This window comes from Chanos chanos, chromosome 5, assembly GCF_902362185.1.
Source record: "Chanos chanos chromosome 5, fChaCha1.1, whole genome shotgun sequence".
Lineage (NCBI taxonomy): Eukaryota > Metazoa > Chordata > Actinopteri > Gonorynchiformes > Chanidae > Chanos > Chanos chanos.
Genome location: NC_044499.1, coordinates 46,892,644 through 46,964,732, shown reverse-complemented (window position 1 = coordinate 46,964,732; position 72,089 = coordinate 46,892,644). Strand labels below are relative to the sequence as shown.

The following is a 72,089-nucleotide window of genomic DNA, read 5'->3' as shown; positions in this document are numbered from 1 at the left end:
CGGGCTGTAGCTGCAAGTTAGTCATTGTGATGCATATGCAACCACAGAGCAATTTGGTTTATGCAAGGTAGAAGCAGCTCAACAGCTGACAAAGTAATTGAACTAAAGTCAATATTTCCATTGGAGATGAACTACACAGGCACGTGAGAAACTCAGCCAAAAGGGTTTCTGAGGCAGGCAGGAACCAAACCTCGCACAGCAAAGGAGGCTGGAGCGTTTTGATGAATAGCATGTCATCTGTAGCAGTCTTGGATTTCCACCCATAAATCTCGAGATCTTTGTCGTCAGTAATTGTTGGTTGAAATCACTGTCCCAATACTCAGCCCCTGAACTAAAAACCCAATTACTCTTGCATGAAAGCCAGTGTAATTAGCCTTGACTGATAGGTTGTGCTTCCATTATGCTCCTAATTACGTTCCTATCAGACTCAGTAACATATGATGTTGTAATTCAGATTCAGCATAATCAACCAAGATGACATAACTTTCTGGATGGTTATCTGCCTGGCTGAAGAAACAAAGCAAAAAGACATTCATGATGGCACAGATCAATTCCTCGCTTTAAAATGGCGTGACAATGTAGCTATGGCAACAGCTGAGAGGAAGGTTTCATGTACTTCAGTGGAAGAGAGTGTGTTATTGGGCTGGAAAAGGTGCGAAAGGAATATTCTAAAGAGGATGTTTATCTCCAAACACATGTTCTATGTTTTCCAAGTTTTTAAATGGAGAGTAATTGAAAAAAAAATGTCAGGATTCATTTTCTTAAGCACAAATCCACGAGAAGCTCTTTATTAAATGATAAATAATTCAGATCAACACCTAATACTTTCATACAGTAAACACATGCTTCATAAGGAAGGTGTGATGGTGAGGTTAACAGCAAACCTCTCTCCCAGATATTCTTTTTCTGTTTTTGTTGTTAGGTTTGAATGAATGGCCAGTGAAATAAGAAAATGCATGTACTGAAATGAATTGCCCTTTTGAAATACTTCATACTTCTTATCCCATCTGCCTTGATTATACTCCTTACCCTGTCAGAACTAAGACACACAGCGGGTTTTCGGCCACCCTGAGATCTGCAAGCTGGCTAAAATATTGTAGCCTGCAGTAAGGAGAATCAGAAAACACAGAATCAATGAAAACACCACATTTTGGCAGTGATAGTCATTTTTCATCTCCAGCAGTTGGAAGCTATTGGCTAAATGAGAGCAAGCTAACGAACGCCGAACTTCACAAACTGCGCCCCACCAAATCAGTGTCTGACAGATAGCTTTATTGGAGCAAAATTGCAGAAAAAGGAGAAAATTGATTTAAATTAACGCTAATAGAACTTGTAGCGAAATTCAAAGCAGCATCCATTAAGAATCTGTAATTCCCTCTTCATTTTCTCCCGAATCCACCTCTTGGCCCTCTGCCTCTGCCCTGTGACATGGAGGAGAATGAATACTGGCAGGCGTTAATTAGTGTGTCCATTTTACAGAAAAAAAAAAAAAAAAAAGAAAAAAGAAAAAAAAGAGCCCAGCCCGTAGCACGGGGCCATCATCTCCTCTGGCTGCTCAGGAGATAAAGCTGAAGAGACTGCACACAGCGTGGGCTGAGGAAAGAGAACGCGCTGGCCAACTGAATTCTGCCTATCAGGTCTCCCAGAGGGTCCACACCACAGGCAGATAGCATGGTAATTAATGCAATTATGAGCGCCACTGACCATAACCAAGACACAAGGCTCCATTTTGGTGATGAAAAGCGCATGATGCGAAATTTCACTCATCTATTCCCTTAGCTGTGGGGGTGCTGATACACTGTGAGGACACAGGCACAGGCGCTAAGATTTTCTACGGAGTGAAATGCAATATTCTAGCCAGGGAAGTCAATGCCAGTCGTAGCAGCCATCTTCAGACAAAGAACAATGGGGAATATCAGATATTTAGATTACATTCTAAAAGACATGTAGGATATAGGTTATCATAGTATTATTGCAATGACTATTTATTCCTATGGCATTCTAGAAGTCTCCATCGTTAATGCTTTTCGTCTCATTGTGATTTTAGAACATCTGAACTCAATGGCAGACGAAAACCATTACTTCAATCTCAACATTTAGCCACTGCAACCTTACAAATGCTAATGAAAGGACACGATGTTCACTAACAATAGTGTGATTTTCTTAAAAAGTCTCTCAGTAACTGAGAGCCATCTGTGCCAGCCATATGGGTATGCCACTTGAGGTGAACCGTGATCTTTGAAGCAAAAAATGCAAACACGCGTAACAAAATGAGTCTTTACAAAAAAACCAAAAACTGTAATCCATCGCATGCTTTTATACATGTCAAAAAAAGAAGAGGGAAAACAAACACAGTGTAACACAGAAAGACTATCATAACAAAATATTCCCAAATATTTTCTGCACGGTCATACGCGAAATGACTGAGAAAAAAAAAAGAATTTTGCTTTATTCCAGTTTTAATAATTGTGATCACTCATGACAGAGAGAGAGACAGAACAACGCAAGAGTCAAACAGCGAGAGAGACCAAACGTAACCCAACATGTAAAAATACCCTGAGGCGGAGCACTTTTCTCCAAAAAATGATTTCTCAAACCTGTTTCTATTCAGTAATCAATATTCCATTTAGCACTGTGCCTCGGATAAAGTGAGATGCCCCATTCCTCCTTTTAATAAAGAGACGTCTCTCTCTCTCTCTCTCTCTCTCTTTCTCTCTCAGCAACATTTCCATATTATGATGTGAATATTTTTCTCTTGCCAAATATATCATCCTAAAATGACATAGTTGACTGGTAATATCAAAATGTTAGCAATAAAAAAAAGAATCGCTTTAGGGCAGACAGGCAGTCATAATTTTGATGAATAGAGCTGACACATAAAGGACACATAAATAAATATTTGTTCCTCTGTCTCTTGAAGATGTATGGCAAGATTGTGAGATTGTGCATTTATTTCCCTCCCCCCCATCTCTTTTGTGCTGTGTAAAACAAACAAACAAAAAAAAAAGCTTAATCACGTTCAAATGTTGGAAGCATTCACAATTTTACAGTTGCTTTAAATCCATCAGAAATATACATCGTGTCCCAAGAATTATTAGGATTAACTTTCATCAGCTCTATCCACAGCACATCATCTGCCTACAGTACATCGCTGTAACCAAAGGACTAAATTGTTACCTCTATCCTAGAACTCAATTATAGATCATGTGGTACCAATGTGATGTTTGAACTGTGTATTATAAATGTCTTGGAGAACTTCATGGTCCTTTTTGAAACATCTGAACGGCAAAAAAATGGAGCACCTATCAAAGATCTGACTCATCTCTTCCCTCCCCATCTATTCATTACAGAAAGTCTTCCATTCGAAGGAATGTCTCCCTCTGGCCTGTCTTTCATTCAGATTGTAATTCAGTTGCTGATGTGGCTTCTTTTGAAGTCCATCTCAATTTGAATTTCATGTCTAAATCCCACTCGTTTAATGAAGACTATGCTTTATAAGAAAAATCAATAATATGTGGTGAGCAGGAATCAGAGGAGTGCAGTTAATGTCAAAGTCTCTCTTAATCCTTGCAGAGGTCAGTCAAGAGCAGATTCTCTGGGCTTTTCTATCTCTGCTCTGAAGCAATCTGTCATTTTGATAGAGAACCGGCCGAGTGAATCTGTGAGGAGTTCTGATTTCATCCACCATTTCACGACACTGAAGTCAGATATTGTGCATTGAGCTAGTAGCGGATGATATTGAGCAGAACGCAGGCAAAGCCAGAATGATATTTTGTGCAATCTGAGTGACATACTCGCTCTTAACCACACCTTTCAAGACATGGAAGACTTTGGGATGCTGTTCTGATTTTGCAACAACTTCTTTTATCTTAATTATTTGACTTAGTCAAACACCATTCATTATATTGCAGGGCAGGCAACTTCACTCTGAATGAGTGAGTTTCATCATCACACGGTTATGGATTCTAAGGGAATGATCATTGTCTCAGTGGCGGCTGCTGAGCTGGAAACAGGAGGAGGAACAAACCTCCCCTTTAAATCTATCATTAATTTCAACCTGTTCCCGTTAATCCGCGTTGATTAGCAATAAAACTAACGATTTTCAGGATAATTAACACCATAGATTACTGATAATAATAGATTTACAGGGGAGGTTTGTTCCTCCTGTGTTTCCGGCTCACCAGCCGCCGCTGCATCGTCTCACGCACGTCAGACAATCGACCCACTTACAGTAACTTTGAGTTTTCCTCTTCCGTCCAGAGGTCCGTTATAAAGAAAAGGGGGCGGGCCAATTTCAAACTGTGTAATGATGTAAGCACATCCCTCATGACCCTAACCAATCAAGGCCATATTTTTAAATATAGACGTCGGTTACTAAGAAACCAAACCTCTTTCTGCCATACAATGACAGTATGAGTAAATGAGTTATAGATCCATTCTTCCCCTCTACACCAGATCACCACACAGTAATTTGAAGGATGGATCGTAAAAAAAAAACAAAAAAAACAGAAAATGAGAAAGAAAAATCTGCAGCTTTTTCCAACTGGACAGTTTCTCCACACACACACACACACACACACACACACACACACACACACACACCTCTCTGTTTTGTGAGTAATATAGATATTATTTTAGCACAAGCCTATTTTCCTTTTCAATGGAATTATGATGCCCTCCGTCCAGTCATTCTCTATGAGGGAGAGAGGATCAGATATGATATGAAAGCTTTATTGATGTGTACAATTACTGAACAGGCTCTGCTGTAAACAGGGGGAAAGGGTGGCCTTGGCCAGGCCTTAGAGGCGGCCAAGACCCGGTGGGTAACAGAATAACTTTCACCTTCTCCTTGTCTGATGGATGAGGAACACTGATGCCCTTAGGGCCTAAATACTTCTTACCATCTCATGCAACCAAAACACCACATCAGGTCTGTGAGAGGACACACAAAGTGACACTCCAATAGAACCTGGACCGGCCTGTACCGTCTGCCCTGCCCGGCGCGTCTCGTCAACCAGCACAAGTTCAGTGAGAAATAACCGTGTAAAATCGAGACATGATTTTGGACATACCTAAGCTCTCTTTCTACAAATTGAAAACAGCTATAGATGCAGAGCATGAAAATCAATGATTCGGTAACAAATCACATCATTGTGTCTCTCTCACTCTTGCCGACTGTATCCGTTAAAAAAAAGCTCTTTGCTTTATTACAGAAAAACTGAAGGAAAAAAAAAAAAGAAAAAAAAAAGTAAAACTCACAAAAGTGCAAACTTCACATGTAAGTAAGGTTACATAAAGAAAAAAAAAAAAAAGATCACTTGGATTTATTATGCTTGTTTGTGTATGTGTGTGTGTGTGGGTGGGTATGAGTGTGTGTTGCGTGGTTAGGGTGTACTTGTTGGCAGCTCCTATTGTGCTTGAAGCAGACAGCCTTGTATCTGATCCTCTGTTCTTCCACGCAGTCTCCTAGGAGTCATGCAACTCATTTGGTTGCCCATGTCTTTAAATGAGTGGCCTTACTCCACGCTTTGATTGCTGATCTAATGATGTGGAGGAGAGAGTTTTTTGCCTGAAGGGGCCCAGCTGACTGTGTGAATCTTTGCTCCCCTGTGTAATTAGGCTGTTTTGTCTGTGTGTGTGCGTGTGTGTGTGTGTGCGCGCGCGCACGGGCGTGTGCGCATGAGCATGTGTGTGTGTGTGTGTCTCACACTGTCCAGGCGTAATTGGACGCTGTGATCTCCTCTCACCTTCTGACAAAAGCCGACATCCGCCCAGGGAGAAGAGCGTGGGTCTTGTGAGGGCAGAGTGTGAGAGAGACAAAGGCCTTGCTGTAGAGGATTTTGAAATTTTAAAGAGTTAATTGTTGCTTCAAAGTGCTGACAACATTGCTAAGACAGATGGGCAGAGCATGTTTTGACTGCTTTTGCTGGCCTATGAGGTCATAGCGTAATTGGATTTCTTCTGCAAAATTCCTCTTTTAGATGGCCCATGGAGACAGCCTGGCCTTTCAGGACTCAACCTTTAACCATTTACACACCATATTATCAAGAAGAATGGATGTGGATTTTTGCAGTCTAGTAAACAAGTTTCAAGAGCTATATGAGGTTTACTTTGTTGTTCTTACTGAGTCTTGCAATTATTTCAGAAAAAAGCCCTGTAACCAACTGTAAATAATGAAGAGACAGCCTGAATTTTCCTGGTCAAGGCTAAAACGCTGCAGAATTAACAAATATCAAAAGTGTACAAGAACATCAACAACAAAAAACTGTTTGGTTACTATAAGAGAACATTACAAATATTTTCCAAATTCAAGTTGCCTTGCCACTAGGAAAGGCCATAAGTGTCGAAGATACCATAACTGAGATGGTGCCCCTCTAATTACTGTCATCCTGGGCTTAAGTGGTAAACTGAGATCAAGAAAAACTGAACTAAGCAATGGCTCATTAGATTGTGTATCGTTGTGATGGCCAGTGAATTAATTTCTTCTTTTGGTGGAGAAATTCATTCCCTGAAATTTTAGTTAAACAGTTAAACAGGAAAATGTTGGAGGATTTTTTGTTTTAAATTAAGATTTCCTGAACTTCTAGAATGTTCACTGCTGAATTTCAAGATATGCACTGTTGATTTTATTTCTGATTTACTCTTGCTGAATTTAATGCTGAAAGGTGTGAAAAAAACTGGAGCTTGAAAAGTGTAATTATTGTAATTATTGTACATAAAAGAGTAATATTCTTCCAATAGTCTTTAACTGTATATCTTGTAGTCTAAAATTGTGTGTCATTGGTCTTTTTATGCCACCAGAATTGCGTAAATAAATCCACATGGTATTCTGTACAAAGTCACAACACTAACAAGCCCACAATAAAAATGTGAATTTTCCTTTTGGAAATCTGTGCATCTCTCCAAAATTAAAAGGTTCAGATGCTTCTTCTAGTCGTCACACTGAAAAATTTTCTCCGGGAATATGTTTAAATTCACTAAAGATCTGTCACCCATAATGTGTGGAGCAGGTATATTACGAGAGTCTGTTCAGCACAGCAGACCATCATTAATCTTTGGCAAACAGATTTTAGGATTGTTATTTTGGCAACCTCTTTTTCATTCTGTGTGGGGAAAAGGGCCATGGATCTTCATGTACACAAAATATGTCAGTACTCTAACCGATCTGTTATACACAGACACACACACACACACACACACACACACACACACACACACTCCACCTGACGTTAAAAGACAACTCTATATCCTTTAAATGGGCAATGCTCTTAAGCACGCATTGAATCGAAAGAGCGAAATTGATTTAATTTTGAAACATTATACTGTAAACACAATGCAGCGCAGGAATAATACGCTTCTTTTTTATTACTTTAAATCAATAACACAAAAGAGCAAAAACTGTTTGAAAATCTCAAATGATCTTGAAAAGAAGGCAATCTGCACATCATTACATTTCTTTTCCATGTTCTGGCTGATTAAATTAACATGACTGTCACATTCGGTACGCATGCACGGACTGATTATCCTGTGTCCAAGAGGGAAGAATGGAAAATCAATGGTTTAAAGCATTGATCAGACCAGACGCAAAGACTGAGTTTAAAGACACGAGTCTTTTTTATGTGTCAGCAGACACATCTGGGGGGGGGGGGGGGGGGGGGGCCTAGGTAGCATGATGTAATGCATGGACACTGTCAAACAAAGATTACATTAAGTCAACAGCTGTGTTACACATTGCTTTTGGCCATGTCTGAGAGGTAGCATACGATGATAGACTACAAGGTTGGTAAAATTAGAGGGGGCACCACTGAAAAATAAATGTTTTTTTTTTACACAAGACATAGGAAAACAATGCAGTGATCCAGTCTGAATAATAACTCTCTCACTTGTTCTCATCGCCTTCTCTGAGTCAAATGAAATGCATTCTGTAACAACAGCGCAGCAAATAATAAAATGTATTCAGTGAATGGACATATGATGCCCCCCCCCCCCCCCCCCTTGCTCTCAGCTCTGGGCTCTCATTGGCACAGTTCTACCTTTTACAGAAATGGCTGAAAAAGCCCTGTGTCAACAAAGGTTCAGAGGAATGAAAAGATTTGACTAAGGATTTCCTAACGTCTTCTTGTGACACCCGATAAGGCGATGAGACACACCAACGGCCTGCGCTGAATGAAGCTATTGTGCGCATAGACTTGTGGCCGTGCCTTTCTGTTTAGCCCCAGGGAAAGTACCTACCACCGGAGCCAGAAAGGTCAGTCGCTTTCAAAAAACAAAAAACAAAAAAAGAAACCCAAAATCAGACCGTCTACCTTCATCACTGCGCCGAAAGACGTTGAATGTGCTGTTTGTCATCCAGAAAGTCATTTTGTGTTTGGTTCGTTCTGACGCTCATACATATGTAAACACAGTGGTCTCAAAAACTTCTCAAAGTGTGTTTCTCTCTGCGTCACACTCATGGCTCTTTCAAACACACTGCTTCTTTATTAGACTGATAATGGACACTACACCAACATTAGATTAACCCTGAGCTTTCCATTACTGACCTCTCCGTCCTGGAATCCGAAGTTTGCCTGATACTTATTTTAGAGTTTGCGTTAGACTGACGGTGTTAACTGGCATGAGCTTCATTAGGTCACTTGGCCTCTGATTATGTTTGGGGTCAATTCAATTCTCCTCACAATTTCACACTCGTTAAAAGCTCTGTTCAATATTATTGTCTCACCGTGGACCTGTTTTGACTTTTCCTAGTTTGGGCGAATGAAGCTGGAGACAGATTATAAACAAATTTGATTTATTTGTAAATTTTCTGTCCTCACTTTATATACAAAAGGTAAGGATTGACGTCAATTTGACCGCAAGCCCAAGAAGAGGACAGGAGAAAAAAAACCCCCCCAACAACAACAAAAAAAACCACATCCCAACATTTCCATTTCTCCAAAATACATTTTGTAAGTCTGTGCCTGTTAAAATGAATGATGAAGGATTTTGTTTGTTTTTCTGCAAAGAACGTCCCCATGCCTTGGTATCCCGGGTTAATCACTCACCTAACCATAATGCATAATACGCGCGTGTGTGTGGTCGGGTTGCGGGTGGATAAAACTGGCTTGTTTTGCTTAAATGAGTCTTACCACGCCCATTTCAACAATGGGGCAATAGACAGTGCAGCCCTGATTACATAATTAAGTTTCACTGACTTAATCATGCATTCTTTATTTAAGCTTTGTAGAACAACACGCCTGTTCACAACCGAGACAGAAACTCTTTTAAAGGTTTTTTTTTTCTTTTTTTTGTATTCTTTTGAGCACTGAGTAACAATAAACAAAAAAAAAAGTCTTTCTTTCCTTTTCTCAAACAACACACAACTGAACTAAATTCGATAGAATATTCTCGTTTTAACACGTCAAAACGATCCTGTTTATGCTGATTGCTCCTCTTTAAAATTCCATTTGCTCTTGTAAACATACTTAGCAACCGTGGTACAATGTCCTTATCACTGTCCACATCATTAAACAGAGCAGTATTCAGTCAGATAGGTTATTGTAAGTCTGTTGTATTCAGCTCTTTGGTGCGCGCTCTCTGTTTAAAAGGCTATGAATATAACCTTGATAAATAAAACATGCGTCTTTAAACAGTGGAGATGCTGAGTGCATGTCAAAAGAGGAGCAAATGCTATCGTGAGCTATAACAGCGATATAATATTTCGGTACGCGGCTTTATTTATTTGTCGAATTTCACGCTGAATTATCACGCTCTCAAAAACGCCGCGTCATCAGCAGTAATACAGCCTTTCTAATGCAGGGCCACCTGGGAGACTGAATCTGATCGCTGAAAACCCCGAGACAAACACACTGTGACCCCCGGGTCGCGTCACTGCAGGAGTGTCCAGAGTTGCAGATCGCAAGAAGTTCCAAAAATCAAATGAATTCTCACAAAATATTAGAACAGCTTATTTGAGCGTCTCCTCTACGCGGCTGGACCACAAGTCTTCCCAGATCATCAACATAAAGAACAAGCCTGTTCATAAACAAATAAATAAATATTTAGGATTCTTTGGAAGGATTTGTTGTAAACGAGCCATCTGACATTACCAAAGCCATTTGCGCTGTGGGCAGGTTGAAAAAAAAGAGGATATATCGTATAATGCAGGTGCATTTACTGAATCCAGTAGGACTACTGGTAAATCTCTTAATAAAACCCAATCCCTTCGAGCTGTGCTATGTACGTGCGGTTCGGGGCCTTAACGAGGCTCCATCGTGTAGTGCTCAATGCCACGGCGGTGTATTTTAGGCAGCGGTGAAAGATATGCAGGATGACACTGCTTCAGACCGTGTCGTCGCGACCTGTCAGCTCCTCCAAATGCAGCGCATTCTCTAAAAACACAGACAGAGGAGCTCTACCAATCCTCTCCGTAACCTCATGTTTATTCAGCCGTTTGTGCCTAGCCCTTAACAATGGGTCATGGTGACATTTTGCAGGCAGGCAGTCCTGGTAATAAAGGCCTTAGTGAGCTCCGTTACCTGTCATACTCGACTGTTGTGCGTGTTATAACTTATAGCTGAGAGACAGAGCTGAAAGATAACCTGCAGACTCAGCTCCAAAATAATTGCAATGCAGGAGAATTGTGAGTTGTGGGGTGGAGGAGGAGGAGTAGGAGGGGGGGGGGGGGGGGGGAGGGGTTGCTAGAGAGAAGTTTGGCCTGAATAACTCACTAACGGAAGTTTAAAATCCCGTGGGTTATATTAGCCTTCATATCAAGGCCCTGAAGATACTGTTCATACCCCTAAAAGCAAGTTTCATTTTCTTCAGCTTCAGCATCATAGCATATGTCCTTTTTCTTTTCTTCTTTCTTTTTTTTTTTTACACCGAGAAATATAGTTTTCTTTATTTAAAGATCCCACACACAGAAATATTTGAAACATGTAATCTCTGTGAAGACAACAGCCTCTATTCATTCCCTTAAAATAAATGGAGGCAACAAATTTAAATTTCAAATTATACCGGCTCTGCTACTCACATCTTTCAATCTTGTTGAAACATTAGGGCCTTTTCTTCAGTGTTGGTATTTGTGTAAGTAGTACATCCAAACAATTACAACATTTAGTCTCGATAAACAGCAGCACCAAAGTGCTCTCTATTATAAGTAAGAACGCCTCAAAGAACAGTTTTCCTGGAAAAGGTTGATTTCATTTGAAGATGAAAGAGAATATTTGAGGTGACTCTGGTGTGAGATAACCAAAACTCTTAGGGAGTGTCCCACCATCCATAGCTAATTTCTGACTCATCGCTGAAGTAAAATACCGGGCGTTGTCAGATAAAGATAATACTGTGCCATACAACAAGCTAAAGCAGAATGTTCTACACCCCAAATCATCTGCTTTGGTATATCTGAATTACAGCATTGAACAAAATTATAGTTTTCTACTGTATTATTTTCTATTTTACTGATTTTATCCAGCTATAAGTAGAGGGCATCAATTCACCAGCCAGTTAAACTAATTCCAACTCACAATCAGTTGTTTTTTAGTTAGGTAGATAAACATATGTTGCCACACAAAGGTCTTGCTGAGAATTTGAACTTGAGAAAGATGAGATCTGAATCAAAATAGTGTTTAATTACTTTAACTTAATGGGAGAGTTTTACTCTTGAGCAACAACATCTTCTTGAACTGTCTCGTCTGTCTTGCTGTGTCAGCTATTCTATTCTTTCTTTCAAAACAAACCAAAAGGTTCTGGGATGTTGTTTTCAGCTCTTGCGCTCTCTCTTTGGCTTGCTCCATATATACACGATGATGGGAGCTCTCTCTCTATATAAAACATGTGTACACACATACACACACGCGCGCACACACTCACACACACATACATATATACACACACACGCGCGCACACACACACACACATACATACTTATATATATATATATATATATATATATATATATATATATATACACACACACATACACACACACACACAACATGTAAAAAAAAATAATGTACCCTTTGCCACAGATGACAGTTATTTTGACAGGGTAAGAGGGTCGTTTCTATAATCAGCACTGGCCAGCCATCCCTGGAGATGCACATTAAAACCCACACACTGAAATAAACACAAACCTAACGCAATGATCTGAACTGAAAATGCTCTGCTGCCAGACCTCACTCTCATTAAGTTCATCAACCCCACAGTAATTACAGGGGTTTATGGGGCTTCCAGGCCATTCACACCAGGGGCCCCCAGTTTATCCATACAAGACACAAACATAGCACTCATCTCCACTGTGGGTACCACCTTTTTTCGTGTTTACTTAAACAAACACTTAGACCCTAATGCACATAGACTTGGCTACCAAAAAGGTAGCTAAAAATACAGAGGGACAGTGTGTGTGTGTGTGTGTGTGTGTGAGAGAGAGGGAAGGAACAGTTCGAGATTGCAGATACAGACGGGTCTTTCGCAACACTGCCGCGGCTTAATTTTAACTATGATTCTGCTTATGGTCTCTCCACTGCTGGCCCTCAAAACACTGTTCCCACATGAGCCCTGTTTACACCTTTTCCTGTTATAAAACTAAAAGCCTTATTTTTATCCCTCAGGTCAGACTGCGCTATAATGTGCCGTGTATCATTCGAGAAATGTTCCAACATTCATCGCATCACAACAAAAATACGCTGTGTATTATTTTAATATTGCAGTACAACATAAACATATCTGAGTGATTTCTGTGCATGTGCTCAGTTTGTCCTCATGAATATGTAGTTAACAAAATTGGCATGAATTAGCGACGTTCAAACTAACATTTTAGCCCTGGCCATAAAACACATTACTCAAAGATAAATCTATAATACAACTTTAAACATACTAACAAGCATACTGACAAAGAGAACAAACAACAGGACAGGTAGGAAATGGCACATGATTCCAGCAATACCATGTTCAGCATAGAGTTGATTGAGGCCAACAGAGGGCAATGTTATCTGTTAAATCCATTTTACCTTGGCCCAATCATACAGTGATCGGTGGAACAATGAAAATTAGTCATGGTTTGTGAATATTTCCTCTAAACCCTAGTGTAACTCAAATGCAAATCCATAGACATACATCACACGTTTGACACCCCTTATGACTGATAGAAAACTGGAAAACGCAGCAATGAAACATGATGACACAATTAATGGAAAAATCTCAACTCCTGAGAAATGTAAAACAGATTTGAACAACGACGTGTATTGGGAGAGGGAAAAAGAAACCATTACAAGATGTTTGTTCTTCCGTTTTTATCATGTTTTTTTTTTTAAAGGCCAGTTACACAATGATTAGTGGATTGATTTTAGTTTTTGTTTCAATTCACTTATGAAACATCCAGCTTTCGCCATTACCATCCAGGTAAGGATCAGCATAAATCTCTGACTCAATAATAAATAGACATGTCAAGCAATGCTTTCAGAATACAGCCGTGGCCATATCTCTATCTCTGCTTCTATCTCCAGCATAATCTGCTATCTCTGTCCACAGAACTGTATCTAATGGTCCTCCCTGATACCTAGCAGAGACGTATAGGACCGGTCATAAATCTATTCTGGCTTATTTACAGACAGTGCTGTAGTCAGCAGTTTGAAAGGAACAAATCCTCTGTTGCCTTTGCCATCCTTGGGTCTCTCTACCCATTTGGCATACTGCTGGCCAACTCAAAAGTGAAAGATATAACAGCAGTGACCCTCATGTTGACTCAGTAATTTGGTTATAGTGCAGAACCTGCATATTAGCGCAAATTCCTGGAGTTAGCTGCTTTCGTCATCCTTTTCTCTGAGGCAAGGGCAAGAACCTCAGTAAGGCTCTGGATAGGAACTCAGAAACACCCAAGGAGGGGGATGGTTTTTTTTTTTTTGTTGTTTTTTTTGGCTAACTTCAGAAAAAGAGCTATTGTTAGAGCCATAGTTAAGTTCTGGGTTCCATCTGATGGCTTTGATAAAGCAAGGGAAGGGCTAAGGCTTGGTTAGACATTGAAAGACTCCTTTTCATGGTATGACTCAATGAATGAATGAATAAATGAATGAATGAATGAATTATTCATATGCCTCTACTAACTCAGCTAGACTAACTCAACTCACCAGCAAACCCTCATCATTCTCTTTTCGTCGATATCACATGACATCGTGCCAGTTGCTTCTGATTGTCTCTGTCACGGACACATTCTCATATCTGCCCCGCCCCCTCTGCTGTCTCTAAACCTGAAGTTTCCTTTAGTGCTGAACAGTTGTTTATCACTACACATGTATGCCACCAAAACAGAAATATGAATATTCCCATTAAGGCTGGTTAAATGGAGAGGATAAGAGACAGAACGTTACAGAGAGCATGGGGTTTGGGAGCAGTTGAGAGATATCAAAGAAAAAAAACCCCAAAGCTGAACATCATTATCTTTTCCAAGCCATTCTCATTTACAGTTTTTTTTTCTTTGATTGATTGTAACTGAATGAGGCTGGGATCTGAATGGCAAATGGCAAGTCAAAAAACAAACAAACAAACAAAACAAAACAAACCCTAAACTAAATGATCACAATATGGACATATTTTTCACAACAGTGAACCATTCATTGTAGTTTTCAATCTTCATCCAAATAAGCAATTTTTTTTTTTTGGATCTACAAACACATTTCTCTATGTCAAGCACATTTTTTGCAAAACAGTAGATGCAATACCATATGCTTACACAGAACTCTCCTCATAATGAACAGTTAACCGACTGATCACATCAAACAAGATAAAACTAAATCAGAGCCCATTTATTATCAAAATGTGAAGTCTTTGATGCAGCCTTCATGTGCATATGTATAAACAGTCGTTCCAAATGTTTAAAACATAATATCAGTCTTTAACTACGTGTGCCCAGAGGTCACCAATGAGCTGAATAAATTTACAGTAATAGTTATGAGATGTGTCAGCTTCAAAACACGTTTTCATAGAGAATAATTTCAATGGACGCAAACATCATTGTTTGAAACGTAACTGAACAGCGTTTATCAGTAACGGTCAGTCTCTTCACTGTACTTTGATAACGTCCTCCAAAGTACAGTTACATTAAATTTATCAAAGGTTGGTTGAGTTTACAGAGTGTCAGGTATGCTGGTGAAATGCTTGTCAATCATTAAAAGCAGGTAAAATCATGGCTTTTTGTCTTCTAATATAGATGTGTTCAACAAAGTATTGAGTTATGCAGAAACAACTTTTTTTTTCTGTATATTTTCCAAGTCATTTTCCTGAATTTAAAACTTCATCCGAAAATAATCAGGCTGCTGTTTATTTGGTGACTGTAGTCAGTAATTGGTTAATTAATTAAATGTTGATTTGCAATATCAAAGAATGCACTCAGTATTTATTGAGCATTAATTGATGGAATTGTGACTCAAACCACACAGCAGTGTTGGAGTAGGAGATGGTTTTATTTGGTTTTGTAACTTTTTAAATCACAGCAGTGCTACTGTTTATTGTAATTTAAAAATATAATAATACAAATTCAGATTTTTAAGAATAAATTTTACATTCTAAATTCTACACCATTTTAAGATCAGCATCTTTCAATAAAATGAATGTTTTCTGTGACATGTTTTGAGTTTAAAGATTGCTGATACATTTTGTAAAAGAAATGTAATTTTTTTCTTTGTCCTGTCAATCTGTTTTTCTGCAAGTGTTGCTGTGTTAATTGTTTTGAACATGTGAATTCTGGTGTGAGAAATACATTCAAGCAATGAAGAAACTTCAGAAAGTCACATCAGCAAATCTGCATTTGTCCCCACCATCCATTACCATTTTCACACACACACACACACACACACACACACACACACACACACACTTCTATCTTTGTGAGGACACTCACTGACATGATGCATTCCCTAGCCCCTTACCCTAACCTCAACCATCACAACTCAATGCCTTACCCCTACCCTTACCCTAACGTAATTCTAACCTGAGCCCAAAAACCAAGTCTTAACCCTCAAACTGCTCTTTGAAGAAATGAAGTCCAGCCAAAATGTCCTCACTTTCCTAAAATGTCCTCACTCCCAAGGTGTAAAACTCAAATTGGCCCCCACAGGGATAGCTGTGCAAGTACACACACACACACACACACACACACACACACACACACACAAAAACCCCACACAGCCAAAGAGTACTATTTTTTACCTACCCACAAATTGGGTATTGTCGAAGTACCAAGGCCAGCCTGATTTCATATTTATGCAAGTGAGGAAAATAACCACCAAGCTTTTCACTAAACTCTGAAACAGCACAGCTTGAGACGCCCTCTCCTTGTACAAGTTGGACATGCAAGAAGAGGTGCCTATGAGTTGTGTGACTGCTGTTTAAAGCTATTGTCAGTGTCTGCAAGACTCAGCCAATCTCTTTTCTGTGACGCTAAAGCGAGGTTGGATTCAGAAGCGCTGCGCCGCTGCACCAGGATATTTAACACACCCACCCAATCTTATACATCCGAGAGGAGTATTTCCTCAAGCGTGCGTTGAGGTTAGACAAAACCCCTTAACGGACCAATACATTTTTTGCACTTGTCAGAATAGTTTTTTGGTGTCGACGCCGGCGCTGAACCTTTTTGCGCCGAAATATAAAATTTGACACGGGAAATCACATGTTCGTTAGCGAAAGTGAGATATGCAGGACTTACTTATTACCTGCACGGGGAGGTTCTTGTTTTGCGTCGTTCTCAAAGATTGAATAGATTGGTTCATTTTGGAAATAAGAGGGTGGTGAACTCCAGAAACAGTATTCCGCTGTGTATAAGACTAAATGTGCCTTTCTGTTTGACGTGGATTTTTGGGGCTACAAATGTCTCCTTGGTTTCCATTTTTTGTGACCCGATGAGACGCACACCTCAAAAGACACATTTCGAGGATGGACGGCTGCGCTCGCAACCTCGCAAATACATACCGCTGTGGATAATTCGCTTAATGTGTCAAACCTGTTTATAGGACTCGCTCTGATTTGTGACATGTGCTGCTTGTAAGTATAACAATACCTTTCAAAAGACATCTCCGTCGATGTCGAAGCTTAAATCTTCTGCTGGTCGGTGTCTAGTCAAGCCATTTTACCGAACCACATGAGAGGAACTGAATCATCTTGAACTCACCAAAGGACTGGATTTCTTCTTCATCAGGATTATTGTGGAAAGAGGCACGTATAGTTTACTAAACGAATACACACACCTGGACTTTAAGTAGCGAACGACAACTGTAAGGGTCTTTGTTTTCATCTTTTAAAATAGTCCCTCGCAGTTTATATTCAGTTTGTGATGTAGCGTGCTTATACACTTTTGTCCTTGTCATTTCATACAGTTGTAAGAGTTTTGAAAACCGGAGAGGTTAAAGATGATACTTTTCCGTAAATTCCGAGTTTTGATACTCATGGTGTTTCTGGTCGCATGTTCGATGCATATCATGATTGACTTGTTACCAAAACTGGAGAGACGGAGCAACAGCGCTTGCTCTTGCTCTCACACACCCAACGAGGAGTCACAGAACTGGGGTAAACATCGACCCGGGTCGGGACCAGAATCGGGTTGGCCTAAGAAGCACACTCTCAGAATACTTCAGGATTTTAGTAACGAGCCCAGTTCCAATCTTTCCTCTCATTCACTGGAAAAGATTACCTCCGCTGGAGATAAAACAGACGCGTTGAAAAGACTCGAAGACTATGTAAAGCCTGGCGAGGTCAGGAGACACGTTTCCCAGGACGCCACCATCAGCAAGAATGTAGCTGCTGTCAAGGGTTCCAAGCTTTTAGCACTGTTTGATCACCCTTTGTACAAGAGAGCTCTACCGACATTGACGGAAGAGGACACATTATTCAACGTCAATACGGATATGAGATTTGATCCTAAAACTGCAGAGAACCAAGAATGGTAAAATTATTCAAAGAACTCTCTCACACACACACTCGCTCTCACTCACTCACTCTCTCACTCACACACACAGAGTATCTGAATAATTTCAGATTGTTGTAATTTCTAAATTATTGATTTTCGTGGATCAAGCCTTCCTAACCTGAAAGCACTGAACATAGCAATTATATTGGCCCGAGAGGACATGTAAGACGATTGCTGCTGCTAATTTGTTCCTTTTTGACTCAACTTTCAAAGAATAATTTAAAGTAAAATTTGTAGTTTAGGAATCAATTACAGTCCAACAATATAAGACAAAAAAAGTTAACTGAATAAGTAACAATATCACACTGAATAACTGTTTCTCTACCGTTACTTAAGTGAAAATACAGTAATTATATAGGGCAATTGAGTACAGGTATTTTAGAGTTTTGCACACCATTTTATAGGATTAGCAGGTGTTTCAAAATTATGTTGCTAAGTCATCTGTCACTGAAGTTCCAATCTGAATGCATCCAGCCATGACCGTTGGCAAATAAACAGCAATGTTTCTCTCAGTGTTGTATTTTCTCTCTCTCTCTCCCTCTCTCTCTGTCTTTCTTTCTCTGCAGGCATGGCAAGGGAAAGGACGATGAGTTTACTCCTACAGGAGAGCTGTCCACGGACTCCTATCCCAACTGGCTCCGATTCCACATTGGGATTAACCGTTACGAACTGTATTCCAGGCATAACCCGGTCATTGATGCAATGTTAAAGGACCTTGTCTCTCAGAGGATCACCAGTGTGGGTAAGTTTGTGTGAGTCAGGCCCAATGGTACATGTTGGGGAGTTGTTCCTGGCACGGGAGCAGTGTTGCTTATCATTTTCTTTCCTTTTTTTTTTTTTTTTTTTTGTTGATCGGAGAGAACGGCGAGTACGTGCAAAATACACTTGCTGCCGTTTTGCCCTCCAACCTTTGTTTAATCAAACAGAGGCTAGACTTTCTGTCCTTCCTACACAGTGACAGCTTCGCTCAACCATGTGACATATGGCCGATTGCTGTCTTGTATTGCAATTTAAATTTTGGAAACTGTAAATTTTTTGGTTCTCTGTTTTTTTTTTTAAGTCGTCATGTTTTGGTCTCAACAGCCATGAAATCAGGAGGGACCCAGCTGAAGCTAATCATGACTTTCCAGAACTATGGGCAGGCCCTGTTCAAACCAATGAAGTAAGTGGACCATAAGAGCCACACAGACTCCGTGCACACTGTCATCCAGTCATAGATTCTCTGCTTTGCCTCATACGTGCTTACACAAGGGAGGGTAGCATGATTTCTCTGCAGTGTTAGATCAGGTTTGCACAACCCAGGCCCTCAGGTCCAGAAGTGTGGTTTGATTCTTATCTCTACCAACCACAGCACGCTTTGGGCTGGAGAATGTACACACCTGTTTCGCAGGTAAAAAAAAAATGAGCCTTTGATTATTTGCCGAGGTCAAAAACTAGCATGACCCTGGCCCTAGGGGCCATTACCAGACCAACACCTGCATTGGAATGACACTTGAATTCAGTGTCACCGTTGTCTAAGACCCTTGGCTCTTATTCCGTTCCCCTGCCTTGCATGTCTTTGTTTTAGCCCTTCGTTATCACAGGTGTTTGAACCAAGCAAGGGCTTGAGGATTAGTTTAGCTGTGGAATAAGTTGTGCTATTGCTGGACTGAAACGAAAATGTGCAGGGCAAAGGGGCCCTGAAGAACAGATTGAGAACCACTGCTTTGAGAAGTGTTTAGTATACAGTCAAAGAGTACTCACAGCTCAGAGTCTCCAATGCAAAGTCATGTTAAAGCATTGTGACCCAAGTCAGATTGCTTGGCTGCCGCTTAATTATTTTTCTCATGCTTAAAAACAGTGTCAGATTTCAGAGGGTTTTTTTGTTTGGGTTTTTTTTTTTTGCCTTTCACCTCAAAACTGAAAGAAAATGTCATGCTATCTCTTCCACTGTGAGAGGTCAAAGGGAGCATCGCCAAATGATATCTGATGAGTTATATCAGACTTGGTAGTATCTGCTCTCATTTTGTATGGAATTGTGTCAGTTTGTGCCGCGTAGGGTAAGTAGGCTGTACGATGAAGGCCAGACTATCCTACTGTATCGCAGAACACCCAATCCCTTTCATCCCAGCAATTCAAATTTAGCTGCTAACATGTCTGCATTGTTCAGTACGTTTGTTTGGCACAGTACCGTTAGATGTCTCCTTAATAGCTGCCATGATTTTCTTGGACTTGAGCCACTGAAAAAGGATTTATTGTTAGTTTAAATGTGGTCCGGTGATAATCATAAAAAAAAAAAAAAAGGTTACGATGATAAGGGAAATTGTTGGTGGCTCTAACATTCCTTCTGTAGAAGATTGTAGTTGAATCTATAAATAGCAGTACCTTTTATACTTGTCGAGACTGGTTGGCCGACACTGTATCTTTTGTGCTAGGAGTTGATCTATGCTCTGAATTTCATAAACAATGCAAGCACGTTTGAACAGATGACATTGAAGAAAAGCATTCATTTATTCTCTTTTCCTGACTTACGTTTTTTTCACGGCCTCATTGCATTATTAATATCTGTGGCATACGTTGTGGGTTCTGTGCTGCTAATCTGAACCAGTGCTAACACTGTTGTGATCTGCATGACGGAGAAAGAGTGTTATTGGTCCACTTCATCCCTCTGTCTACTGCTGGCCTGAAAGGAGACATTCAAGTGTTGAGACTCATAAAGGGGGAAATGAATCAAAGTATGGCTTAAGTATAACTGAACAAAAAGCTCTGATACATCTTTATCTTTATATATGAAGTCATTCTTGGTCAGCTACCCCCGTATCTCATCTTTGTAAAATTCCAGTAAAACTATAGCCTAAGTATGCAGTTTCAGTCACTGTTCCAAGAAGCTAGGCTGCGACTTCTCTTTTATGTGTTCTCTGTGGGTGTGGGTGTGGGTGTGTGGGTGTATACACCTTGTGAAACATTTTGTCTTTTTTTTTTTTTTTTTTTTTTTTTTAGCATGATTTGACACGTGTATTAGATCTTTACCTCGGTGCTGTTAAGAGATGAAAGTGACTAATTAACAAATAACACTGAAAAATTACACTTCACAATTGCTCTATCACTTATAGTCAGCAGAGATGCAAAATGCTTTTTATCATCTCCTGTAATTAGTATCAGTTGCCCCAGACCAGGTTCAGTTGATTGGAAAATCAGTAGAGCGGAGCTTGGAGGTCCCAGGTTTTACTTAAAGGTCAGAAAGTCAGTCATTCCATAATGCAATGGATGATCTACAAACGGTGAAAAGTTTTCATGGCCGGCTGTTTACTGAGGGCCGTTCTACCAAATTCAGCCCACACGCTGACCAAAAGATCAAGCTATGAAGCCTTGATTAACCTCGGTGCGTCAGCTGATCACTCTCGGTGCAACCTGTGTCAATGTGCATGAGTCATCTGTCAGAGAGAAATTGCACAAATTGGTCTGTGTGGGAGGTCAGGAGGTAAGAAGCTCCTGTTCTCAACAAACACAAACACATGACTGAAGTTTGTTGGAGACTCACCCGGTTGCAGAACTTTGGAACAATGTGCTGTGATCTAACGAGGCAGAGGAATGGAGATCTGGCTGCAGTACTTAGACATCACGTCAAGTAAAACCTTGCTGTCGAACAAAAGAAACTCGTGCTAAAGGAATGGTTATGTGAGCATTTTTTGGTTTTGAGCTTGCTTTGCTGCTGCAGGGCCTGGGCAGCCTGCTGCTATGACTGAGTCAACCATGAAGTCCGTAACATTACCAGGGAGACGCTTGCGCAGAATGTGGGGGCCATCTGTCAAAATAGCCGAAGCTAAACCGAAAATGGAACTTGCAACCGGATTACGATCCAAAACACTAAAGCAAACTCGCAGCAGAATAGGTGGAGAAGAGGAAGTGGAGGATTTTGAAATGGCTGAGTCAAAAGTCAAAACCCAGATTTAAATCCAATTGAGATGCTTGGGGGGGGGACTTGAACTAGGTTGTATGTGTGAGAAAGCTGTCAAATGCCATGCAGCTGAAGCAATTCTGTGTTGAAGAGTAGGCCAGAATTCCTCCCAGTCAATGTCAGACAGAAAGACAGTTACAAGAAACGCTTACATAAAGTTATTCCAGTCAGAAAGGATAACACCAGCTATTGAAGTGAGTGCACTTGTTACTTTCACTATTTCCTTTGATTTTTCCGAATAATTTGTCAATCAAAATATTCTTTTTTTTTTTTGTGTTAGACTGAGATGACTTAATTGTCCACTGTTGGTGGCATAACATGAAATTGAAGATCAGATGTCCATGTGACCAGGTATCTCCTTTGAAAAGACTCCTCAGGGAGCTTTATCAGAATAAACAAATACATAAAATAAAAGGGAATCTTTTTAGCTTAGATAGTGGGATAACAAGAAATGAGTCTATTAACTTTCTGTGAGGTATTAAGCCTCGTTCGTCTCGGTCATGTGGGTACCGCGTCTGTTATAAAGTAATGAGGCAGCAAAATTTCTCATACTTACAAAATTTGAGCTGTTTCTTTAGACGTGTAACCTTGGTCTGTCAGTTCTAATTCACACGCAAATTTCACTGCACTGCAAGGCTTACGGCTTGTGTTCTGAAATTTAAGACAACAATGCGCTTGTCCACTGGAAAAAAAAAATCAGTTAAGAGAGAAACTTAGAGAGGTACATTTTGTCCAGGTGAATGTATGGGTGCTGAAGTAATTAGCTAAAAAGAGGCCTTGGAGATAAACTCTTGCCTATTTTTGTTTGTTTGTTTTTTACGTGGTGTTTTGGGAGAGAAAAGAGCAATGTAGCTTTGGTGAGAAGTAGCTTCGATGGATTAAAGCACAGAGGACTGCTTGCAATCTGTTCAAGCTATAATTAGTACAAACCGACAAAGACAGTGAGATGTCCTCTGGCCGCGTCGCTGTAAACCTTACTCGTGTCACGTTATTTTTGGTCGTGGTTGTTTTATTTGTTTCACTGACTTTTTTATATTTTAGATTTTGTATCTTCATGGGGGGGGGGGGGGAGGAATGAAGCGAAATCTTAGATATTTACTTAGAAAATCAAATTTAAGGAAAGAAAGCAACTGAACAGAACATACTGTGTGTTTGTCTCTCATATCTGTACTTGACCTCTCTCTCATTATTGCTGTCCACTTCAAAGACTAAAGGACCAATCGGGAAGATTTCCCTCCACAGTATGCAATGCAGTTTTTACCTCCCAGATGTCGCAACCCTTAAAAGAGGGACTTTTTTTTTAGCATCTGTGTCATTGGCCAGTTAAGCACCCTTCCTCTCATTCTGCTACCAGACAACAGTCACAGGTTTTTGGCTTTTTTGTTTGTTTTTTCAACTTTAACACTACAAAGAATGCAACGGGCATCCTGTAACCTTCATAAAGATTGTGCAAGAACTTCACAGGGCTCTTAACACACAGAACCAGAAAGTGAATAAACTGAGCACGTGAAAGGAAAGACACTTTACAACTTAAGTTTGAAGGTTTGCAAAATGTCATTGAATAGATGAGTAATTTTTATACTGAAAATGTTCTTAATTGGATTTTTTTGTAATGGTAAGGCCACGGTTGAAATTAAAAAAACAAAATGAGAAGTGGAACATTACGACAGCTGTCCTTTCTCAAGTTCATTGGAAACATTTAAATGTAGAAACATGACTAGTTACCACATGTGTGGTGAATTAGACTGTTTTTAAATGAGTCATTTCCATTGTTGTCTGTCATGCAGTCCATTGTCGTCATGTTGTCCTTTGTCTGTCCTGTAGTCATTTGCCATGATGCCATACACTAATGCATTTCCTTCAGGCTACATATGGTTATGTTCATGAATTGTCTTTCGTTGGCTCTAACTGACATGGCTTGATTAGTACACTTATTTTAACAATTAGCCTGTAGGCTACATGTCAAGATGTTTACATGACTTTATAGCTCAGCCAAACCTATGATGATGATGATGATAATAATAATAATGATGGGGTTTTTTTTGGTGACAAGTCATTTCTTGGTACAGAATTTTGCTACTTGTCTGTAAAGTCTCAGTCGAACAAGAACAGTTGAGAATGAGAACAATTGTGTGCCAAGCACCAGAATAGCAAAGCGAGCTTTACAATAGACAAGCCACCCAATGATTGAATTGAAGGGTTTTTATCAAATACATCAGCGCCTGAGGCAGCATTTTAAGATAACAAAGATTTCAGCCTCAAACAGGCAAGTTTGAAAGACTACCCTCTGAAGCCTGCAATACTCTAAATTGGATCTGTCTGCATAGTCGAAAACAAACAAACAAACAAAAAAAACAAAGTGATGTCAGGACCATAACACTGTTCTTCTCTGAAGTCTTTTTTTTTTTTTTGACATTCTTCACAGTATACCTGGTGTCAAACAGACTTTTTGACATCATCTTGGTTTGTCTGCGTAAGAAACTTTTCTGTATAGGTTTTTTTTTTTTTTGAGGGGAAAACTAGTAATTTGGCAAGTATACCCTCATTTACATAATGAAAATGGACCTGTTTTGAGGCTGTAGACCGCATTTCCTTTCACAGTTTCCTTAACTGTGGGGAGTAGGAAATGATAAATGGTAGTCTGTTATCTCTCTCTCTCTAATGAAAGCTCCATTATTGTTGATCCTCTGTGTAGCTGACGGCTGCAACTCTTAGTATTCCTGGTGGACGCAAGCTGTTTTAGAATCCTGCTTACTAAATAAATAATTATAAGCTCAAAAGTTCGTAGAACAAAACCGCTTCATGTCAGGACAAAATTGTCATTTAAACATTTTGATGAGTCAGTTTCAGTTAAGTGTCCTAATGACAGTTTGAGCAGTTGTACTATTGTTGGAACATATCTAATAAACACAGACATCTGTGACCATATATATGCCAGCTGGACAAATACAAAAGCGCCCATTAATGCAGTAGATATTGAATGTGTTGAAAAACCTTAAATTGTTTATATGCTTTTATTGATATGATTTTATATATCCAATAGTTGGATCAGTTGAATATATTGGCCTTTTATAATTATTATTATTATTATTATGTTATTAAATGCGTCTGTATGTTTGAGAGATGTTTTTATCAGTAAAACAGACAGAGAGATGACTAAGAGCTGAGATTATTTTGTTTTGAAGTGCAGGGAGGAACAGACCTTTTCTTTTGACAGCTCAGGTCACAGGGGTTTGGATGCAGCCGTTTGAAACAAAATAAGAAATTGGGACCACCAATATTTTTTTTTTTTTTAGGTAGGGTCATTTGTTTATTTGTTTGCACCGCATTGGGTTCTTCGGATTAAATTCCTGATGTCATATTAATCATGATAATGCGGTGTTCTAAAGCATGGATTTTTCTTTTTTTACCTCCCTTCTATGATAAAAACAGATTTTTTGGGGGGTTTTCATAAACACATCTGAAAACACCGTGTCAAAACTACTCTTGGTTCCATTTTATTGCAGGGCTGTCACTGTGGATCAGTACCTCTCTCTCCGTGGCAGACCAGTTGCAATTTTAGTGTAGCTGCTCTCTGAGCAGTCATTTCATTCTCAACTTTTGACAGAAATGACAATATTGTTTGTGACACGCTGCAATGAGCCAAAAATATAAAATATACCTGCCGGCTTTTGAGAGAACATTTCAAATGGCTTCATTCGCCACAAACCTTGCAGCACTGACTAGTTCGAGTAGAACAATTTTTGTTTGTAGCTGTAAACAAACTCTTTTTTTTTTTTTTTCCTCTGAATGTTTGAACATTACTCTTGGAGAATGGTAAGATATCTGTCACACGATAATGGCTGAATAGAACGAATCCCACATTAAAGTCATACATCAGTCTTACATCAAAGTATTAATTATCAAATTTATCATCACGTGTTTTCTCAGGCGTGTGTCCAGGTTTTAGTATTTCATGTGAGATGATCTAATCAATAACAGTTTTATTCAGCCAAATAGTTAGATAATATTATCATGTACTTTGTCAGTTTGAGCTCTGAGTTTTCTTGTGTGGGCTGTGTAGTTTTCTGGGAGGAGGTTTTTTTGTTTGTTTGTTTTTTTTCCCTTGTTGATTTTTTTTTTTTTTTTCAGTGCAAGAAATGAGTAATGTTGATTACAAAAATCAACTTGTGAGTTTTTGGCCTCAGATTTGTCCTCAGACTTCCTTCGAGCTGTAATCCTAGTGGCCAAGAATTGAAGTCCTCCTAATGTCAGCTGCTGTGCGACTCAGTCTCATCCGTGGAGACCATCAGTCCTGCTTGTGCTGTCTGTTTGGCTGTTGAGAAGCATTCCAAGAGAGTTACTCTCTTATAAAATGTCAGAAATGTAGAATTAGAGGAAACCCTCTCTGTCTTTTACCCCCCCCCCCCCCCCCCCAAAAGACTCGATCCCTTATGTTTAGCTTTCTCTGTCTGGTAAAGGGCAAAAGAAGTCCCGTAAAACCCGACACCCACTGCACACCAGTAGAAAGAATCTTATTTTATAACCTGTGGTTACTGTCAGGACGATGCCTTGGGGAACAATTAGCAGATAATGAAGAGCTAGGTAAAATACTGTCTTCACAGTCCCTCACATTCTTGATTGTTAGTCTTAATTATAACTGCACAGGCTTTTGCTTGATCCCCCCCTCCTCCCCCCCCCCCAGACAAACTCTCTAATTGGCCCTCCACATACCAGACTATGTTCAAGACATCATCACACTGATGGTGATCCATAATTGGTCGAACACGACGGTATGTGTCGAACCGTAACTGTGTCAAGCGCCATCCTGTTGAGAGCAGTTTAGAGCCTTACGCGTAGCTTTCTCCAAGACATCTGCTCTGCAGCTTAGCTTCAGACGACTGCAGCCCTGTCCTCTTGCAGGCCTCACATGACTCAGATATATTACTCCAAAGCTTTTCCGATGAGGATGTGGATTGCTCATCCGAGTGGCCTCTTCCCTTCCTCTTTTTTTTCTTTCAATCCCACTGCTTGTGTTGGTGTCTCAGAGAACATGTGTGGTCAAAACAAGTGACGCAACCAGCCTTCAGTTGAAACGTCACTGTAGGATATGTCTCAACAGGATATTGTCTCTTTCTCTCTCTCACACTCACACTCACACTCACACTCACTCACACACACACACTCTCTCTTTCTGCCCCATTGTGAGTCTAGCCTGAAAATGCCTAATAACAAACTCTTAACAAATATTATCTGTGGTAAAGCAGACTAAAAGCAGTACTCACATTACTAATATGGAAGATTTTGCTTTCATTATACCTTCATTATTACTGATATGCAAGATCACACATTCAGTTTAATAGAGCGTAAGAGGAGGATATGTAAAAGTTATGTAGCACGAGAACTAAACTGCTAAGCAAAAGACATTGATCTGTTTACTCAATGATACTGATATACATAGGCCATGTCATTAACAGAGGGAAAAAAAAAACCCACTGGCCTGTTTGTTTTATGCAAATATGAGCTTTGGAATCCAATTTGCGGTTTAAAAGATAAACCACAATTTTAACTCCAATTTGAAGTTAATCTTGAATCATGCAAAGTAATGTACATGAATTAGATCAGCTATAATTATAACACTGTGTGTGTGTGTGTGTGTGTGAGAGAGAGAGAGAGAGATTTTTGATGGAGTCTGGTCTCTGAGCAGTATTAAACAGAGTAGTTTCATAAAGCCTGAATGTCCAGTGAACCTCACAGTTAAAAAGACATTGCTTCACATTTGACTGAATTAGTAGATCTCTCATTGAAGAACAATGATTTTCACTGAGTTTCAACGTTTGTCTCTTTGTACCCCTTTGAACAGAATAGCTAAGACTTTATACAAGTAATAAGGGCCTAATTATTGCAGAAAAGTACAAGATTTGGTTTGAACTTTGGTTTAAAACATCATTGTGCTTGTGTAGAGTAAGTGAATAGACTATGAATTGTGAGGCTCATTGTTGATGTGACAGGGTTTTATAGTCTTATATGGTGGCAGTATGTATCTGTTATCAGCAGACTTTAGGCAACACATTGCTGTGTTTTTTTTTTAATGTTTTTTTCTTTACTGCTTAAGCACATAATTCAAATCAACAAAGAAGTCACCTTAGTCCCCCACCTTGAAATATGTCTGTCGAAGCAACACTTTAATTTTTTAAAAAACTTATAATAACTCAAAACTTTAAATCCTTGACACAAAAGCAAATGGTGCTATCAACCTAGTATGACATAGCATCTGATAAACAGCTATTTTCACCAGTCACTTGTGAAAGGCACAGTAAATATTAAATGTCGACTTCAGAGTGACATGCGGCATTAAAAGCATCAAATCTTCCATAATGGATTGCTGCTGGTGTAGTAATTATGAAAAATGATGGATATGAAATATTTCTGTTGCAAAGACTCCTGCGTACAAACTGTCTGAAACCAGACTTTACTGCATGTGAAATTTCATTGACCAGGAGGGGGGAGGGGGAGGGGGGGGGTTCATACTTATTTATTTCTTTGTTTATTTTTGCTGTAATCTACAAAAATAACAGTCGTAAATCATATCCAGTAATAACGCGCAAGTCCATACACGTAGTGAGAACACCTGTAAAACAAAATAAACAACATTGTATAAAGAAGCAAAAAGGGGGGGAAAAGAAATGAAAATGCACATGTCGGTTCCTGTATGCCAGGCTATCCACTTTCATCAGCTTCACTTCAGATTAGTTCTCAAAGGAAATCTCGCATATAGACGTGCAGTGCCACTCCCTCTCCAATTTGTCCATCCATCTCGTAAGTAAAACACGGTGGGGAGCTCTTGTGTATGTGATTATTATAAATAGCCACAGTTTTGCTGTTTTGTGATCATTTTCATGTGTGCATCAGTGAGTCACTCTCATGGCTGGATTCGTCATCAGCTGCGAGGGAATGATTGAATTTTTGTTTGATCTGTATTTTTTTTTTTTTTTTTTAAGCGATATCTGTATCATGGGGAGGATATTGTCTGTACTGTTCTCCACCAAATGGTTCTAAACAAATGGGTTTTGTGTGAAGACAAGGACGAATGGCTGATGTTTAGTTAAAAATGTTGCAGTTTTTGCCGATGTCGGTTTCACTTACTTTCAGAGTGTATTAACAACCGATAAATGAATAAATAAATCACTTAAATGTGAGAGAATGCGTAGTCTCGAATGCAGTTGTTCAGACAGCCTCAAGCCTTATTGAAAAATGTTGCTCGTGCTAATTTATTCCAAACAAATGTTAGAGAGCAGGCGATTTCCCCCCCAGTGCGACCGCTTTGACTGTTTTGAATCAAGTAAATGTCCTTATTGATGATGAAGAAGGGACCTGTTGGTAGATGGTTATGTGATGGATTCTGATCTGCTTAAGCCCGGGTTTGAATTGTTTGGATCGAATCCTCTGGAGAATGATGGGTTACAGAGAGGAGAACGTAGGAAGCAGGGCCTGGATGCTGTGCAGTCTCGTCGCGCTCTGCTCATTTCACATGAGCCACAAGCGGCGTGAGGTTCATAATCAGTCTTTTTGAACCAAATTTCTTTCTCTCTCTCTCTCTCTCTCTCTCTCTCTCTCTCTCTCTCTCTCTCTCTCTCTCTCTCTCTCTCTCTCTCTCTCTCTCTCTCTCCACTTTAAACTCTCTTTCTCACTCTCTTGTTCTATCCCCAATGTGACTTATTCATCAGTGAGACAAACAGGGCTCGGAGCCCAGTTAGCTTTTTCCTATTCTTTGTTTTTGTTCTCGGAGCATTATGTGAAGAGCTTCCACACATAGCTGGAAAATGTGAATGCTTCAAACATCGCGAGCGCCAAGGGTGTAGTTGATCCTTACTTTTTCTTTTTTTTTTTTTTCTTCTCCCTCTTTCTTTTTTTTTTTTTTTTTTGCTTCTTTCAAACTTGTTTTTCTCCCCATAAAGCCTCGCAGACTGTTCTCATAAATGTTTAACGGTTTTTGATGCTACAGCTACTTTTCCACTGTGTGTTCTGTATTTGCCTTATTCCTCTGTGGTAAGCTACTGAATTTGGCCGTTTGCTTCCTTTGCCCTTGTGCAGCTGGGCATTTGACTGAAGTGAAACACAGGCCACAGGAAGACAGTGGGTTTCCACCGCTGGCGCTGCAGGTCAGCGTTTGGTCAACCCTAACTTTCACCGCCTAAAAATTCCATGTGTGTGCTGCTTAGCGTCTGTGGCGCGAGTTCTGCCTGATTTTTGACTCGACTTCTCCGTGTATCACCGCAAATCCCCCCCACCCCCCGCCCCCCCCCAAAGGGGGAGCGGGCTACGGAGGATTTACTGCTGTGATATAGCCAGCATGGGCTGGGCCCCTCTCTCCCTCTCATTTATAGGGCTCCCTGGGTTTTTTTTTTTTTTTTTGTGGGGGTCTGCTTATCAATTTTCATCTGTCTTTTCCACCCAATAATTTACAATATTTTCATGCTAAGACTGTGCCCACAGCATCATGGGAGTTCCTACACTTGTATACCATACTTTTTTTTTTTTTTTTTTTTTTTTTTTTTTACATTGAATGTTGAGTAATGTGCATGACTAATTGTAGCATCTTAATGATCCATCTCAAGCCAGTTATTTTTTTTGAGCGTTCGTTCTTTTTTGTTTGTTTGTTTGTTTGTTTGTTTTCCTAAATTTAGGGCCTTTATTGGAGAGAATTCTTTTGAAACACATCCTTAGTAAAGCTTGCCAACATTTTCGACTGTCAGGGGGAGAGACCAAATCTATAGCTTCAGGAGGTGACTTTTAATTTGAACCTAAGTGATGTAACGCCTTTGTGATTAAGCACTGCTGCTATTTCAATTAAGCATGAGTCAAATAGGAAAATGTCTCAGGCACAAGTTGAGTCTTGCCAATTGTCTGCCACCGACAGGCAAACTAGACTCCAGCAGTATAATTATTCTAATTGTTACTGCAATAAATTTCAATCCAGACATTAAAGAATTTGGGGAAACATCTGTAATTATACACAGGGAGAGGACCAAATGAACACTTCATAACTGAGATTTAGTTTTCATAGTATTTATCTTAGTACTGTATGATTTTTTTTTTTTTTCAGCAATATCTTATAGTCAACCAAGACTGAGAAATGCATAAGAAAAGAAAACAAAAAACTGTAAGGTTAAACAGACAAATCAAAAAAAGGAACAGTACATTATGAATTGACTCATTAATTTAATACCCTACGCTGCCTAGCGCATGAGCTGTCGTAATTGTAAACGTTTGTAAGGTAGATTATGATGAATTTAATCAGATTACTCTTATGTAAAAATACCTGAGACGTCCACATTAACATTCCCTCGACTTGTTAGAGTAACAGTCGTATGTTCACCCTGCATCAAACACGTTCTGCTGCCTTGGGGCCATTTTTTTTTCCCCTCTTTCTTTCCATGAACTGTCTCATCCCTCCATCATTTCTAAGGTGGACGAAATAACAAAAGAACTGATTGTTTTTGCAATTAAAGCAGACCACCCCTCTGCTTGTTCCAGATTTTTTTTTTTCTTCTTTTTTTTTAGGATTGTGGACGTGAACAATGGCTCAATAGGTCAAGCATTATTGTGAAGGTGCATCAGAAATACGATATCAGCACTTTTTTTTTTTTTTTTGGCCATTTCCCTCTGGCTCATATGAGTTGAGACAGAGGACTCTGTGTGTGTGTGTGTGTGTGTGTGTGTGGAGGTGTGCTCTGCTCTTGGCTATTGTCTGCTGTATGACTTCCTCAGCCTGGGGGGGGGGGAGGCATGTGGGTTTGTGGGGGTGGCCGGGCCTCTGTCTGTGGGAAATTTACACTGCATAGCGGAGAGCCAATGTCTTACCTTACAAGAGTAGCCCCAGCACTGCTGTGAAATAATACATGGAGGGGTTATGGTATATATGTGACCGTGGGAATCATTGTTGTTCCCCTAAACCTAAACCTCATTTTTCTCTGGAGAGATTGTGCAGTGGTACCCGAGAGATTTTTCAAATGTTATAGTTTGCTAAATAAAAAAAAAAAAAATCACTACGTTTACTAAGTTCCGTTTCGTTGCCCGGTTCGGTGTGGAAAGAATGTACCATACAGCCCTGTTTCTGGTAGAGCTTGGGCTAGAGAGAGGAAAAAAAAAACTAAGACTTGCACCTAAAGACAGATGTTTCTTCTGTATACAAAACACCCTTCAGTATCCCAGGAGGTTGCTTTGGATGCTGTAGCCAAACTGTTTACATGGGGAGTTAGAAAGCTACAACGCAGCATCCCAGAGAAAAAGGAAATGCCTTTCACTCACAAGGGCTGGGTTCAATGAATCCTGCATGTCTGCAGATGCCGACGTGTATTATGCATTTTAACAAACTTGTCGTACCTTTTTGACTGTTATCCGGACGGAGCTCAGGAATTGCCTTCAAAGAAAAGCTAAAGAACATGCTTAGACATGTTTATTCAGGAGATATTCTAAACCATTATAGTTTTGTCTTTGAGTATGTTTATCGTTATATTTTAAACAAGACCTGCTGTGTCTGTGTCTTTGAACATTTCTCACACAGCGTGTGTTTTTGGTGCTTTTTTTTTTTTTTTTTTTTTGTAATTTCTTTTTTTCTTTACAGGGTAAAGATCAGCCAGCACTCGCTGCGTTTATGAGTACTGCGTCACTTCAGGCTTGCCAGACTTGCAGCGAGAGGGTCTGGTGTCTGTATTTTCACGCTCTGTTTCTGATGCCAAATGTGGCTCTTAACAGCATCCCTCTATTCTACTCCCCGCGCTCACTCACTGTCTCATACTGTCTCTCACACTCGCTGCCCCCACTCAGGACTCTAGGCCAAGGGGATTAGAGCTATGTTTCCCTTGCCTGGCCCTTCAGGAGGACTCACTGAGCTTCTGCTGCTCCCTCCAGTCCATAGCACCCCCCCGCCATCCCCCCCTCCATTTAGATGTGCCAAGGCGGCTCTGTAATATGCAGGAATAGACTGCCCCTGGCATATTGCCACTGTGACTGTGTCATCACGAACCCCCGCCTTCTCGTAGTAGTTCATCTGTGTATCTCCACGGTGTGGGGTTTGCATTTATTGCATGGCTGGAGATGGCATTGGAATGGCACGAATTATGAGCTGCTTTTTTTTTTTTTTTATTAGACAGCGGGGTTATCCTATTAGGAGAGAGAGAGAGAGGTAGGAAAAGGGAGGGATATCACTTATTCTTAAAAGGCACGGGAAATTTTTGCCCACTGCCAAAAAGGAAATAATCTCTGCTCTTTCAATGGCTTTCAGAATTACAGTCATGCTCATTTCATAATTAGCTCCGGGATCTTCTCTGATGCACTGCAAAAAAGAAAAAGAAAAGAAATACAAGGAAAGAAAAAGAAATTGCTTTGATTCACACCTGTTTAAATTAGATCAAGCAGTCCAACTGAGACTACTTCATCAGAAGCAGAGAGAGCAGGGGTGTCTGTGTGCCATCCTGCTGTAACTCATACTGTATGAGTTTTCTTAATGAGTCATTCCAGTTGAATAACAAAGTCATAACAGGCATAATGACACAAATGTATATGACAAACCCAGATGTTTCTCATGAGTGAATGTCTTGTCAGTCCCCAAGAACAGCAGCAATTCTTTCTCTCTCTCTCTCTCTCTCTCTCTCTCTCTCTCTCTTACACACTCAGACTCTCACACACACACACACCTGGGTTGATGGCCATTAGGTTATGATGGTGTGCTGGCTATTCCCAGCAGTGCCTGGTAGGAGATCAACTCTGCTCATAGGAGGGTGGAATACGGGATATAAATTATGTAAAGCCAGTTCTCTGAATGTTCCATCACAACCCGCAGTTCTGCTTCACTCGCAACGCATCGCATTCTCTCATGTTTTTTGCCTGTCAGGAGATAAGACCAAATACAGCTAACCTCAAAAGAAACCGGCTACCTCTGGTATTTGTCTCTCCTTTCCGTCACATAAAGGGTTGTGCTGTAGCTTTATAGTAGCATTAGTGAGCGAATGTGTGTGTGTGTTTTCCTTTCCTTTTTTGTACTCATTCACTGATAAAGGGGGGTTAGTTGTTGAGCTGAGATTGGTTGAATCATTGGTTCCTGCAGCGCCCTCACCCCCCCCCCCCACCCCCACTTTTTTTTTTTCTTTTTCTGCAGCTGTATCCCAGTGTTAGTGTTAGCATAATGCTCAGACGGTTGTGTTTTGCCTGCTGTTAGAGAAATGCTGTTTAGGGCTCAGAGGGAAGGACTGGTGTCTGAGGAGAGACAATTAAGGTGCATTACGTGCACTGAATGCAAATTCAAAATGGAAGACTCAGCCCTGCTAATTACTGGTAATTGCTGTATAGGCAAAGCAATTTGCTTGCTTACTCTTCAGTACTGTTAGGCCATATATCAATTACAGACATGGCTGTCCGGATGCACTCTAGCCAGCATCAAAACCTAAACGTACCGTCTGTAACATGGCTGCACCATTCGGCGTTTCACGAGGCGCCGTCCCGTTGTCGGACGCTGAGCGTGTCGATACGAAGTTTGAATTTTTTTTAAATTTTTTTTTTTATCATCTTTAGTTCAGTGCTATGATGCCTGTGCAGGGGTCACTTTTTAAAAAATACATATGGATTAAAATTCAAATTCAAAGCAATGATTTTAATATAATTCAGACATGGAACAGATTCTGGTTCATCATTTTAGGTGATCAAATACTTATAAGGAATGCACAGCCTTTAGGGCACGATACAAAAGCCAGAGCCTAGCCCTTAATGAAAAGGAGGAGAACGGGGGTGGGGGTGTGGGGTGGGGGTGGGGGTCTGCCATGTATTTTAAATTCAGATTATCATCCAAGTTACAGTGAGATAAAGTGATGTGGAGTCTCAGTGACATAGAGCTTTTATTCAGAAAACAGTCATTTATATTAGCATATTTTAAGGCTAAGCAGCTTTGAATGAAGGTGTAGTGGCGTCCGTGTTGGATGCTGCATAGCCAACTGTGTTCCATTTACAGGACAGTTTCAGAGGGACACCTCTGACCAGAACGGCATTGTTTGGAAACAGGAAATCAATAAGCAATACTCATCAGACTTGTCAGTGATGATGTCATCAATTGTCTTTATCCTGCAGGGCGTGTCCTGTGGTGATGCAGTCAATTCTAATTACACAAGGCTGACTGGATCTCCGTGTTGACACAGATCCAACGTTGGCCCTGTAAATTGCGAGAATCAGAATTTAAATAAGTTAAGAATTATGGTAAAAGGTAAAAACGGACACGTTCTGTTCAGTGCCATTTTGTGTGACTGAAGTCGTGGTTTGGCTCAGGTGAGGATGATGTGAAATCGGTGATGCACAGAGGATTCCAATCTGTTGTGCAAATAGCATGTCTCGTCCTGTTTCTCTCTCATCAAATACCTTCCATGTTCTCGTTCTTATTGGTCACAGGCATAGGAGTAAACCCCATTACACACAATGCAATATTTTCATTCACATCAAACTTAAGTGAATCATAAGGACTCATCGTGTTTATGGACAGGAGCCTCCGTGTTGATGCATTGATTGCATGCGCCGACCTGTTTTTACGGCAATCGCCTTCGCTTCATAGAGTCAACCCTAACAGTTTCGAATGCAGCTGTATTCTAACCATGTCTGAACTCTCGAGTCAGATCAATCAATCTTCAACTCGTCAGCCAAGCAAACGGGACATTGCAGACGTTGGCCATTTTAACAAGAAAATAATGAGAGGAGGGGATCCCATACAGCGCTACAGTGTACAAAATTCAGTTTCACAATGCACAGACCGTAGATTTCAATATAAGTCATTCATAAGATAAACATCTGGATACTATTCATGGTGGAAATCCCACTTAAACACTCTCTCTCCTCGCTCCATGGTTCACATTTAACAGGACTGGCCGAGCTATACGGAGATGGGCCACCCACTGAGATTTCACTGGATGTCTGGGCTAGACATTGAGACCCCTGAGTCTTACAGGTGGATGTGGAGACAGATCGGGACAGTTTGCCCCTTGACACTCGCACAGCAAAAGCTATGACCCTCGAGCACGTTGTGGACAGAGCCGTCAGACCAGTACTAAGGGAAGAGAAGTGGAATCTCAATACTGCTGGCTCCCAGAGTCACTTGGATGTTATTAGCCTGTGTTTGAAATACTTAATTGCATTCTCAAGCACGTTCTTAATCAAAGACATTTAATTAACTCGAAGGCTTAATAATTTCTCGGTAGCTTTAACTCATGAGAAATGGAATAGGGGCCAATGATAACAAATTTCCTAGAATTTCTCAGGATCCTGTGAGACACTCAGTGATCACAAAGCTCAGGCACAAACACAAGCCCTGCGGCAGTTATTGGAATCGGACAGTAACGTGGATTGTCCTTTTTTGAGATGACGCCACCTCCACATACCTCATCAATGCAGCCGCCGTAAGTCCGTCTGGAGTCTTTATTTAAGCATCGGTGAGCCCGCACAGGGCTCCTGATTGACGGCTACATTTTTAACCTTCAGATCTCCGTAATGTCAGCAGCAATAAACCCTAATCAAACCCAAAGGATAAGTGCCTGAGTAAAAAATTTCCGTTTCCCTAACCTGACAGAGCAGGCGTCACCTCCAAGAACGGGCATGCGGAGGTGTTGGGGAGGTCTTTGGGGTGGGCTGAGGAGTGGAGGAGACGCCGTGTGTGATCGCAGATGTGCTATCAGACGAGAAGGGCCCGTCTGCCAGCGCCGTAAATCAGTCAGAGATTATGTGAAGATGATGGATTCTTCTTTATGGTCTGTTGAGCTGGCTGGAATATTTACAGGATGCCTCCACAGGAATGATGCCTTATAGAGGCTTGATGGTGCAGTTTTGAATATTTAAACTCACTTGGCTGTCAGCTTATCTGTGTTCTCTTTTGTGTCTGTGAGTGTGTGTGTGTGTGTGTGTGTGTGTGTGTGTGTGTGTCATTTGAGTGTTCCTTGTAGTGTCAAGGGGCTTCAGTAGGATCCCAGATCTGTCCAAGATTGGATTGAATTGCAGCTTCACTGTCAGTCTTCTGTCATCTTGAAAGCCTCTTTTGAACACTGACATGCACCTCTTGTGTACCAGGGGAGCAATCAAGGACATGTGAAGATTCCTCAAAGCATGTTCACTAGTTAAAAAGCAATCTCAAAACTCAGGGAATATTTATAGGCATTAGATTGTTTGTATAGTATTTTATATTTTTTTTATTTTAGATTTTTTTTTTTCACAATCAAAGCATTTTTCATCTGGAGAAACAGCACCCGGTTTCTGAGAACTTAGAGACTGAAATAAGGCTTATGTGCTCTTGCAGTCAACCTCTATATTCTCGTATCCATGCCAACTCGTTTTTTTTTTCCCCCTCTCTCTGGCACTGGGAAACAGTTTGCCTCGTGTAGCTCTACTTCTACACTCTGGTAGTAGTGAGAGCAAAGAGAACTTTGAGCAGACGACAGTTTAATGGTGTTATAAACAAAATACAGTTGTCTTACACACACATACAAACAGAAGTTCACACACACACACACACACACACATAAATAAAGATGCTCACCTAAGGCAGATTTGACACTTCAGAACCTAACAGGGAGAGGAAAGAGAGAAAAAGAGGGAGAGAGAGAGAGAGAGAAAGTTCCTCGGTGGAATTTTTACAGCACAGCAGAGTATCCTTCTACATAGGCTCACATAAACAAGGCTCAAGGCGAATGTCGGCCTCACTCTCATACTCTCCGCCAATAAATGGCTCTGCCACTGTTGTCAGACACGGCACTAAATAGCGGCCATCCCAACTGACCCACACGGGAGAGGAGTCAGCCTGGGAAGAGAAATGCAGAGCCCTCAGTTGTAACTCAGGAGCAAATGCCCTTCAGAGAACAAAATGCAGTAACAGCTTAACCACTGAAGCAAAGGAAAAAGAAAAAAAAAAAAGAGATGACATCTAAGTTTCGTTTGTCAGATTTTGCCACACACACACACACACACACACACACACACACACACACGCATTCCCTCCCCAAGCTTGAGAAAACTGATACATACAATGAAGACTGTTTCAAAGTTCACCATCAAAGTCATCTGGGGTTTTTTTTTTTTTTTACCCTGTCTTTTTTCACACCAAATGTTGTGTTTGTTAGACGGACGAAAAAGAGGAGAATGCAGCGTTTGATAAGGTTTGTAAAATGAACTATCTGACATTCTGTGCTATCTGTCATCTTGACCAGAGCTGAAAAAAAGCCCCTTTTATCCTCTTGTTGTGGGCCCTTGCCTCTAGCCTTTGGGAAATGTTTGCACTCCGTTACATGACATTAGTTCCAAAGGTCATTCCTGTATGCTCCAGTGGAGTGTCAACAATGCTCCATTTGCTAATGATGCTTAGTCAGAAACGTCACGCAAACGCTCTTGTCTTATGAATGAACCAAATTAAGCTTGTGGTTCAACAGCTCCTCTCTGAGGCCAAGTACACACATACTGTAATACTGTGTCCTAGTGCTGAAAATGGCATCCTTCATGTGTGTGTGTGTGTGTGTGTGTGTGTGTGCGTGTGTGTGTGTATCCTTAATGTTGTGTTCTTATCAATTCTGTGCTCTACATGGTATTCTAACGTACTTTGTGAATGTAGTGTGTTTGAGAGCTCAGTATTGTATGTGGTGTGTGTATATAATTGTTGTGCATGTGTTTGGACAGCTGTCAGTTGTCTAGACTAGGCTGTCAGTGTAGCATTTCTGTAGCGTTTGACGTGTGCGAATAATCATTTGTCCTCCTAGTGGTATTTTTTTTAAACCACTTTAATTTTTCCAACGCGGACCCATCTAGGACTAAGATGAGTTTGTCTTTGTTTTGTTTATTTATTCTTTTTTTTTTTTTTTTGTATTTGTCAGTATTAGAGGTCAACACACATTTTGACCTTTTTGGACATTAGCACATTACCACAGTGCCACTGTCAACGTTCCCCCCCCCCCCCTTTTTTTAGTGTTTGCAAAGCAAGAGAGTAAACTTTTTGCTACCATGATCCTCAAAAGCCTGTGCGTGTGTGTGTGTGTGTGTGTGTGTGTTTGTACGCGCCCGCGTGTGTGTGCGCGCGCCCGCGTGTTTGTGCGCGTGTCAGTGCCGCTAACCTGTCGGCTTGGCAAGAGTAAACAGTGTGTATACCCCTTTGTACAGGGTCATTCGGAGAGCTCGCTCAGCGTATTTTGATCGCACACAAGATTCGGGTCTCAGCAGAGTCCCTTTTAAAAACGTCTGCAGTGTACATATATCCCAGCGGCATGTCCCTGCCTCACCTGAAGTGCATGTCAAGTGCTTTGAGCGCTCGGACGAAACGGTCTGTGGTCAGCCACAGAACCCAGAGCTCCCACTCTGGACTAGTTCTGTCCTTTGGTTGATTCCCAATGACAAACAAACAAACAAAAAAAAAAAAACTCAAATCTGCTCCTGCAGACTGACCCCTTTGGAAGACACAGCAAAGCTTTACATGCCTTTTGAATCTGTAATAACCTTTTTGGCTAACCATCTTTTTTTTTTTTAAAGTCTGGTTTGCATTCCACAAACCAGAATTCCTCACTTAGCTTGATAACTTGAGCCAAAAGTCAAATCTATCTAACAGGAATGTTCTTTTAGCTGTTCTCCTATTGGATAGTTTTGACTCTGGGTTGTACTTGTCAAGCTAACTGAGACATCCTACTTTACTGAATACTCAGAAGATCCTAAACTACTGTTCACCTCAAAACTTTAGTAATTCAAACCATAGCTTTTTTTTTTATACACATATATATCTTAAATGGTGTGTGGTGCAGGTCAAAGAAGGTTGGAGGTTTTGTGAAGGGGGGGGGGGGGGGGTTTGATCAAATCACAGGTTGACCATAGATGGTTTGTTTGCCTGAGTAACTGCCACATGAACATTTTATGGAAACAAATGAAGCTCTCCAGCTTGTGTTTAATAAGATAGCCTGGAGAGTACAGCAGGAGCAGTGTGTGGACCCTGCATCCATATATCATTTTTCTTAACTGTGTTCCACTGAGATGCAGTCTGTTAGGCCCTGAAAAAATTCCACATTCCCCACTTTGATCTATTTGCATTTTCAGTATGATGTATATTATAGGTACGGCCAAACAGCAAGGGTTTTGAAATGGGTTCAGTTACTGTGTGTGCGCGTGTCAAAGTTGAGGCAGGTCTTAGTATAAGAAGTGAGTCGAATTGCTGTCATAATGAAAGCAGGGTGACCGCGTGACACTTGACTGCATCTCATACGGGGAACTGCTCACGGACAGGACAGCGCTGTAGAGAACATTTATAAAGTCTATACACTGTATGTTTCTGCCTTAATCTTGTGCCACCTTCTGCGTGTCCACTGAGGATTATACCGAATTTCAGCATAAAACTCGGCTGTGTGTGTTTGTGTAAGCGTGGATATTTCGCCATGGATACTTGACATGGTAGAAGAAAATCTGAAATATTAAAAAAAGAAAAAGAAAGAAAGAAAGAAATCTCTGTTAAACCTGTGTACAAAAAAACTACATTATCTTGCATTTTCCAGTTGAGCCTATTGTCTTATTACCACAATACAAAGAGAATCCGTTCAGTACACTCAACGTATTTATCACGCCGCAAGTAGGGCTTTGTCATCAGGGAGGAACAAAAAAATCTGTTTCGATTATATTCATATGTAAAAACGAATCTCCCTGAAACAGCAAAGATATGATCTCTCGGCCTCTCAGGAACAGAGAAGTGGGGAAGAATGCGGCGTTTGAGAGTCTCGTTGGCAGATTCCATGCTGTGTTATTTAATGATCGGCGCATATGTCAGCCTCACAGCTGCGCGGGAACAACTGTGGCCCGCTGAGGGCAGGATTGAATACTTTGGCTCTGCCAAGATAAGAATCTGTTTCCATTGCAGAACTTGCACTGTTTCTAGTCAGCTACCTTCCCCCTAGTTTACAAGATAAAACTCACCAGAACTTTGGCAAACAGAAGTTGATATGCCTGCTCTTTTCTTCTGAAAAGTAGTTTTATGGTGTTGTTAGCCCTCTGGAAGAGGCTTGTTGATGAGAGAGAGAGAGAGAGAGAGAGAAGTCTGAATTCTGGAGAACAGGACTCTGAGCTCTCGATCAATTCTGACATTTCGACCATAACATCCACAGTACGGCAGAAATCTCAAGTCGGGCTGTTTGGAACATCTTGGCAGGAATGTATGAAGTCATCATGTAGTGTAAAAATAGTCTTTCCCAGAACAAACCTGTGTGTCAGTGTAGTGCTAAACAATGTTTGTTTCAGCAGTAGGATAATAAACACTTTTGTTTCTCTGACTGGTGAGAGATGAGATCTGTTTTTGCTTGTGTCATACTCCACTATTTGTTGTCTTTTCCTTTGGTTTCTCTGTTACCAAAGACAGGGTTAGACACTGAAAGATAACACACTGACTCGGTAACCATCACAATCTGTTCACGAACGCGCTGTGATTATTTCAGTACGATATTCAGGATTCAGTATTTGGGCTGATTTTGTGTGTGTGTGTGTCTCTCTCTCTCTCTCCCTCTCTCCCTACATTTAAGAATGGCAAGGTTTAAAAGAGGCTCCTTGCAGGGGAAAAAAAAAGAACTTTAAGTGGAAATTTTTGTTGAAGACATTCTTAGGGTGGATCATAGCTCTCCAGAAATAGGTAGTGCACAAGCGCATTTTCGGCTTCGCCTTCCACCCTGGAAGCCACAACGGACCCTTGGTGTGTTTAAAGGGTGGGGTTGGGTTGGGGGGGGGGTGTGACTGTCAATGTCCAGGGTTTGTGATGATGTTTTTGGTGATAAAAGGAGCTAACACCAGATTAACCTTTTTGTTTCCCAGGCAAACGCGGGAGCAAGAGACACCCCCTGACTTCTTCTACTTCTCGGATTTCGAGAGGCACAATGCAGAGATCGCGGCGTACCATCTCGACAGGTATGTACCGCGCACCTGAAGTTGTAAATGTCACACACGATGAACGAACTGGGTTTTTCTGTCTGAGTGTGTAATTTCTATGCATTTTGTCTGTCTGAGTATGTTTTGGTTTTTTTGGGGTTTTTTTTTTGCTTTTCTGCATGTTCATGTCATGTTGTATATCATGTTGCATAAATTACTTCTGCATTTCAGTTTGTGTGCGTGCGTGCGTGCGTGCATGCTGACCATTGCCCTCATCTGCAGCTATTATTAAGAATGAAACAGATGGGTATTGGTAACACCCTCTCACTGTGCAGAATAACACCATCCATTGCCTGGTTCTGGCAGTGTGTCTTTACTGTTGTCAGTAGCAATGTGGAGAGTTCAGAGCCATGTGCTGTCTGGGCCTGCAGAGGTACAATATCAGCATTCAGTGAGCTCCTGGAGCTTTTCTGCACATCTGGTCCAGCGCTGAATCCACTGGCTGCACACAGGCATGTGTGTGGGTAGAAAGAGGGAGAGGAAATGGAGAGGATGAAAAAGCCGCCTGGCTTCTAAATATAAGTCTGGCCGGGGCTAGCCAAAAGTGCAGGTTTTTATTTTTGTTTTAAATGAAGGCCCCGTTTCAGAATATCCCGCTCGGTCCGTCCGAACCCACATCCACTGCATTTAGCAGCGCGCTATTAATTATTGGGGATTTAGATTAGATGAGAAATGACTGCTTTAATTTGGAGCTAGGCTGAGGTGAATTGAAGAGGAGAAAAGATAAAAGAGAATAAGGAAAGGGAAAAAAAAATGTTGTTTGTTTTTTATTTTTTTTTTTTCCCCTGAGCTTTTCGTTTCTCGCAGCCCCCCCCCCCCCCCCCTTGTGAACCGTTGTGACACAGTTGGGGGAAGGCCTACAGAAACACGCCCTCTCAAACAAACTCAGGCAGTCATGTCTATGAACATGACTGGACTGTTAGTAGCTCGCAGTGCCTTGCTCCCACAGGCCTTGCCCCATTAGATATATTCAGTGATGAATTTTTTAAACTCTACGTGTCAGCAGATTGCACTCGCACAGCAGCGGCGACACATGCAGAAAATGCAAGCGGGTCACGCACAGTAAAGAGGGCGGAGCAGGTATGTGAGGTGAGAGGTCGCCGGGTCCTTCAGCGGCAAATTGGCCTGATCCTGCTTTCATTTCACCGTGTACTGTCTCCTCCAGTCTTCACGCGGCACGCCGCACATACAGGGAGCGTGAAGGTTGCCTCAGCTCTCTCTAAATGAGCCTCCTTATACTTCAGGGATAGAATCATGTTAAGACATAAGTGAGTTATAATTGCAGTGTTAGTTTGGTTTTAAAGAATACACTGTAGGTACTTGGTAGGCAGGTTGTCATTACAGCTGTATTACTAAAAAAAAAAAATAAAAAAAATAGCTGCGAATCCTGTCGCTGTTGATCATCTTTACTGTCACATCAGGAGAATTTTGAATTGTTCTTACTCTAAAATCAGTATTTTTAGCACAATTGTTAAAATGACTGTAACAATTAGTTGTGATCACTTGTTTAAAAAAAAAACAAAAACTGTAAGGGTACAAGACATGCAAAGACGACTGAAACAGTGTGGTTTGAGCGCCCTCTGCAGGTGCATTATTGAAACAAACTAAGTTCAATGTTGAGGCCAAGGTGATAAGTTATTGTAACTGATAGGACTCCAGTCGTTTACAGTAAATATCCATAGTAATAGTAATAACTGTAACTGAATTATTGTGAAATGTTTTGCTACGTCCTCTTTTGAAATTTTAGTCCAAGGAAACTAAGGATTATGCTCTCTCTGTCATAAGTGCACTCTCGCAAAAATCTATTTGTTTACGAGTATCTTAAATCTGTGTTTCTATGGAAACTCAGAAACATACATGACCTCTGCTTTTTGAATATGTGCCATAGTAAAGCCCAGATTCAACCCTGTTTTTGTCTTCTCAATGCTAATATCTCGTATTTAGATCAATTTACTTTGATTTTGGTTTCTCTTTTCCACTGATGTGCACTTCTTGAAGCCAGCATAAGTGCTATGAAAAAAATGATTACTGTTTTGAACAAAGGAACTCCTGGGCTGTAAAAGATTGTAATCTCTTGTCTGAAGTGACCATCTGTTTTTTTTTCCCTCATAACAGAATTTTGGATTTCCGGCGTGTTCCTCCAGTGGCTGGAAGGCTTGTAAATATGACCAAAGAGATCAGAGATGTTACCAGAGACAAAAAGCTTTGGAGGACTTTTTTCATTTCCCCAGGTACCCGCTCCTGCAGCCTTATCGCCCGCCCCGTGCAAATATGTTTGTGATCCTCGAATCGAAAATTTTCAAAAACACTAAAACTCAGTTGCTGTTAAACGCGGCCGTTCATCCTTCTTCAGCATGGTTCTTGAATCCTAAAGCGAGTTCGCCGGCTGTAGGCACAGCGTCACCAAGTTATTTACGTCAAATTTATTTATTTATTTATTTTTAGAAATGTTTCCTTTTTCTTCAAAACCGGTTCGCAGGGTTGTGTAAAACATTTGAGGACCATGTGTCCGTTGCTGAATAGGGTCCTTTAACAGATGTCTCTGTGTCTGTTTTAGAACAGTGGGTGGTGCTGTTGGACTTTAATGAATTACTGTCACCACGCCTTAGATGTATTGTCTTGCCATCTTCTGCTGTGTTTAAATTATTTATCCCGACAATAAAGAGGATTGTATAAAATCCATGAAGTTAATTGCACAATAAATATTAATTAATCTATTACTGAAATAGGCTCATCTGTTGATGGGGTGTTATTTAGGCAACAGTAAACAAAAGCAAAAGACTTAATGTCTCTGTCTTCAAATGGAATATGGCATTATCACACTATGCAATGTTTCATAGTTTTCTCTGGAGAGTGTTATGGATCAGGAATATAGTCTAAACATTAAGAACATTTAAGACTGCTTTGTTTCACCGTTGTATATTTACCCAGTGCTGAAACTCTCGCTTAGTCTCAACCTTCTCTTGCTTTCCATCCAGCCAATAACATCTGCTTCTATGGCGAGTGCTCCTACTACTGCTCCACTGAGCATGCTCTGTGTGGGAAGCCTGACCAGATCGAGGGCTCCTTAGCCGCCTTCCTCCCAGACCTGGCACTCGCCAAACGCAAAACCTGGAGAAATCCGTGGAGACGTTCATACCACAAACGCAAGAAAGCCGAGTAAGGACCAGACGGTTTTAGCACCTGGCAGAACTTATAACGGCACATGTCTCAATAACATTAATATGTTTGTACAACTTACACACACACACACACACACACACACGTTCCCTCACAATAAAATTATAAACGGATCATGAGCACGTACATTACGGTAATATCTGTCTCTACAAAGATGCACTGTTTCCTTTTCCCCCCCCTGACAGTGCTGTTAGTACTCCCTGTTTATCTTTTTGGGATTTTCTTGGAAATGTCGGGTGAAATGTTGTCACTGTTGCCAGATTGAATGTTTAACTTTGGTTCTCAAAAAGGGCCTCGTTTGCTACGTTTCATGTTCCCTGTCTGTTGAACTTAACGCAGTGCCAAAAGCAAAAAAAAAACCCCTGCTGTCTCCACGTCCTCCTACACCATGTAAAAGATGAGCAGCAGGAAGCGGAATTCAGCCTCTGTGCTGCACATGTTTCCATAATAAGGAGCAGAGTTGGCAGAAATCCTCAGTCTATTCAGTAGCAAGATGTTAAATGTTTAATACAATGCAGCCACTTGGAATCAGTTGGGGATGCAATGTTGTGTACAGTTCCTGGTGCCCTGGTTAGAACGGGTTTGTTTATTCACGTCAGATATCTTGTTAGTTGCTTTTTATGTTAAATGAGTAGCTGTGTTTGTGTTTGGTAGGTGGGAGGTGGATCCAGATTACTGTGAGGAAGTAAAGCAGACGCCTCCTTATGATAGCGGCACTCGCCTGCTGGACATCATAGACATGACCATTTTTGACTTTCTGATGGGTAAGACGAACTTTTTCGTGAAATCTGGTTTACCCCTTCTGCACAATGCTTACCCTGTGCTAAACAAAGCAATGAGAAGCCTCGTTCCAAAGGATTCAAGTCAGGTTTTTGCTGAGTTCTGGACTTGGGTTCTGGACTTATTTAGTCACAATGTTCTGTTATCACCTCCTTTTCACAGGAAATATGGATCGCCACCACTACGAGACATTTGAGAAGTTTGGAAATGAGACTTTCATCATTCACCTAGATAATGGAAGAGGGTAAAGAATTGTTTTATCTCCTTTTGTGTGTTGGCTTTGAAATGATGAATTTAACGTCTGAATTTGATTGAACTTGAATTTAGTTTTCAAGACTACCAACTGACACCTTATTACAAATGTAATATTTTTCAAGATTTCTGTTGTATCATTAACTCCAGGTTTGGCAAGCACTCTCATGATGAAATCTCGATTCTGGTGCCTTTAAGTCAGTGTTGCAGGTTAGTTTTATATTTCATTTGTCCTATTTTACCTTATGACACTTTACACTGCTAATTAATTTAAAGCATTTGTCTTTTTTTTTTTGTTTGTTTTTATCATTTATTTATTTTATCATTTATTAACAAATTTTTTAATGACGTACGAAGAAATGTCACGAGGTTGATTAGACAGCAGCACGAATTTGCACTGACCTTACCGCGCTGTTTCATTCAGAGTGAAGAAATCTACCCACTTGCGGCTGCAGCTTCTGGCCAAAGAAGAATATAAGCTGAGCGCACTGATGGAGGAGTCCCTACGAAATGACGCGCTCGCTCCCATTCTCATCCAACCCCACCTGGAGGCGATGGACCGGCGGCTGCGCCTCATCCTCCAGGTCATCGGCGACTGCGTCGAGAAGGAAGGCTACGCCAACGTGGTGGAGGATGACCTGGGTCCAGAGAGCAAGGACATGGATGCCGCCCTTCAGAGGTAGTCGATCTGGACGTACCAGGCGGCCTCTCCGGCTTCCCAAGTCTCCCACCACAGCTCAACAGATCGTGAACGTCTTTGCAAGAGATGCTCTTGTGAATGAACACTTTTTTTTTTTTTTTTTCTGAATTCAGTGAATTCCAAAGACTCGTTCCTCCGTGTCTGGATCGCGTGTGTGTTTCGACATGTACATGTGGACAACATGTATGCCGGCGTCCGAATGCGTGCAGTCTTAACATGTTGATGCTCTCTTAAGATACTGATGCTCCGCCTCAGAGATGGTTCAGAAGGTAAAGTTTACGCGGAAGCGCGTGTTAAAGCGACGGTCCACTGTTTGTTGGTTTTTTGGGGTTTTTTTTTTTTAACAAAATGTCTTGGTTTTCTTTATATCTTTGATACTATAGCTCCACCAGCATAGTTTTGAAGTATGTAGCTGCGTTCCTGGGAGAACTGTAGTGGCGTTGCATTAGCTTCCCCATGTATTTCAGATGGGTTGATGCTAACCTTAAGTTCAAGTCCAGAATAGTAATGTCCAACTTTTGTCATGTCAGTGTTGCAGAATTATATTATCTGCACAAATCCTGCTTCTGTATATGGAAGGGGATCCGAAAAAAAAGGAAGTGCTACTTTTCAGGAGAATCCCACATCCTGATAAGTGAAGTTGTTATGACAAAAATAGGATATTGTTATGCTGGAGATGTTGAACTATATTTTAGGGTTATCATTGGCACCATTGTAATGAAAGGAAGAATGATGGTAATAAAAAAGCTGCTAGTAATGTCTCAGTAATGCAGCTACACATGTTAGAATTATTAGGGTTAGTCTGTGGTATCACAGATATGTTGAAAATCATAAAAGTTTGCTAATGCAGTGGATTGGTGCATTAAGCTGACGTCAGTATAATATTTCTTGTTTTGTTTTTTTTTGTTTTTTTAAAGACAAAGAGCTTCTACTGGAGTGGAGATTAACTCCAAGATGGGTTTTGTCCATCAAATGTAAGATTCCCTCTGTTATTTATTGATTTAGATATTTATTATTTGAAAGAAGTGACTAATTTTTTTTTGTCCTTATGAAATTGGAGTTGAAAACTGTACTCCAAATAAAATCTTTGTAAATTTGAAATATTTACGTTAGCAAAAAAAAAAAAAAAAAGGAGAAAAACTGTGCATATGCACTGGGTCTTGAAATGATTTGATGTGAATTGAATCGTAATATGTAAGGAGTATAAAAATGAAAGGTACTTGCAGCAATCCAGTGGTCTGTGATCAGTTTATTTTTCATCCATATTTTGCTTCAGAAAATGCATCACTGCTCACAAGAAGTCTAATCATATAATTCATAGAATAACTATTAAGGCTGCAAATTATTCAGGATACTGTCAACTTCAAAAACGTAGCTTCTCTCAAATTAATAATACACAGATAACTTAAGACAACATGTGAATACAAACCAAGCCACAGGAAGAAGCAACAAGAAGAAAACCCAAATACATTTCATGCATCTTTGTCAAAAACTAAGCGTTTTGGGGGGTGGGGGGGTTGGTGTGTACAATTTGTCCAGATACAGGTTATGGGACTCACTGACAGACGTACATGTTCGATAAAGGTCATTGTGAGGCCAAGTTGCACAGACACAAGTGGGTGTTTGTTTTTCTTTACAGTTGTGATTGAGGGACCCGTGTGCTTAGATTTCACATAAGGAAGTGTACTTATGTTGCCTGAGGGGAGGTCAAAAGGTCACGACAAAAGGACTTTGTACAGTATGTGGCTAGTATTGTATGTCTGAGGGGAGAAAAAAACAGTGAAAACTAAAACAGCAGAGTAATCATACTCCTGAAAGGTACACAACACATCTGTAAACTTAATACGAATAAAGTTATGTATTAATAATATGCTTTCTGGAGATTATAAGTTTAAAGACACAAGCATCTCTCTCTCTCTCTCTCTCTCTCTCTCTCTCTCTTTCTTTCTTTTTTTTCTGTAAACATAAATATTAACTGTTTAAATTGTCATTAAAGCCACTAAATGCAGGCTCTCTTGCATGTATGACGGAAGCTTTTTTTTTGTTTTGTTTTGCTTTGTTTTGTTTTTAAAGCTCATATGATCTGGGAAGGTACAAAGTTGCTATGCAGTTTGACTCTAAGTGACTTTGAGGACATTTTGGCATGCTTTGTGAAGCATGCGCAACATGCCCCATTAAGTTACCATTCTCCTGTTTTTTTTCTTGCTCAATGATGCTTGGCTAGCCATAAGCCTCTGTTTCTAATTAAATAATGTCCACACTCCTAACCTATTTAAAGTACTCAAGGTAACATAAACTAGAACATGGTAGTATGGGTAATATACCTTTAAAGACTAAGTAAAACAGGATGGACACATTCAAATGTGTTTGCTTATATTTATGAATACGGTTTGTTCTGTCCATTTGTTCTGGCTAGATGGCCGGCAGCAATCAACCAGAAATCGTTGTATCACAGAATGCCCAATTTGACATTATGAATCAATTCAGTTCCTCTGACAACCGCAGTGTTAGATATTCTCCTGTAAATTGTTACAACTCTGACACAAATGCCAGGCGTTATTAATTTTTTCATATAAAGCATAGTGTTCCGAGACACAATTATGTATGTGTGTGTGTATGTGTGTGTGTGTTGAGTAAGGGGGGAGGCATATTTTTTTCTCCCTTCCTTTCAAACAGCACTGCTTTAATTTTCACTTAGGAAAAAGACAGAGCTTCCACGTAAACCTGCATTGATCAGCCTTTAAACACGGTTTTGTTAACCACACATTTTTTCAGTTTTGTTCATTAGGGTTGCTGAATGATCTTTTTTTTTTTGCAGTCTGAAATAAGAGATAATACTGAGATTACTAATACTGCATGTCCATTATTATCCTTTTTTTTCTTACATGAATGAAGTCTTTGTACAGATTCATTTGAAAGGGAGGAGTGGTTTGGATATAAATGTAAAGTTAAGATCAGGGTTCTGCGCTATAGAAAACACATTTCAATAACTGCTGAAAATATGTAAATATTGTATGTGAATCCAGTGCCAGTGCCTGTGCAATTATAGAAATACTTGAATATTTGGGTTTCTAACCATTTGAGTAATCAAAAGAGAAGAGGTTACTTGTAGCTGGACCAGAGGGTTAAGTGTACATATAGTATTTTTTTGTTTTTTTGGGGGGGTGGGCAAGAGGAGATTTTTTTTTGGGGGGGGGGGACAGGTTGCCCATCTTGAGAACAATACTCTGTATTTTCTTTTACATTTTTCATAAATTTGTTCATTAGGAATATCAGTTTAAATACATAGTAGATTGCAAGGAAGTGATATGCTTATTTTGTTTATGCATTGTTTCAGTTGAGGGATTTTTTTTTTGGTTGTTGTTGATGTTGTTTAATATGGTATAAGTGCAATAAAGCAAAAACACTGCATATGATCTTGTACATGTTTGTCATTCAGTTAAAAAAAAAAACCTTCAATGTATTAAGGATGCGTTATTGACCCCAAAGTTATAGGACTCATCTAATGAAAACAACCCAGTGAACAGAGAATAAGTCATTTTCATTCCAAGAAAAAAATATGGTTGGGAATCTCTCAAAACACAGCTGCTCCATATCCATCAGAGGCATAACAGATGTCATATAGCTCGGCATCTCACACACACACACACACAAAAACCCTGTTTGCCCCAGATCCCATTTCTATGTGGTATGTCTTCACAGCACTGTGCCCTAAACCATGCAGAGGTAAATTTCATCATTGAAGATCTTTGCACATTCCTCCTGAGCAGTCTGGGGCACTGTTTTCTGTCAAGTTAAAGGCCCTGGGTCATGAAAAAGTGCTATTGTTAATTTGTTCAGACATTAGATAGGAATTAATTTGGTTAGTACTTTCAAGAAGAAATGCATGCCATTTAACTGGCATCCAAACACGATATGCCAGCCGATGAGAACGAATAAACAACTCGTGATTGATTCATAAAGTGAACAGAACTTGTTTGAGCAAGCTAGACTTACAATAGGCTTCTCTACGGCACATTAGACGTATTTATTTTGAGAGCCGTACTGTACCTTTCGCCTTATAAATAGGCTAGGCGTCTAGATTTAGAAACGGTCTGTGCAACAGAACTTGGCTGTTTGTGTAATGACTCCCTTGCTCAGTCGCGGGTAGCGGAAGTTCTTTTAAGACAAAAATCTTAAGGGACAGGGACCACTAATTTGACCGCCGTAATCACGGAAGCCACAGACAGTCCAGCAGAGGAAACGGAGTCATGGGAACGCTTTAAGATCTGCTCCGGGAAGCTTATCTGATGGCACTCTCTGTGCACTCTTTGGACAGCGTTTAGGTTTTACAGAGATATGAACACAAAACTCTTCTGGGTGAAAATTTAGAAAGTTAAATAGATTACCTTCGCATGTTTTAGACACATCACCTGTTTCACGATGACATTAACGGTATAGTTTTTTCCAAGGTTCCCGGCCAAACACGTCAAACAGACAATATATAGTCTCACTCTGACCAAGTTATTTGAAAATTCTCAACCCCGAGCAAAACGTTTAATGAGTAATTAAAAGTATGGGTGGACAGGAATTCTGTATTTGGCTAATAGAGGAAACGTAACAAGATATTAGCCTAATTCTATTTCTTAAAACTACCGAAGTCACGTAAAAGTTTACTCTACAGGCAGTTACATTTCTTGGTTGTATCTGCAAGATCACGGGCCACACACACTGAGACCTCACGCCCCAGGCTGTTTGCTTCGCTCAGTACAGCTTGACAGTAGTCTGGTCCCGCATGCTCCGTTAAACGTTCTTTTGAACAGACGTCTCCCCCCTTTAGTCACGGAAACACAATTTATGGCCATTATGAGTATTACAGATTTTATCTACAAAATTCAAGTAGTTGCCGAAAGATATGTGATTCAGGGAGCAAAACTTTCCGCGGGAGAAATAAAAACAACGGCCTCAAAGAGTTAAACCTGATGAGAATGTTTGTTAATGTTTCAATCATTGTTAAATTATTGTTGTGTAGATTAGGCTATAAAAAGAAACATTATGAAACAAAACATCTAACTCCAAATAGAACCGGACCACCCAGCATCAAAGAGTGTCTAGGACTGACTTGATCACGCCCCGGGTCCAGACGTTTACAGGAGGTGGCCGAGTCATTACGCCCATTATCAGGATTTGACCAACAGTCAGCGTGGAAAGTGGGGAGTTCCTTCAAGCCAGTCATTTGGCGACCGCGAGGCCACCAGACACCCATTCATCTTCAGAGCGTCACCAGCGTTAGTCTGTCAACAGATTATTTCATTGAATTATAATTACAGGCTACTATCTAAAAGCTGTCATCCTGGACGTCCAGTTATGTTTGATAGTTCGCAGTACCCTTATAACTGTTTCAACTATGACGGAGATGGATACCCATCATGTAGTACCGATGAAGAGAAGAAAATGTGCCGACCAGCCTACAGGTATTATCATTATTATTATTATTATTATTATTATTATTATTATTATTATTGTTGTTGTTGTTGTTGTTGTTGTTGTTGTTGTTGTTATCGTTTTATATATTAGTAACATTACATACAGCCAGAATAATTGTATGGTTAAGTTTATTATTTTAACTTTTACCAGAACTTCCAGCAGCATAAACTGTTTATTATTTTATGCCAATCTGTGAGGTGTACTGTTATTGTATATTTTGCACAAATATAAGTATTATGTACCAGAGATTCTTATAAGTGGTCAAAGTATAATTAATGTCACAGTTACTATAATTAATGTCACAGAGAACCTGGTTCATTAATAGTCATTATTATTATTATTATTATTATTATTATTAATTATTATTATTATTATTATTATTATTGTCATTGTTGTTGTTATACAAACTGAAGTTACATTGTTAGGGTCTTTATTCTCAGCCGCATGTGGAGCACAACTGAATGTGTGGTGCTGTGGAGATCCAGCACAAACAAACAGTCTTTAAAGTATACACTCCAGTACTACTGACCTAAAGTCAAGAATGAAAATGCCTTTCATAGAACAATATACAAGTTAATATGATGTTTTAATTCAGTGTGTTACACTTCTGTAAATTTAATGGAGCCGTAGGGATTTTTCCGTCCAAATGCAGTCTATACTAAAAAAAATACCATGTGCAATACATAATTTCTGACTCTAATTACACATTCCTGTCTTTGTCAGTTACATTGCTCTGATAGCCATGGCCATCCAACAGAGCCCCGAAAACAGAGTGACATTATCCGGAATCTACGAGTTCATCATGAAGAAATTTCCCTATTACCGATCCAACCAGAGAGCATGGCAAAACTCCATAAGACATAATCTTTCCCTCAATAGCTGCTTCATAAAGGTATCGTTAGCTTTTCTCATGGCATTAACACATACTATCAACCAAATGTCAATGTCTACATAATAATGTACACTGACTGCCCTGCACTGTCTGTCAGGTGAATAAGGAGAATAAGTTATTATGTCATAACTGGAATGAATTGGAAAATTATATATATTTTTTTGAGGAAAGTCAAGTTATGAGTTGTTACCAGGTTTGACATTAATCACAAGACTGATTCTTGTGCCTTTATTTGTGATTAAAAAATAAACAACAACAACATTCCTCCAATCTCTCTGTTAATTTAAAGAAAGATTCATCTCAGAATCATCCACCATAAAAATGAACTGTATAATGAAGTTAAACTATAGTGGAATAGTACAATGGCACTGGTCTATGTAAATATATCCTGAGATACATTTAGGAAACTTTGACTGATCCTGCAGACCGACTACAGATTGACTGTGAATTCATCTTTGTACCAGGTTCCTCGCACGGAGGGGAACGAAAAGGGAAAGGGAAACTACTGGACGTTTGCCACTGGCTGCGAGTCCATGCTGGACCTTTTCGAGAACGGCAATTTTCGCCGTCGCCGTCGACGACGCAACATCAAAATGGGTTTCAGGGAATCTGCGGAACCCTTTGTCGCCATGGACGCTCAGCAGCGTGGCACAATAAAGCCGCTCGTGGATTCTGATTCCATCTGCCCGATACCTCCAAATCACAGAGCACCCCAAATGAACCCTCCCCTCAGTAAACCGGAGCCGGAGATCAAATTCAGCATTGACTACATCCTGTCCACCCCAGACCCCCTGCCCGGGTTCAGGCCGCCCCATACCAGCGGTGCAGGAGCCTCCATTCACCTCCTGGAGCCCCAGCATCTTAATCTACACTTTTGGACCATGTAACTGTGATGCGATCTTCACAGAACCTTAAATCACAGACTGACCCTCAAGCTTATTTTAAGCCGTGAAGATTTCATTGTGTGAGACTTCATCCTGTAGATTTTCTAGCAATGGGAAAGCACTTCACACCAAAGCATCATGTGATAGGCCCTATGTGTTCTGTGCTGTCTTTGTCGTCTACTGGTCTGCTTTCTCAGTGGGTCCAATGAGCAAAAAAAAAAAAAAAAGGAGAAGAAAAAGAAAAGAATAAAAGCGACAAAACATGAACTGTTTAATCTGATTGTCTTAATTTTTTTTTTTTTTTTTTGCTCCAAGTATGATCTCATGGAGCAGTAAAAATTCTCTCATAAACTTCATGCACCTTAAATTTAATGGAAAACAGATCTGCTGTCTTTCCCTTCAAACTGTTTGACTCCTGAGTTGTGCTCTGCACCCTGAGTTTTTAAGCACTAAAAAGGTTGTCTGTTTCAAAGTTTCTGATTTATTGTTGGTGCTTCTGCAGTTTGGGAGCCGCGAGGAGAGCAAAATTAAAGATCAAGCATTATTTTAATGGATTTAAACTATTTTATATAGTATGATTACTCATAAATATGAGAATATACTTATATGAGAATTTTTGTTGCCTTACATATAGTGTAATGTTACTGTATAAACTATATAAACAAAACTGCCAAAGAGAGTTTGATGTTACATGGGTCAGATTTTTATCAGTATGCTTCTTGGGACTGTGCATTTGGGGAAAAAAAGAAAGACATTTAGTCTCTATCTTATTGTATTTGTGATCTTTTACACTCTATCTGAATGTCTGCACCCATGAAATAAGAAGGTAAAGTAAAATAATACCTCATTTAACACCTCATACTCAGCTAAAAACTCTAAGCTTAGTTAAAAAAAAGTAAATGTTAAAATAAACAAAACCACACAGTACAATCTGTGGCCAGTGCTGAAATGCATCAGAAAGGGAAAACTCCAGAGTAACCGTATGCAATTCTTTTTCTTTTTTTTTCTTTCTTTCTTTTTTTTTTTTGGATCATTGTGGTCATATTTATTTAGCAATGAAGTGTTATCTCAGTTGTCTTTAAAATCTCAACAAAAAAAGGACAGAAACTAGCTTGTACATATTCAGCACATGAAACACAAACCTGGACCCATACATATAATACAAACGTATGTGCTATTTTGTTCAAAGGTCAATGGTACCTGTCCTCTGTTGTGAATAGAGAGTGTTAAACAACAACAACAAAAAAAAGTGTTAAATCCCTCTAATTATTCAATAAACAGCTGGTTAATTAAAATATTTGTAATAATTTGCTTGTGTTCTGTAAAAGCTGTTGTTCAGCTAGTTCTGAGTTTAAACCAACTCTGTTGGGTCTGTTTGGTGACCCAACCACCAAGACTGGGCAAACATTACTTGGGTCTACATATGTTCTACAAGTTCAAAAGGAACAATGATTATTTAAATATAGTCCAAATATCTGAATATCCTATATGTAAATGAACAGAACAAAATGCAGCTATTTTAAATCTTCATCTCATAAATCTATGACGCATATTGACAATAATTAATATGTTGCTTAGACCAATGCAATGCAACCCTTTTTCTCAAATCCTCCTAATCTTTCTGACTGACCTTTTCCATTCTTTTAGGGGGGGGGGGGAAGACATTCTAAATTTGATCCAAACATTCCATTATAAAATATTCCATTCATAGGAGTTAAAAAGTGAAGCCTGTTAACATTTATTTTTCCTCTAAAGTGTATCAATCATGGTGCTGTAGAGGGGACATTTTTCAATTTAACCTTTATATTATAGTGTGACTACATCAGGTAGGTTTCAACGCACTTAACATGAGTGGCATTTCATCAAGCGTTACACTTGCAAGGTGAGACGGAGATGTGACCTTATTCAAATCCTACTGCCACTACAACACCACTCCTGATGCAATTATAATTAAACGCCTTATGCCGGCTTGCAAATCCTCTGATCGATCATTGATATTAACGGTAATATTGCACTGCCTCCCAGCGTACGTCTAGCACTAGAATTGTTATGGATCAGCAAGTTTCTATTAACAGAGCTGTTGATGTTGTGTGCTGTGGTGTGGATATATTTGGGTAAATTAACTTAGCATAAAGCGCTCCAAGGCCTGGTCTTAAAAAGCTCGCGACATCAAGGGAAGTCAGATTAAAAGCGTCTTTATATGGTCGTTGACAGTGTTCTTTTCATTTTACGGTCCCAAATTGAACAGGATCTAAGCAAGACATACATAATTTAGTCTAAATCCGTTTTGTTTCGAAGGCAGATTTGTCTTTTTTCATGTTTAAACGATTTCATTTTTTCTCTTTCAAGTTACGTTGCATAGGCATCTCATAATCGTAAACAACATCCTGGAATTCATATTTTTCCATAAGTAGACTGAATTATGAGGTATTACAATGTTGAAATTAGAAGCTTAGGGCTAAGGAAACTGAACTAAACAAGGAAATTGGGAAGTCACTGATGTGCAACGATAATAGCACCCCTATCATAAACATAAATAGCTAATTTACCTTAAATATTTTGCCTTAACTACTTTGTTTTTTTCTTCCTGTAATTGGATTTTCTGCCTGGAAATAATTGTGAAAGAATGACAGTGATGAATCTCATGAGAAATATTATAAAATACATTATGTGTATTTATTTAGTGGAGAGGCTATGCAATTTTTCAGTCTTTGATTAACAATCATTGCTTCCTTAAGGTGTGGTTTTTGGTGAGCATTAAAGATGATCATTCACTGGTAGATTTTTACATGTATGCCTGAGTTAGCTAGAAGCTAATGAGCATTATTAAAATATCTTGGGGCATGGGGCCACATAAGTGTGTGTTCAGCTTTCAATACTTCTGTTTGTTTTTTTTTACAAACAGCATAAAAGCAAAATGTGAATATGAACTGTGTAATATCATTCAATGCCCTAGCAGAAGTGTTAACATCTATGAACTATTTAGAGTTGTCAAGCTTTTGACTTATAGCTGTTACAGTGTATGGATGTGCCTCAAAGCTATACAGGCAAAGCTTATTCTTAAATGACTTGAGGTGACAAACTAGAAAGGAACAGAGAGAGCCACAAGAAATCAACTTGTGAAAGAATGTTGCCAATCATGAGGGAAGGCAGGATAAAACAAAAAAGAAAATATTTAAGGGAGCATTGGACACGGAAATAAAAAAAGGGGGGTTGGGGGGGGGGGGGAATGCAAAAACCATTAACAGACAATTCATGTCGGGTAATACTGTGTTAATAATTTTAAAAAAACAATGATGGTTTCGGTATGCCCAGCCATGTTTGTATTTGCAGTAATTGGGCATTGATTGGAAAGCTAAGGGCTATTGATCTGGTGACATTAAAGAACATAGAGCAGAAAAAAAAAAAAATCCTTATTGTAGATTCACTCATGCCCTTTAACATGATTCCACACATAATTGGCCATGTGTTACCATACGGCTCTGAGACAACAGTAACAGAATGAAGGCTATTTTAGACTAGTTGTTTACATCCCTTCTCTAGATCACAGTTCCCCCAACCCCCCCCCGCACCCCCCCCCACCCCCCCCCCCCCCCCCCCCCCCACCCCCACACTCTTACTCAGGTTCTCTTTTTACTAAGGAATGCAACACGCAAGCCTGGTTCCCAGCAGCATCAGCTCCATTTCCCCTAAATGACGGGTAAAATCGTCTGTGAGGGCCCGAACGAACTGCGCGGAGAGGGTGTGAGGAGGAGGGTTCCCTTTCCTGCTTTAACATCATATTAGTGTCCTGATGAAAGGATACTGCATTTAAAATACAAAGAGCACTGATCTGAATGACACAGGTGTCGTAGTGTAGTGCAGTGAGTCTGGAGGGCGGATCTGATGGACAGGGAAACTGGTGCTTTTTTTCTTTATTTTCAATGTTCAGAGGAGGCAGTTCTGTCTCACATCAAAGTATTGTTTTCTTCTCCGAATTTTCATACTGTTAGACTATTATGGCTAATCTAAAAATTATTTATATATATATATATATATATATATATGGATGTGTGTGTGTGTTATATATTTAGACATGCACACAGACACAGAGACAGAGAGAGAGAGAGAGAGAGAGAGAGAGAGAGGGAAGTAAAGAACCAGGCACAAACACTTAAATATACACTTATAGTAATTTACTTCCCAACAAACAAAATTATTACTCTTTATAATTCAGAAAAATATGGGCACAAGTCCACAACAGGTGGTATGATTTATTGGAGTTGAACACATGCATGGGTCAAATGATACAGAGAGAAGCCTGAGGTAACAGCAGGTAAGCACACAGGCCGCCATTATTTCTTTATCAGTCAAGCTAAGATCAAGGACAACACTGGTCACAGGCTCGCAGTGTGGCCCTGATCCATTTCTCACGACTACTAACACCCAGTGCTCCTCAAACCACGCTGAAGAATGTGCTGGCAACCTTACCTTCCTCTACACAAAACACCATGAACATCATCTGTGCAATCACAAATTAGAATCTGTTTACACACGTACATAAAATGCACAAAACTCAAAAGAAATATCCAGTCTACTGAAAAAGAAACAAACAAACAAAAAAAAAAAATGGAAATGCTTTCAGAGCGATTTAAAAAAAAAAAAAAAAGATCTTTTTGATGGATAGCAGCTGATGTCATAAGAGACTGCATCCCAACTATAGATAAAAGGTTATGACAGTGGTAATGCAGATTTGAGGTGGTGTAGGGTTTTTTTTTTGGGTGGGGGGAGTGGGGGGGGTTAGAACCGCTGAACACTATTCATTATTTAAATAGGTTTTGAAAAGGCTTTGTGACATCCTTCCACAGCAAACCCTGATTTTTCATAGCAAATCACAAATTCAAACTGATAGTCGTGAAGAGAGGGTCTCTTAAGATGGAAAAGTCTCTACTGTAGCAGGAGGCCGACAAAAGAGGATTTACGGGGAGTCACAAACAGATAGTTTATACATAAACTCACGTGTGTGTGCACACGCGCGCACACACACAATCACACAAACACACACACACACACTCTATCATTAACAATAACCACTTAATATTCAGAGGTTTATAAAGGGAACTCGTTTCAACATAATGGATCATTCTGTCACACTATTCAAAATGAAATATAATCCCAATACTGAAAACTGCACGAAATCAAAACAACTCATTCCTACATTCTCAAATCTAAAAGCACATTTAACTGTCCCGGGCTGATGTTTGCAAAAAAACAAAAGAAAAAAAAACAAACAAACATAATAGAGTAGTAACAGTGTCATCTTTTTTAAAAAAGAAAAAATATCAGATGCTATTACACATCTGTGGTATGAGGGTTTACGGATTATGAGGATTAAAGAATAATCCAAGTGTTGAACCTGGGATGATACCACATCCCAGTCCATGACTTTCATCCTTTGAGCCTGAATCAGCCAACATTACTTTTCATCACTTGGATTATGTGCCCTAAACGAATACATTACAGAGCACAAACTGGTGTGGTTATAATTATTGTACAGTCTTATTATACATTTTATCACGGAACACCTGTTTGTTCAGGGAGGAAAAAAGAAAATATTAAATGCAGTGTACTCCAGATGATAGCCTTCAAGATGATCTGCAGTTTTCAGCATCACCTGGTACTTTGCTAGGCTTTTTCTGTGTGGGTAGTTAATGTTCTATTGTTATTCAGGGTTAAGAGAATGCAATGTATTCATCCCTCTTTAAACAGTGATTGGAGCACAAACACAGTGGATCTGATAAAGCCATGAACCCTCTTTTGTGTTCCCATACAACTATCACACAACTGTAGTTACCCCTGTTTCAGCTGCATTTCGTGCATTGTGGGTGTTGCCATGTCAACACAGTACCGGACTGGAGCGGTAACTTAGTATGCGAGTTACTCCAATCAAAAGACTGAGGTACACTGAGGACAAGAATGTTTTTTTTTTCTCCGAGGAAAAGAGTGTGTGTCTTTTTTTCTTCACACCATCATACCACAGACCAGTCAAAAAGCATCTTGTGAACTTTCCCTTTTAGTCTCAAGTGGTTTTTCAAATCTGTTCAAACTGGATGCGAACAGCTTACAGACAGTAAAACATAACACCTAATGATGTTTTCTCATACATTCCATATCAATGGCAGATGAATGGAAGCTAGTCATCAAGTTTCCAAAGTACACATTTCTGATTACAGTCTGTACAAGGGATTTCTCCAATATCATTCCATTATAAGGCTTCTCTGCCTTAGCACTCCCTACATAATATCGAGAGATTCCTAATTCCTTTTAGGTACGAAGTCAAAGTTCATGATTCAACTTATCCATCCGTTTCATCACAGAAAGCCATTTTAAAAATATCAAAGTGTTATAATCAAGCACGCACAACAAAAGTTAACATTTCAACTTTGTGTTATGCATAATCTTCAAATTTATGTTTTACTTATTTAAAGCTGATCTAGAATTGAATTGGTACAACAATAGAGAACTAGAGAGATTTGATAGTAAACATCCTTCCAGTTCGCATTAAATAGTCTAACAGATATCACTAATGCAGCAACCAAACAAAACAGTAATTGAACATCTGTAAGTATCTGTGATCTGAAAATAGAGATCTTTATCTGTGTAACAATCTACATCTCCTTGAAAGTGCCTCCACCTATTTAATATGAGCAATGATCAACAAATAGTCGTATCAACTGGACTTCTGGACACACAAGACTAGAACAATATAGTTTGAATACAGATCGTTGCTTCAGTATCAAAGGACTTTTTTTGTTTTCTCGAGTTAATAATTTGGTCCATTAAAATGCAATACAGAGAACGGGATGTACTCAAACTAAACCAAACTGACCAAGAACCATAACACTCAAATAATCGATCTGAACGACAAAAGTTCGGACGTGTTAACACCATCACTTGTGGGGGGGGGGGGGGCAATGTATAACCTCTTAATGTAGGTATAAGAACACCTCACAGGTCACATGAGTTCATTAAGGCAGCTTAATCTCATTCCCTAACTACAATCAGCTTGACATCTTCTCTACAGTAGCTGTGTCCAGAAAAAAAAAATCCAATTTAAACTGCCTTGCAGTCACCAACGCGACTCCATTAAGTTCCTTCAATGGGAGCACCCCCTCCCTCCTAACAGGTAGTGTGAAAGACAGTTTCCATTTGTTCCTGAACATTTTTGAACACTGCAGTATATAGCAATAAAATTAAAGTTGCAGTGCATGATAAAGTGAAGCATGAACACATTTTTGCCATTTCTCCTCAGCGTTCTCTCACAGACAGCTATTGAGACAATAGAAAGTAGTGTATAGCTACTGAAAACAGTATTGGAATCCCAGACGCACTCGTACAGAAACTGCAAATGTAAATTCAAAAAATACTATCAAAACAAAAGATTCTCTCAGGTGCAAAACGTGTCTTTAAATAGATCTCCCTTTTCTATCACTAAATTAAATTAACTCATTACGTAGCACTGTGCTCAGGCCATGGAAGTCAAATTAGACAATAACAAACAAACAAACAAACAAACAAACAAACAAACAAACAAACAAACAAAGGACAGAGGAACCTCCCTTTTCAATGCTATGGAATCCCTTATGTTCCACGATGTTAGGTTAAACAGCTGAAGTAGTTTCCATTTATAATAGCGTACAACAATCAAACAAATCTCTTTCAACACAATGTGGGGCACTCTTAAGAAAACTCAACCATTAGGGTCCTGCTATCACAGTAATTAGTTGCAATGTATGTAACACAACAGGGTGAAAATGATCTAATAGAAGGTATGGACTTCATCTGTCAGTGGGGGCGGGGGGGGGGTGGGGGTAGAAGACACTTTAAATAGCTGCAGATGATAAACGATTACCACGTTTTTCTAGACCTCCTGTTCTAATCCCTGTTAAGATTTTTAGGGAAATGAAAATAAGGGGGGGGGGGGGGGGTAATGACTGATCTGATGTTGCATGCATGAGCGATTTCCGAACAAAATCTCAAAGCTATGAAGAGCAAAGATGGCTTTGCGTCGTTTCAGGCGAAACAAAACTCAAAGTCGCTTTATGAAAATGTCCAAAGTGTAAATGTCTTTCTTAAGGATCCCTTCATGGAACAGTAAAAATGATTTGTGTAGTTACTAACTGCGAAGGAAGCAGCAGCTTTTTTGATTTTGTTTTTTTCTTTTGTTGTTGTTGTTGTTGTTGATTGTGTAGAAATGCACAAAGCCACAGAGAAAGGACCCGGTGCACCTGGGTGAGAGCACTCACTGGCAAAAGATGGAGTACACTGAGTAACAGCTGTGCCACAGAGAGAGAGAGAGAGAGTCCACGACTCATCTACAAGGCAAAGAGGGCATCTTCAGGTCTGTCAGCCTTCTTGCCAGCGTTTGTTGGAGGACCTGCTGCAGCGGCAGGGTCTCCACTAGGGGGCGTAGGTAGGGTAGGCACCATTTCAGCTGCTTTGGCCCTTTCCTCCAAAAACTTATCAAACTCTGCAGGAAAGAAATTCCACGAATGTTTCATACAGTCATAACGTTCAACTTGTAGGAAATAGCTAACAATTACACATGTGACTTACAGGTTAGCTCTACTGTCCTATTAAATAAAACCACAATTCTTAAGAAAATGACTATATTGATAAAATCATTCTTCATACCTTCACTTGTCACACCTTCTTCTGCTTCATCTCCTTTCTGTTAGACAGTGGAGGGTAAAACGTGGTCAGTACGTGTTACACACACAGTGAAAAACACGTGATTGTTGATTTTGCCAACTCACAGATCTTGCTTTTTAAAGTACTCTTGACTAGCGAGTTCTTAGTGTGACTGAACATCCGAAAACACCACTGAAAAGGATTGTTCCCAGTGCTGTTCCCGCAACAACTGCATTTGCAAAAGCCATGTGACTAACCAGCATTTCCCAAAGCAAACCCAAGCGCTTATCATCATTAATTTGAGGTGACCCGTGAGTCAGAGATAGAGGGTGAGTTAGAGAAACTCTAGTTTTAAACTCTAGTTTGGGGCAGACATCTACAACCTGAGAATGAATGTCTTGAAATGAGTCTAAGGTAGGACACCATTCAGCCATTTGTGAGAATATCCCAAGAAAATAGTACAAGAATAAGAGAAAGTCTATGAAGAACCACCATCCATTACAAACCATTAGCTGATCACAAAACAGCACTATTAAGAAACTGCCGAATAGCTCATTTTGTCATGTGAGAGTAAACAGATAACAGAAAGAAATATTTAGTCTTCTATGAGAGAGAACACATCAGAAAAAGAAGAAGAAGAAAAAGAAGAAAAGAAAAGGATGGGATAAAAATAAACAAAAGTAAATCTCACCACGTCGGTACAGAGCCATTCCTCAATGTCATCCATGACAGAGGACTGATCAAGATGAGTCTACAGGTGAAAGCCACCGAAAAACCATGGGCCCGGAAACCACAAAAACAAACAAACAAAAAACAAACAAACAAACAAAAACATTCCCCCATAAACACAACAGAAACAAAATGTAAATTAGAAATAAAGTAAATAACATAAATAACATAAAGTCTTACATTTCCACATGTCAAATTAAAAAACCTGAAACAGGAACATGTCGGGAATTGTGACACACGCCCAAAGGCAAGCACGGAGCTACATGCAAGAGCCGGGAATCCAGCAAACCCGCAGTTTGGAGACGGACGTTGTGGAGTGAGTGGTGAATGTCGAGGAGAGAACGTGGGACATTAAACTTAATGTACAGGCATGAAGGAGAGAGATACAGACGGAACATCTCCTAACATGGAGGTTCAGGCCTTTATCAACAGACAGAAACACACACCGGACACCAGTGTCAAACACTGAGAGCTAGCTTAAAAAAAAAAGACCCTTACGTTGAACAGACATAAGACATAAAGAACTTACTAGCTCTGAAAATTTGTTGAATATACACCTATCACAATCCTATGATATACACAAAAAACATGCCCAGTTCATGACATTCTGTTGTTAAGGATGAACTAATTGGACATGTTCTCTTGTATTTCCAAGAACTGGAAGGCAAGACTATTCCTAAACGGATCTGACCAGCTTGAACAACAAAAAAAAAAGACAGATCTTATGGAGAAAAAAGGCATAAATAGGACTAACTGCTCAGGAACACATATACCATAAAGGTATATTTTGAAAAATTAAAATGACAAAATTGTTGGTGGAATAACTGAGCTGAGGACCAGCATGAGTGATGGTCTGTGTTAAGGGAGAGGGGCCAAGGCTTATTCCAAGGATGGATCCTTCTGTCTGCACTGGTTGGATTATTGTTAAGATAGAAAACCCTTACCATGTGCCTAATGAACCTTTGGACACTCTGCTCAGTACATTTCTGACACATGATCTATAGTCACACTTTACCCTAGCATTAATATCGTGTAGCTGCATATCTGGCGTAACGGAATCAAAATGATGAGCGTCTGGGTGAACCGAAGCACTCTGCGAGGAGCCAACACGTGTAATATTAGACTAGGAGCCTAAAAAAAATGCCTTTAACGATTACGCGACAGATGATTATTAACAAGGTAATTCTCATTAGCAAGGTCATTTCCATCATGTTCGATCATACACTTATTATAAAACCCATTATAAAAGCTTCATGATGTTGTCAGTTTCCAAGACATTAAAAGACTACAGTATGGGAAGGGAATATATTAATGTCACACATACAAAAGTCTAAGACTTCTCTTGAGCAAATGTGGTAACTGACGGACCCATATACAGCTTCCATGACTAACACTCAATGCTTAGTATGATATTCAAAACGATACATTAAGCGCAAAACATTTGTTTAAACAGCAGACCGTAACCCTAAGGCTGTGTGTGCTGGATTTAGTTCTATCGAACATGTCTCCATCAGGTCTTATCCTGTACTTTGATTTCAGGACTTGAGAATGAATATAGTAGCATGACCGCGACCGTTTCATGCCGAGAAACAAGAGGAAAAAGAGAACAGACAGTCCTAAAGTCCTACACACACACACACACACAAACAATAAAAACGCAAGCGAGATAACGTTATTCCAGTACAAGGTAAACACACACTCACCCCTTCAGGGTTCTGCTGTCTGAGGTCGAGCGTAGGAGCCAGTCCGCCAGCAGCCTGAGTGGCCTCGTAAGGAACACTGCCAGTCAACAGCCAAAACAAAACAAAACAAAACAAAAAAAAAAAAAAAAAAAAAAAAAGGTAAACAAAGATTGGAGAGTCGTTCTTAAAAACAGTAGTGTTAATAGAGGTTCATGGGTTTACTCTAATCGTCACCATGTTTTTCATATGTTTCATTAAATTGATAATATAATTATTCCACAGATTGTTTTTTTTCCCTATTTAGAATAAGACTATAGAGCAGTAGTTCAAGAGTCAGGTTTACATGACACCGACTCAAACGTAGAGCCATGCCATTTTACAAAATGTTTCATCTGCCCTCGTAACTAATCTGCGAAAACATTAACACCTTATTTTTAATTTAAGGTACTACTATCATGTGAGAAACACTTTCTGTTCTGTTTCTCTTATTAAAATAATTCATATGTTTGTTCACAGATTGAATTTTTTTTTCCCCCCCGGTTCTAATTGAGATTGTTGATTCTTGTGACCTTGAGAAAATCAGATATGCCAGACACTGTTGGAAAGCTGACAAAGGTCTTCTGAAGAACTAAAAAATTCGACACAAACAAAAAAAACAGTCACGTGGTAAGAAGAGGTTTGTACTTCTTTGAAGCGACGGAGCCGGTCCTGGTCTGGGCAAACATGTCAAAGTCGTCCTGCGGCTGACAGCTTGCCAAGGTGCTCAGTGTGCCACTAACACTGTCCGTGCCAATGTCTGCAAAACGCGCAGCCCAGTCAGCAAACACACCAAAGTGCCACAGTTCACTATTCATTACCACAGGATTTGCTTTGGCATCTCATTCTGCCGAACCCCATTCGCATTGTTAAACGTGTTAGGGGATTACAGGTCTGGAAAGCGCTGGAACTCACCCAATCCTGCCAGCTTGGAGGAGAGAGTGGCAGGAGAAGAAGAGCCCGGAGGGGCCGCGGAGGCGGACGGAGGGGTGGCGCTGACCATGGGGCTGACCACTGCCGGGGACCCTGGCCCCAGGTCAATCAGATTATCCTCAGTGGCCTCGCTGAGGACCTGTGACGACACAACGACACGTCATTGGATAAACAGGTGAAACAAATCATAATAATCTACTGAAATGAGAGAGGATGCACCTTCCATACTGGGATCTCTGATTTAACAAGGCACCAATGCAGCAGTCATTACAAAAGTAGGAGTATGGTTCATGATGATGGGCTTCCTCTAGTAATGACTATATTTGTGCACCTGCTTCACCAGCCCATGGTGGGAGAGGAAATTAAGCCATGGCGATTTGTGTAATAGGACACAGCTGAGAAGAGTTCAGAGCTAGATGAGTTGGTGGAAAAAGGAGGAGAGAGGTGACGTGACGGCTCAGCGGCCAAACGAAATCATCAAAAAATGGGGACGAGTGAAAGTAAAGGTTGTCATTCTTCGTAAAGCGACATCTTCATCAAGCATCAAAAGACATCAAAATAACAAAAAACACATTGATTTACATAAATATAGATCTCAGAATGTTCACATGCACCGAGGAACAAAAAGAAAAGCCAAAAAAAAAAGAAAATTTTGACAAAACACTTCACGGTGGTGCAGTTCAAACTAAACTGTTCAATTTACATTCAGATCACGACACATGCCAAAACGTGCTGTTCGGCTTAATTGACCATTTTCAAAACTATAAAACATAAACTCTATGCATGGTTTTAAACAATGCTTGGAAAAATGAACGGTAATTTTCACTGGAGGTAACGACAATGTGGAAACAGCAGGACCAACGGGGACAAGACACTGTGGGAGGTGGCATGAGTGGGTGGTTTCTCAGACTGGGTAAGGGCTACATCATTCTAGCCACAGGGCATACGGCATAGTTCAAATATGCCATATGGAAGGTATGGAATTTGAGGTCCTCTTATGGCAGCCAGCAATATATCAGGATTCCTTTGGCATAATATGAGATGATTTTAATACTTGCCTGCCTCAGCTGGCGATACAAAAGAAAAAAAACAAACAAAACAAAACACAAAAACACAGAAACACACCATAAATAAATAGCAACATGCTCGGACAACATTTGCATCAGACAAAAAAAGTGCTTGCAAAACTCTTGCAACCAAGTGTATCAGAGATGATGACAGGACAAAAAAACAAGCAATGGAAGAAAAGCAGGAGGCGTGTAACTTGACCCAGAGCCTTCGCTTTGGTATTACACTTTAACTCATATGTACATGAGTGAAGAGGCAAAGTGAATCAAGTGATACTGGGCAGAGAGAAGGTTTCTATTACGAAAGTGAAGATAAGACATTACAACATACCCCGTTATTCACACCCTGCGAGGCTCGCCCGGACCGGAACCGTTCATATCTAGGGTTGAAAAAACAAACAAACAAACAAACAAAAAAAACAACAGATGTTAATTATGGTCCAGAGTACATTTCTATGCCATAAATGCGTCTAATATTCATCTGATAAGAAATACAGCTACATCTAGGCATAAAAAACATACAAAAAACCTTATCATGATAAGGATTATTTTGCAGGGAAATGCAAACGTGTGCAAGCTACTATATCACCTCGGTATTATATGCATCATGAAGAAAGACTTGCACTGGATTTAGTCGTCAGTAGTCATGGTTGGCTTTACCTCTCATATCTGAGGAAGATGTTGTTTAAATCATCATTAACGTGCAACAGCTCTTCAGTGACTTCCTCATTGGACACGCGGGAGATGAGCTCCACTATCCTTTGCTGCATAGCCCTGCATGTGCGGTTCAGCTCCTTCAAAACCCACAACCCACAACACAACTTTTAAAACACAGTGTCTCTGAACACATCTGACAGTAGCATCAGCAGCACTGCCTAGAAGAGTCACAGTTTTAGAAGTGCTGATACTCCCTCTAGTGGCCAAGGTCAGACTTGTGAAAACAATCATACTGTGCATCTGTCCTTAGTGTGGTGATGTCCTCTTTGCATGTGATGCTGTGATTCACAACAGCGGTTTATAAAATTTGCATACTGTTGATATGCAGCAGCATGGAAATGCAGACGCATGCAACATGGACACACTTTAACACTGTCGTGATAGTTATGTGTGGGAGAGGATTATAACCTGCAGCAGTTCGTAGTCTGAGGGGTCTTCCTGTCCCGGGGCCATTTCGGCCAACATCTCCGACATCACTTTAGTGTTTCCACGCACGATATCCAGCTCACTGCGCAGCCTACAAATCTAAAGGTCAACACAGCTGTCAGTTCACCTTCAAACCCTTTCCTTCTAATCTAATCTTATCTTTTCAGCTGAGTCACCTCGTACCTGCTCTGGGTTGGGGTTGATAGGTCCGGTCATGTGAAGGTTGGGAATCTGTGGGGAGGTGTGACTCTGAGGGGCAGAGAAGGCTGGTACAGCCGCTGGGTGAGGCTGTGGCTTAGGATGAACTGGGGCTGTGTACTTGTGTTGGTCCACCTCAGGGGCACTCTGCAACTACAGTCAGAAGATAAGCGTTACTGAGGAGACAAACTCTGTAGTCAAGTGTAGTGTGTAGTCAGTGCTCCTGCATGCGACTCAAGTGACAGACCACACAGTTCCACAAGCAGTCAGAGAAATACGAGGATAAAGTTTATAAAAATCAATTCATAAAATTCAGACTCTAGGAAAAAAAAAAACACATATAAAACTGTCTCCACTACGCAGTTTGGCCTGCTCTGGACTGATTCCTACCCGTTGTGGTGTGTGGATGGGGGAGAGGGTCTCCAGGTCTGACATGGGAAACTCAATACCCTTCCTCTTCAGTTCCTCATAGACCTGGACCACACCGGTCAAATCTGGACTACTCCTGAAAGCATCAGCCCAAGCCTACCACAAAAACAACAACAACAACAACAACATCAACAACAACACATGTACCAAGTCAATTTATTTGGCATGCTAAGTTATGGGATGAAACAATCACAAATTAAAAATTAAAATTGAATTCCTATACCACTGTAGCCTGATACAAAATAATTCATCATGAAGCCTGAAAGGTAAGGCTGTGAGATACTAGGAAAAATAAGTCAATCATCGTATAAAACTGTACAGAGACAACATTATAGTACTGGGTTAGTAAATCAACCACACAACATAGCCACAGTAACACAACAAAAACACACTGCTGGCAGCTGGTAAAATGGCAATGGTTGGCAACTGGCTGTATTCTGAAATCAGTTTTATTCAGGCTACAGATCAAACAATGTTCCATGAACATCCATGAAAAAGTAAACCACTTTTACATTTGTCGGGCCCACTGCAACCTAGCTAGTCTGCTTCTTACTACTTAAGACATCAAAGTGAACATTCCCTATTTAATTTGCCTGGAAACATTTCTGACTTCATGCCTTATTAAGACTGTTTTTGGGGTTCTTTTATAGTGCCTCCAACACTATAAATACCAGGTATCAAAGACAGATTAGAGAACATCTGAGCTGTTGGAGGTAACCTGAGCTCCAGGTAACAAGATCACAAACAGCTGCTGTGAAAATAACACTAGGAGCAAACCACAAGCTGAGTCCTTTTGACTACAGGGCCTGAAGTGACAATTGATAGTCCACATTCTTATTACTTTCCTCTATGTTATCCCTTTTCAGACTGTTCGACACAGAAGCAAAATATACCTAAAGATCATTTTGAATAGACAACAGGGTCCTGTATATTTACACAGGAGAAAGATCCAGATATAGTAATCTAGATTTTCCATACCTGTATAAGGGCAAGTACTTTGTCTTGCACTATGGTAGGAGGGTTGTTTTTAGGAGATATGATTTTGACCAGGACACCATCAATAAAGTCCCGGGCGGTGACGAGAGCATGGAAACGATAGCCACAGTTCTTCACACACGTCTCCAGGACCTGGGAGAAAAGGTACAGAGTCAGAGATAGTGGTGGGGTCACAACAGCCAGAGTCTATATGTCTGTATTTGAACAGTTGTTTATTGTTTCTACTACTGCTGCTTACCGTCAAAGCTAGCATCACTTCTCTGTAATTCTTGTTCCCATTAAGCCTTTTCTTTACTGCCCTTATGGCATCCTTAGGACTGTGGCGAACACAAATGACAACAGGTGAGGAAAACACACAAGCGAATCGAAATCAAGCATTCTTGCTTCACTGCTAAATGGACCACAAAGCCATTTGAAGGGGGGAGGGAGAAAAACGCTCATTTCTTACTGCTTCCAATCTATCAAAATCCAGGGGGCATAACAGGGGAGGAAAGATTAAAATTTTTGGTGGAACACCATTTACTCAGACTAACTGTGGTTTTACTATTGGCGAGATACCTCAGGCAAACTTACTGAGATCTCTGATGATACTGCCTGAGTTCCATTTTTAGAAAGGACAGAACATTCTTTCTCGATTGTCGATTGTACTCGAAATTAGCTGAACTCTTGGCAGAACTGACAATAAGCGTTTCCAGGGTGACTTCAATCTACTGAATGAAACCGTTTTCACTGCGTTCAGCTGATTTCACAAGCGATGTTTCGACACGTTTCCCCCGGAATCCCATGCAAAGTCACCCCATATTTTTCAACACATTCATTCCAACCACATGTATTGACTCATTAAAAGGCTGTCTATGTGGCTAGTTTAATTTACTTTGTTTGCCTTAAAATGTAAGAAACTTAAGGACATGCCAAATATATTAGGAACCATCAGAGCTGTTTGCACGACCTTAACCCTAACTTTTGCTCACCCTTCTTCTGTTTCATTGATGAGGTCACATATCTCCATGTTCAAGGCCCAGTCCTCGCTTTGCAGAGAGCCATCTGTGGCCTTCTCTATGAAGGACAAAACATTTTTTTTTTTTTTTTACAATTACATTCATACTTCAAATGCTTTGAGAGCATATCAGTATTACAGAACACTGGGTATGGCTATTCTGAAATAGCGCACAGTCTTGCACTTCTGAAGAATGAGATGAGAATATCATCCAAATATCCTGTTATATGTTCACGTCCAGAGAAAAAGGCAAAAATGTGAGACAGAATGGGGGAAAAATCCCAAAAACCTACACAAACACTTGTGAAAGAGGGGGAGGAAAGTGTTTATACAGAAAGCCAACTTGTCAGAGGGTACTGACAGCTGTCTGTTTCGTATTGTGTGACTTGGTATGCCTGGTGACAAGTTTCGTTTTGCATGGATCCTCTGGTGAAAGCAATATGTTCCAGAGCAGAACAGGCTGTCTAACGTTGGCTAGCTAATATTAAAATAAGCAGTCCAACCCAATATTACTGCCTGACGATCAACATACTTTGAACCGTTGCAAACAACCAACCAAAAAGCAAAACAAAACAACACAAGACAAAATAAAGCAAAAGACACGGCCTTGTCAACAACGAAGTTAAAATACTAAATAGACACGTATGGCTGTACCTAATATGATTTAGCAATAGCAACCGATTCAGGTCAAGCAGCTGGTATGGGTTGCTAGCAGTGATGACATAAACAGCTATGCTAGGTTAGCTACGGAGACCTCGAACGAGTGAGACAAGATGTACAGCGACTATGCTGCTGTTCAAGACACAGGATAAAAAAGGAGAACGCAATATGTAGATACACAAAACAATTACTGACAATAACGAAAAACCTACCAATGCACTGTCCCACTGGAGTACTGTACGGATTTCCCAGTAAGAACTCCATCTTGTCAACAAATCATCCAACTGGCAATCCATGGGCCAGAGGAGTCAAGCCGCGCCCCTAAAGGACTTTCATTGGAGGACGTGAGCCAGCATTTCGGGGTGATTTGGTATGGGTACGGTCTTTTAAAGGGGCTCACAATGTTTTGATGACTAAGTCACAGGTTGTAATTGAGGGATATAAAAAATGCTTACAGGCAGTCTCTCCTTCGAGACGTTTCGAACCATGGCTCATTAGCACCTGTAAAGCAAAATCAGACTAGAGTAGTGCGCAATTAAAACAAGCGAATTGTGGATTTGTGGGATGCGTCTCTGTCTTATTAAG

The 72,089-nt window shown here is 40.1% G+C and overlaps 3 protein-coding genes across 5 annotated transcripts; 2 read left to right on the top strand and 1 right to left on the bottom strand.

Moving 5' to 3' along the window:
• Positions 1-16,737: 16,737 nt before the first annotated feature.
• On the top strand, positions 16,738-47,951 carry fam20cb (FAM20C golgi associated secretory pathway kinase b). The gene is made up of 10 exons (XM_030773509.1): positions 16,738-17,911; positions 18,502-18,677; positions 19,019-19,097; positions 41,697-41,789; positions 43,926-44,041; positions 44,789-44,969; positions 45,645-45,754; positions 45,933-46,014; positions 46,173-46,232; positions 46,447-47,951. The coding sequence occupies exons 1-10, from the start codon at positions 17,379-17,381 to the stop codon at positions 46,703-46,705; spliced, it is 1,689 nt and encodes a 562-aa protein (XP_030629369.1). The 5' UTR covers positions 16,738-17,378; the 3' UTR covers positions 46,706-47,951.
• A 4,117-nt stretch (positions 47,952-52,068) lies between these two features.
• On the top strand, positions 52,069-53,967 carry foxl3 (forkhead box L3). Its single transcript, XM_030773097.1, has 3 exons — positions 52,069-52,175; positions 52,912-53,080; positions 53,545-53,967. The coding sequence occupies exons 1-3, from the start codon at positions 52,069-52,071 to the stop codon at positions 53,965-53,967; spliced, it is 699 nt and encodes a 232-aa protein (XP_030628957.1).
• Positions 53,968-62,067: 8,100 nt separating this feature from the next.
• tom1l2b (target of myb1 like 2 membrane trafficking protein b) lies at positions 62,068-71,787 on the bottom strand. Of its 3 annotated transcripts, none has more exons than XM_030773617.1 (15): positions 71,717-71,787; positions 70,819-70,903; positions 70,086-70,164; positions 69,830-69,979; positions 68,813-68,947; positions 68,408-68,575; positions 68,207-68,323; positions 67,742-67,875; positions 67,413-67,461; positions 65,997-66,153; positions 65,730-65,841; positions 65,067-65,142; positions 63,326-63,385; positions 62,638-62,674; positions 62,068-62,473 (listed from the first exon to the last, which is right to left on the bottom strand). In XM_030773617.1, exons 1-15 carry the CDS (start codon positions 71,766-71,768, stop codon positions 62,319-62,321), a joined length of 1,566 nt encoding a protein of 521 aa, XP_030629477.1. In that variant the 5' UTR covers positions 71,769-71,787; the 3' UTR covers positions 62,068-62,318. The 3 variants fall into 3 exon arrangements, with proteins under 3 accessions (XP_030629477.1, XP_030629478.1, XP_030629479.1); XM_030773618.1 differs by having other exon boundaries at positions 68,408-68,569; XM_030773619.1 differs by lacking the exons at positions 63,326-63,385; positions 68,408-68,575; positions 68,813-68,947.
• Between the last annotated feature and the right edge of the window lie 302 nt (positions 71,788-72,089).

What these genes read in the sequence shown, in the direction of transcription:
- fam20cb (XM_030773509.1), top strand. Translation starts at nt 17,379, where the DNA reads ATGATACTTTTCCGTAAATTCCGAGTTTTGATACTCATGGTGTTTCTG. An exon ending in ACTGCAGAGAACCAAGAATG is followed by an intron (nt 17,912 to 18,501) that starts GTAAAATTATTC and finishes CTTTCTCTGCAG; the next exon opens with GCATGGCAAGGGAAAGGACG. An exon ending in CACCTAGATAATGGAAGAGG is followed by an intron (nt 46,015 to 46,172) that starts GTAAAGAATTGT and finishes CATTAACTCCAG; the next exon opens with GTTTGGCAAGCACTCTCATG.
- foxl3 (XM_030773097.1), top strand. Translation starts at nt 52,069, where the DNA reads ATGTTTGATAGTTCGCAGTACCCTTATAACTGTTTCAACTATGACGGA. An exon ending in ATGTGCCGACCAGCCTACAG is followed by an intron (nt 52,176 to 52,911) that starts GTATTATCATTA and finishes TGTCTTTGTCAG; the next exon opens with TTACATTGCTCTGATAGCCA. An exon ending in TCAATAGCTGCTTCATAAAG is followed by an intron (nt 53,081 to 53,544) that starts GTATCGTTAGCT and finishes TCTTTGTACCAG; the next exon opens with GTTCCTCGCACGGAGGGGAA.
- tom1l2b (XM_030773617.1), bottom strand. Translation starts at nt 71,768, where the DNA reads ATGGAGTTCTTACTGGGAAATCCGTACAGTACTCCAGTGGGACAGTGC. An exon ending in TCAACCCCAACCCAGAGCAG is followed by an intron (nt 68,324 to 68,407) that starts GTACGAGGTGAC and finishes GTTGACCTTTAG; the next exon opens with ATTTGTAGGCTGCGCAGTGA. An exon ending in CAGACTACGAACTGCTGCAG is followed by an intron (nt 67,876 to 68,206) that starts GTTATAATCCTC and finishes TGGGTTTTGAAG; the next exon opens with GAGCTGAACCGCACATGCAG.